The following is a 72,089-nucleotide window of genomic DNA, read 5'->3' on the forward strand; positions in this document are numbered from 1 at the left end:
GACCGTCTCGCCATTCTGGGCTACGTAGTGTGAAGTGGAGTCATAGGCCCCAACTCTGAGCGCATGCGCCCCCTCATGGAGTTCCCCCCCCAAGGCCCTAAAGCGCTGCCTCGGCTTCTTTAGCTATTATGCACAGTGGGTCCCCAATTACGCAGACGAGGCTCAACCCCTGATCCAGTCCACAACCTTCCCCCTGTCGACGGAGGCCCGCCAGGCCTTCTGCCGCATCAAAGCAGACATTGCAAAAGCCACAATGCGTGCCATCAACGAGTCCCTCCCCTTCCAGGTCAAGAGCGACGTGTCCGATGTAGCTCTGGCGGCCACCCTCAACCAACCGGGCAGGCCTGTGGCTTTCTTCTCCCGCACCCTCCATGCTTCCGAAATTCGCCACTCCTCGGTCGAAAAGGAGGCCCAGACCATAGTAGAAGCTGTGCGACACTGGAGGCATTACCTGGCCGGCAGGAGATTCACTCTCCTCACGGACCAATGGTCGGTTGCCTTCATGTTCGATAATGCACAGCGGGGCAAGATTAAGAACGACAAGATCTTGCGGTGGAGGATAGAACTCTCCACCTACAATTACAAGATCTTGTACCGTCCCAGGAAGCTGAACGAGCCTCCTGATGCCCTGTCCCGCGGCACTTGTGCAACCGCGCAAGTGGACCGCCTCCGAGCCCTCCACGAGGACCTCTGCCACCCGGGGGTCACTCGTTTCTTTCATTTTATCAAGACCCGCAACCTGCCCTACTCCATCGAGGAGGTCAGGACAGTCACCGGGCACTGCCAAATCTGCGCGGAGTGCAAACCGCACTTCTACCGTCCAGAGAGGGCGCACCTGATAAAGGCTTCCCGTCCCTTTAAACGCCTCAGCATGGATTTCAAAGGCCACCTCCCCTCCACCGACCGCAACATGTACTTCCTAAACGTGATTGATGAGTACTCCCGGTTCCCATTCGACATCCCCTGCCCAGACATGACCACAACCACCGTCATCAAGGCCCTCCAGGGTATTTTTACACTGTTCGGTTTCCCCGCATACATTCACAGTGATAGGGGGTCCTCCTTTATGAGTGACGAACTGCGTCAATTCCTGCACAGCAAAGGCATCGCCTCGAGCAGGACGACCAGTTACAACCCCCGGGGAAACGGGCAGGTTGAGAGGGAGAACGGCACGGTCTGGAAGACCGTCCTGCTGACCCTATGGTCTAGGATTCTCCCAGTCTCCCGCTGGCAGGACGTCCTCCCGGTGGCCCTTCACTCCATCCGGTCGCTGCTCTGTACTACCACAAACCAGACACCTCATGAACATCTCCTTGTTTTCCCCAGGAAGTCCTACTCCGGGACCTCGCTCCCAACCTGGCTAGCGACACCCGGACCCATCCTGCTTCGGAGACATGTGAGGGCGCACAAGTCGGACCCGTTGGTTGAGAGGGTCCACCTGCTGCATGCCAACCCCCAGTACGCCTATGTTGCGTTCCCTGACGGCCGCCAAGACACGGTCTCCCTTCGGGACCTGGCGCCCGCCGGAGCCCCACCCGCACCCGCACCATTGCCCCCACCCTCCCCGCAGCACCTGACCGGAGGGTCAGTACTCCCACCGCCCCTACCTAGGCCTAAACAAGCACCGACGCCCCCTACAGGCGCCCCTCCTCCCTGCCCACGTTTCGCCACAACAGCGCCTCCTAGGGGTGACGAAGCTGCCTGGGAGGCCGACACCACGTTCCCGGAGTCACAACCGCCGGGGCCCCCATCAGGATCACCGCCAAAGCCCAGACGCTCCAGAAGGACGACCAGGCCACCTGATCGACTGATTGCTGCACCATGAACACTTTGCTATTACCCTCGACATCACGGCATCTCCATACCTGGTCCTACCATGCGAAAGGCGACATTAACGCTGGCCATCACCCCGCCGGGTTCTTTTTAACAGGGGGTGAATGTGGTAATACCAGGTATTGCGGTACCTGAGAGGTGGATGACCATTGGCTAGACCCAGGAGTCTACCATTGGCTGATGTACATAGCTCTGCCCTGAGAGGTGGAGTATAAGAACCGATGCCATCCCAGCAGCCTTCACTTTCTGTATCAAAGCTGCTGGGGAACAGTTCTAGCAGATTAAAGCCTATTAGTTATGACCCACCTTGTCTCGAGAGTAATTGATTGCGCATCACCGTGTTTTTGGAAAAGTATACACAAGCAACAGTTCAAGTCCCATTCTGAGACCCCAGCTCCTGGGGCTTGATTTTATCCCATGGAATTATCAAGCCCATTGATGGGCCTCTGCCCCTCAGTAGGAGAGCTTGTACTCCATGAGGCTCACTAGGAAATTAATCGCCCCCATTGGTCTTGTGGGGGCTATAACAATTTCAACCCAAATGGAAGTGACAATGAGAGTGAGAAATGTGTCTCCACAAAGAATTTGAACCAGAGTTGTTGTGAACTCGAATGGGAAGACGATGAAGAATGGCACAAAACCGTCTGCCGACTGGCTACAAACCCGTTTTGTGCTGTTGGCGCTAGATTGATTTCGTCCACAGACTCTTTGTAATTGACTTTGTTTGCTGAGAAATTGGATTGTTTGATGTCGTGCACAGTTTAAATAGACCCTAGTTATGAGTAAATAGACCTTGTTCAGAGTATTCACACCATTGTGCCAGCCAATGAGTCAGAGACAAGCTGGGCTTTATGGCGATACTTACAGTAAACAAAGCCGATTTACTCAGAAAGTCACAAAGCAAACATAATGAACTCGATTTAAAAATGGCTCTCGTGACCACAATTGTAGCACAATGATTGCTCGAGCAAAATACAGTGAGTGAAGGTGAGAGTTACATGCTGCAAATTACATTTGTCATATGAATTCCCAACATTAACAGCAGTGTGGTGTCCAAACATGATTGACAAGTGAATTGCCCAATCATCCCCATTCTGCCTGGAAATGTCGGTGTCACGATATGCAGCTGACTTTGTTTGCTGTGGTCTGCTGTTTAGAGAGACTGGGCTGGATGGTCAAAAGGGTTCGGTGCTGAGATTGGGTGCTGGCTCCATGCCACCATTCGGGCAGCACGGTGGCATTGTGGATAGCACAATTGCTTCACAGCTCCAGGGTCCCAGGTTCGATTCCGGCTTGGGTCACTGTCTGTGCGGAGTCTGCACATCCTCCCCGTGTGTGCGTGGGTTTCCTCCGGGTGCTCCGGTTTCCTCCCACAGTCCAAAGATGTGCAGGTTAGGTGGATTGGCCATGATAAATTTCCCTTAGTGTCCAAAACTGCCCTTAGTGTTGGGTGGGGTTACTGGGTTATGGGGATAGGGTGGAGGTGTTGACCTTGGGTAGGGTGCTCTTTGCAAGAGCTGGTGCAGACTCGATGGGCTGAATGGCCTCCTTCTGCACTGTAAATTCTATGATAATCTATGATTCCGACCCAGAGTGGTTTTCAATGAGGACGGCTTGGGGTCAGATCAGTTGTCTGGCAGGAAGCGACGGGCAGACAATTCAGGGCAATTAATGTTCCTCAGGTCCTTTTCCCGCACCAACTGGGATGTTCAGTTGTTGAAAGTCCAGTCCAAAGTGGTGGGCACTGTGCAGGATGTGGATCAAGCAAGGGACCCCCAACCCCAACCCCTAATGGCTGCTGGGTGACAGCTGTGACTCCTGGCCACCCCATAGAGGGGTTGCCCCTCTACGATCACAGCCAGGCAGCTGTGGCAGCTTTAAGTTTAAAAAAGATTGACCTCTTCTCTAGCGGGCACCTGCATGTTGAGTCACACTCTCTCTCTCTCCATCACAAATGTGCAGCTCCCACTTCAGCTAGCGGAATGGCCGACGTGTCAGTGCTGGAGGACTTACCACTGGTCCTCCAGCTGCCAGAGCCTCCGGACCTCTTTATTTTTCTAAATTTAGAGTACCCAATTCTTTTTTTTTCCAATTGAGGGGCAATTTAGCATGGCCAATCCACCTACCCTGCACATCATTGGGTTGTGGGGCTGAGACCCGCGCACACACCGGGAGAACGAGCAAACTCCCCATGGACAGTGACCCGGGGCCGGGATCGAACCTGGGACCTTGGCGCCATGAGGCAGCAGTGCTAACCACTGCACCACTGTGCCGCCGCCACCGGACATCTTTAATGGGATGATGGGTCCTTTCCCTGTCATTGATTGGTCTGGCCCTTCAAAAATTGCGCTGATCCTGCCTGGAACACGTTGTGTGGAGCCGGGACCCAGAATTGAACTGGCGGCCGGGTTCTCGGCTCAGAAAATCACGGTCACTGTTTTGCTATTTCCTGTAATGTGGACTATTCGCTGGAAGTCACACCATGGCTCCAGCTCATTCTAACATCGTGGCATCAATACTTACTTTGAATAATGAGTCAATTATTACAGAGTGTGACATGTCACAGCTGATAGAGTTCACAATTGAATGTTTAGAATTAGATATATGCTTGTTTAGTTTCAGATGGCTTTATGCTTGTATCGTGTCTTCATGATTCAATGATTTTTATATGAATAATGTAGGAGTTATTTGGTAGCTCAACATAATGTGCAACAGAGGCTGTGCATCTCAGTTTCTTTCTCTAATATAGTGCCGTGAGTTTACCAGAAGTGAGAGACTGAATGGGTTATTCATTGCAGTTATTTATAATGACTGGAAATCTGTTTTAAAGTGCAGACAGGGTCTGCGCATCACTCACCAAATTTAATCGGAGCTTGTTGTACATCTTGTATAGAAATTAGAAATTATATAGTTGAACAAACTCATGACATTATCTATCCACAATACAATGAAGCATGATTTTAAAGTTTTTATCATTAACGCCTCTGCTTTCAAGAGCAATAATCTTGTGGTAATGAAGATTGCAGTGCACAGCGTTTGTCAATGCTGTTCCCAGGAATTAATCATGCAGAGCACATCCATGACTCAGAAAGGGAATGATTACCCATTGATCCGTACACTTATTATTAGGTGCAGGAGTTACAGGATGAATTACATTGCTGTATGAGTTCTGCAATCTGTCATTCAGTTTGTTACCTTTAATGTGCTTTAAACACTTTTTAATTGATGCAATTAAAAAATTAATTATATTTCCCCTCCCACTCTCACAACAGCATAATTTTGTCTTCTTTTTAATTAATTCATGGGTGTGGACTTCACTGGCTAGTCCAGCATTTATTGCCCATCCCTAATTGTCCTTGAGAAGGTGGTGGTGAGCTGCCTTCTTGAACCACTGTAGTCTGTGTTGTGTATTTGTACCCACTGTCCTATTAGGGAGGGGGTTCCAGGATTTTGACCCAGTGACAGTGAAGGAATGGCAATATGTTTCCAAATCAGGATGGTGAGTGACTTGGAGAGGATCGTCCAGGTGGTGGTGTTCCATGTAGCTGCTGCCCTTGTCCTTCTAGATGGCAGCTGTCGTGACTTTGGAAGGTGCTGTCTCAGGAGCCTTGGTGCGTTCCTGCAGTGCATCTTGTAGATAGTACACAACTGTAGCCACTGTGTATCAGTGGTGGAAGGAGCGAATGGTTGTGGACGCGGTGCCATTGAAACGGTCTGAAGTGTTGCTGGAGCTGCACTCATCGCAAGTGGAGAGTATTCTGTGACACTCCTGACTTGTGCCTTGTATGTGGTGGACAGGCTTTGGGGAGTCAGGAGGTGAATTAGTTATCACAGGAATCCCAGCCTCTAACATATTAAAGTGGCTAGTTCAGTACCGTTTCTGATCAATTGTCACCCCCCAGGATGTTGATAGTGGGGGATTCATTGATAATAATGCCATTGAATGTCAAAGAGTGATGGTTAGATGCTCTCTTGTTGGAGATGGTCATTACCTGGCACTTGTGTGGTGCAAATTTTACTTGGAAATACAGAAACAAATTCTCGATTCTGGAGTCTAAGTGCCCCCGCCATTGGAAAATCGCTATGGGTCTTCACTGACGTTAAAAGCGGGGCACGTTATGTAAGTCCCTTGTCTTTACCATGATAATTTATGCATGGTGGAAAGCTTGGAATCCCATTATCAGGCCGTCATTTTAATTCGGCGGCACGATACTGAGATACAGTGGCAGGCCCTACCTCCCTCAATGCACATCCTGCTCCCACACCACCCCCTCCCTCCCCCCCCCCCCCCACTGAAAAATAGGGGTATCCTCCCTCCTTCCCCACCATTGGAATAATGGGTCACCTCCCCACAGCATTCAATCATGAGGGTGATCTGACCCCTCATCAGCCACTGCCCCATCAGACCCCCCCCCCCCAGTAGACCCCCCTCAGTAGGCCCCTCATCAGACTCATTCCATCAGTCCCTCCTCATCAGAACCCTCACATCAGACGCCTCCATCAGAACTGCCCATCAGTGTTTCCACATCTTTTTCACAGCAGAAAACACTTAGCTGCTTTGGTGTGGCGAGGAGCTGTCAATCATAGCAAGTGTGTTTATAAATATTGTGGTTAGCATCAAAGCAGAGTAATTAAGATGCATTCAAGTGTGAAGGGAAAGATAGATAAACAATCCACCAAGCACCTGTTTTTGGAGTAATAAAACTGTCAATCACTGGCAAATGCAATGTATTGCTGTGTGAAATTGAATGGAAAATTTGCATTTCAAAGGCTGTCAAGGGATTTGAATTGCTTTGAAGTATACTTGGCTTTCAAGGAAGCCTCTGACACTTGTAACGGCTGCTGTTTAAACACTTTTGTCGGAGGTAGCAGATGTTAAGGAAAGGCAATTGAAAATGCAATGATTTTTCACTCAACTGCCTGGACTGCTCGTCAGCTTTAGGCAGGGGCGACTTTTGGGTTCTCTGGAGGGGTCTCATGAGGGGGTCTTATGTGGAGTTGGTGGGGGGAGGTCAGGTCATCCTCATGCATGCATGCTGTGGAGATTATACCTTTTCAGAAACTGAGGAGCACCAGAGCTTTCCTCAGAGTGAGTTATCATCACTCTTCTGTCTTGCATAAATATGGGGAGGGGAATTGGGGGGGTAGGAGGAAAATGGGGGGGGTGGCACATCAGGAGCTGGAAAATAGGGGATGGGGGGATTGCGGGGGAGTGGGAGGAAGGAGGGAATTGGAGGTGAGGGGAGTGTGGGGGAAGGAGGAAAATTGGGAGAAGGGATTGAGGGAAGGAGGGAAATGGGGAGGGGGATTGTGGAGAAGGAGGTAAATGGGGAGAGGGAATTGGGAAGGGGGATTAGTAGGAGGAAGGGATTGGGGATATGTGGGAAATGGGGGCAGAAGGGAATTGGGGGAAGAAGGGAAATGAGGAGGGGGGATTTGGGAAGGGGAGAAAGAGGGAAATGGGAGGGTGGGATTCAGGAGAGGGGTCGGTAAGGAAGGGAAGTTGGGGGAAGGAGGGAAATGGAGGGGAGGGGCAGATTGGGGAAAGTTGAGCTGACGGACACAGCCTCGTCCTATGATAATCTGGAGATGATGAAGATCTCCCTGGTCGTCCTGGCATGAGGGACCCTCCACACACACACAACATCGCAGCCAATCACCAGTGAGAGCACACGCACTATAAAACAGGGAACACCACAGTTCCCGCTCATTCTACCAGGAGATAGCTCAGAGCACAGAGCTCACAGCGTGCCACTCAGACATAGACCATGTGCTGAGTGCCTCACCAAGATGGTGAAAGGGCTGAGTCCACAGGTTAGCTGGAGAAGCACGAACCTCAGCCAGCAGTTATTAGTTGTTATTGTTGAAGACAATAAAACAGAGTTGTACCATCTACAACCGTGTTGCGTCATTTATGTATCGGAACAACCACACGACATCCTTCTCCTCCAATATGTTGCCCTGTTGCTGTGCCAGGTTGTGGAGGGCACAGCAGACCACCACAATGCGGGAAACCAGATGTGGGGAGAGTGCGAGGTGTCAGCCAGCTGATTGGGGTGTGGATGGGGGGGGGGGGGGGGTGAGAATTTAAGGAATGGCAGATGAAATTGGTGCCAGAGAAAAGTTATACCATAACCTTGCAGCTCATTGGAGATCGTTGGTCTTCCGACATTGGATGGTGGTCCTCCTTGTCGTGCTGCCTGCACTGACAGCCGCGCCACAGCCTTCCAGGTGGAATTGCTGATACTGATATTGGTCCTCCAACCCCCCTCGGGGAAATAGGGTGCCCCACCTCACAGCCACAGTGTCGAGAAGCCTTGTGAGGTTGGCATCCTCAAGTGAGGAGCATATCTTCATGTTGTCATGCTTGGATGTTGACTGGAAGTGAGTGGTGAGGGAGCGTTTAAAAGCAGCTCCCCCTTGTTAGTAGCGAGTGCTAAGGCGTGAGCCAGGCTAATTAGGCGACGAGGGAGCCAATACTGTTGAGAATTTCTTGGGGGCTCATTTTTGGCACTAAGTGCTTGTGAAATTATAGGAAATGTACAGATGACAAATGGCTAATGTCATATCATAGTTAACCACTAAATGGAGCTATATTCAGGACTATATAAAGCAGTGACTCGTAGATCTCTGGGAGAGAGCTGGGGAGGAGAGCTGGAGAGAGGAGTGATAAAGAGTTCAGTATAGTATTAGATAGAGTGTTGAGACTAGTGTAGTTGAGTACAGATTGTCGATTAGATTATTGTTTAGTTTCGGAGTAAGTGGTGGAGCTTAATTTAAGTAGAGTAAATAAATGTTACTTTGTTTATTAACTTAGCTTCTGTGGTCTTTGTGAACACTACCCTGAGAACACGAATCACAAAGAACACCACAGTGCTGTTGAAAAGGGGTTGCAATCTAACCAATGCGGCTGCCGTGAAACACCTCGCCAAATACGCCCAAACCCGGACTTGGAATTTTTCCGTTGAATCATGTCCCCAAATCGGGCATCGCGCTGGGTGCAAAACTGCACACGAGTCACCTTCCCATAGTGCGTTCGGGCTGGGGGCATAGTGAGTTCGGGCTGTGGGGGTTCAGGGATTGCTTCAGAGATCGGGACACTATTTAAAAATCTCTGAGCCCTGATCTCTCGCGACACTGAGGAGTTCCAGCGAAACGGTGCTCCTCAGTGCACTACACAGGCCTACACAGGCGTTCCCCACTGAGGCCCCTGATACATCGCGAGTCGTTGAATCGCCATGTGTTTCCCGGCACTGCAAGCACCAGGAAACATGCAGCTAAATGTGTTTGTTATGGGACTTTGTTCCCATTTAGTTGAATCAAACCCTTAGTCATTTTTGGGAGAACCGTGGCCTTCATATGTTTTCTTGAAAAGACATTAAAAAAATAATAAAAAATAATTTAAAAATAATATTGATGCAGGACTTAAAGCAGAAGACAACAGTATGTACTTTTCGGGGTCTGGTTACAAACAGGTTGAGATAATATGAATTGGCATTTCCACAGAGAACTCCCTTGTCCCCCTTCTAACAATGTTATTGAGCCACCTAGGTCAAAACCTTTCTAAAGTTAGTCGATGATGATATTTCATTTGGAAGTTTTAAAGTATCACTCTTTATACCAGAGAGTTTTGCTGCAGGTCCACCTCAAGTAGTAACATTCAGGTCACACAAGTGCCAGGCAATGATGATCTCCAACAAGAGAGAATCTAACCACCTCCCCTTGACAGGCTGAATGGCCCCTGCTGTGCTGAATCAGTATGTGGCTCTCTGACAGAGGTTACCTGGGAATTGGGATTTTGTGTACAATTGTTTGTGTTCTTGGATGATGTGAACATTGGCAAAGCAATGTTTATTGTTCAAGCCTCGCTGTCTCGAGGGCACTAACAGCAAATTAAATAATGTATGGGAATGAAGTTATTAGTTGGCCAAATCCAGCTAGAGGTCTCCCTCCCCTGAAGGACAGGAGTGAACTGATTGTTTTTTTTTAACCATAAAATAGTGCCAGCCCTGTGTTCCTACAGATTTATTGAATTTATTGAACTCATCGCAGGTGAAATGGAACAGAACAGTCCCTCCTCCCCCCCCCCCCCCCCCCCCCCCCCCGCCCCGCCAAGAAAAACAAGTAACCATAATTCAGCCACATCTGTTCCTTCTGACACTGGCAGCACGCAAACTTCATCATGATTACAGTGTTCAGCCAATGTTGAACCTGTGGCCGAGTGGCTGCCAGTCATAGAATGATCATAGAATCCCTGCATTGCAGAAGGAGGCCATTCAGTCCATCGACTCTGCGCCGACCCTCCGACAGAACACCCATAGAATTATATATTTTTTACAGTGCAGAACGAGGCCTTTCGGCCCATCGAATCTGCGCTGGCCCTTGGAACTAGCACTCCGCTTAAGCCCACACTTCCAACCTATCCCCTTAACCCAGCAACCCCACCTACCTTTTTGGACACTAAGGGCAATTTAGCACAGACAATCCACCTAATCTGCACATTTTTGGATTGTGGGAGGAAACCGGAGCACCCGGAGCAAACCCACTCAGATACAGGGAGTGTCATGTTGGGTGTTCTGGTTCACAAACAAGCCAACAATTCTGGAAGTGGTGTAACGCTATTTTATTAACTGTTCAACTGTGCTAACATACTGTAAACGTGGGTATAAGCAATACCAGCTTAACTGTGGACCCTTTCCTATCACTAGCTATGGTGAGGCACTCGGCACATGGTGAATGTCTGTGATGCAGGCTGTGAGCTCTGTGCTCTGAGCTGGCTGCTGCTAGAATGAGCGGGAACTCTCCTGTCCCCTGTCTTTATAGTGCTTGTGCTCTCACTGGTGATTGGCTGCGGTGTTATGTATGCTGGTTGGTCCTACTGCATGTCCATCAGTGTGTGTATGTGATTGCACCATAATGTACTGATGGATATTAAGACAGGGAGAACGTACAAACTCCGCACAGATAGTGACCCAAGTCGGGAATCAAACCTGGGACCCTGGAGCTGTGAAGCAACGGTGCTAACCACTGTGCTACCGTGCTGCCAGTGTGTTACCATGCTGCCCAACCTAGGCCCATACCCTCACCTTATCCCCACTTAAACGTTTGGACACTAAGGGGCAATTTAGCATGGCCAATCCACCTAACCTGCATATCTTTGGACTGTGGGAGGAAACCCGAGCACCCGGAGGAAACCCACGCACACACGGGGAGAACGTGCAAACTCTACACAGAGAGTAACCCAGGGCCAATTGAACGTGAATCCATGGCGCAGTAGGTTGGTGTGAGGCTCACTCGAATTAAAACTAGCCTCCACTTTTAAAGGAGAGCTGCTGTCTTGCTCCAGAAGATTCTGGTAGTGGCTGGGGATGAAGTGTCCGAGCAGAAAATATCAGTGAATAATGGTGCAACACGGCAGAAGGAATGTTCCAAAATTCTCTGATGCAGCACAGGCTTTGATTCAAGAAGGGGATAGGAGGAGAGCATTTTTTTTTTACCCATGGAGGACTTTGAGGCCCCCCAGCGAGACACTGTGAATGCAGTTGGAGCGAATAACCACCATGAGCAATACTAATAGTACAGTTTCAAGGACATCATGTAGTGCAGCAAGTTCAAAAATTTCATCCAAGTGGTTAAGTCAGTGAATGCCACTTCAGTTCCCTTGAATTGAGCCACTAAAGACATAGCTCTAATTCACCATTCTCTTCACCCCCTAGTAACAATCTCTATCAACCATGATTCTTAACTCATATTCATAGCTTCAAATCAGCTTCACACGCTTCACACTGGTGCAAGATTCACACCCACAGCTCACACATTGCTAGCTTATTGACAAGGACTGGCACATCATAATGTGTAATCACCATGCCCATTGACACACTTCTCATTCTCTGGCAGCACACACTGGCACGAAGCCATGATTAATAGGCACATTTGCATGTTCTCATTCCAGTGGGGGAGATTGTGCTTGCTATCTTTACAGAGACCATGACGGAAGCGATGACCAGAGGGGCCTGACATCATCAAAGGCGCGGGGGTGTCCTTTACCATTCTTCTTTCCAAATTCTTTTTCCACCTCATTCCATATTCTCTTGATTTATAAACTGCAGATGGTGTAAGCATGGTGTTAGAACCACAGCTGATGTTAAATACTCAGGTATTCCCCATCCCAGAAGAGAAATGTAGAATGCCTGCTCTCAACTGTATTTTGCCATTTGGTATAATGTGGGGAAAGATGTGAAGACTAATGAAGGATTTCTCAGACATTTTTGAGACGATTTTAAACAAAATAAATGTTTATTAAACGGCAAACCACACAAACAAAAGTCAACTAAAAATGCACTTTACTACCTTGATGGCTTTCCACAGTATTTTAAAATTTACCCAGTTCCAAACCCCTCTATTTTCTGAACGTTACAGCGAAACCTCTCCAAACAATGAAATGAGATGAATGAAAAATGAAATGAAATGAAAATCGCTTATTGTCACGAGTAGGCTTCAATGAAGTTACTGTGAAAAGCCCCTAGTCGCCACATTCCAGCACCTGTTCGGGGAGGCTGGCACAGGAATTGAACCAAGTTGCTGGCCTGCTTGAAAACCCAGTGATTTAGCCCAGTGTGCTAAACCAGCCCCACAACAACCTATTGGTTTTAAAACCATAAGAAAAATCAAACAATAGTTACCAGGCACACATAACATTTGGAGTTGCTTCTGATTTAGGATATAGACAACTAGCTTCTCAAACAGGCTTTCTCCAGCCATGGCTTGTTGTTGTGAGTTGCCACAACTTACTGCTGTGGCTGCAGCCTCAAAACAGCTCTGTTGCATCGGGTGAAGTTGCCTCTGATGTACTGTTTTTCATTTGATCTTCCCTTACTGAGTTAACCTTCTCGGAAGTCACTATTAGTTATTTTATTACATTGGTTCACCTTTTAGAATGTAAACGAGGAGTTCACCCCCATTTATCATCTTTACTTGAACTTTTGACACTATTCGCCATTGTTACCAACCTGCCTCAGGTAAACATCTGTTGATAGTGTTGCTAGGCAAATTAACATATCAAAGCACTTCCACTAACCCAGCCAACCTAACCTTACTATAATTTCCATTTTAAAATAGCTTGTTTTCCTTTAACCACACAACCTCCATAACACATTCACAATGACTGTATTCCTTCTATTTTTCCATGTTATCACAATTTCCTAACAATGGACCTCCTGATTTCCTCCCCACCCCTGTCTCCCACTGGAACTCCAGCTTTTGCCTTTCACTTTTCCTGCACACAAGAGCTGCAACCAGGCTGCAGTGTACAAGCAAGGAATGACGTGTGCAGTTAATGGCACCCTGCTCTGTGTGCTTGTTGTGTCTGCTTCTTTCTGGTAGGAGAGAATGAAATATCTTCAGCCGTCTTTGCAAACAGAGTCTGAGAGACTTCCCTGATACAACACTGCATGGTGAACGATGAAAGGGTAGAAATATCCCCTGCTCCACACTCCTTGTAGAGTTCAGCAATTTCAGCTGGAGTATCAACCTTCAAATGCATCTGCTAACTCACAGCCAGGGGAAATCAGGGGCTGGTTTAGCACACTGGGCTAAATCGCTGGCTTTTAAAGCAGGCCAATGCAGGCCAGCAGCACGGTTCAATTCCTATACCAGCCTCCCCGAACAGGGGCCGGAATGTGGCGACTAGGGGCTGTTCACAGTAACTTCCTTTGAAGCCTACTTGTGACAATAAGCCATTTTCATTTCATCAATTAGTGATTTTTTAAAAAAAAATCATTTACGGGATGTGGGCATCGCTGGCTAGGCCAGTATTTATTGCCCATCCCTAGTTGCCCTTGAGAAGGTGGTGGCGAGCTGCCTTCTTGAACCGCTGCAGTCCCTGATATGTAGGTACACCCCCAGTGCTGTTAGGGAGTGAATTCCAGGATTTTGACCCAGCGACTGGGAAGGAACGGCAATATATTTCCAAGTTAGGATGGTGAGTGACTTGGAGGGGAACCACCAGGTGATGGGATTCCCAGGTATCTGCTACCTCATGTCCTTCTGGATGATAGTGGTGTGGATTTGGAAGGTGCTGCCTAAGGAGACTTGGTGAGTTCTTGCAGTGCATCTTGTTGTTGATGATCACTTCAAATAGCATTGGGGAGAGTTCCTTCCCGCTGCTGAATACAAGTTCATCTTCGCAATGTTAAAAGGGGGTATTAGTTGCAGCACTGAGGTTGAAAATTATACAATATGGATAAATGAGCATTACACACTGATTGGTATCACAATATGTCTACTCTGCCCACTTTTGCTATGCACGCTCCCAGCTCTCTCAAATATGGTGACAAATCCACAGATATCAGAGGTGCGTGCACAGTGTGTGCACACAGTGCGGTAACATTCTATACCTGCAGTGGCACCCATTGCACCAGAAATATGGGCGCCACGCGACCAGATTGTGCGGCCATAATATTGATTGCCAAACAAGTGCCATGAAGTTACCTATGCCCGCACTAGATAAAATTATATATTCATGCTCATAATGTTGGGATTGCAACTGTTGTAGACGTGGCAGCACTGCCACAGTTTTAGAATCTCAATGTCGAGGATCAGAAATGCTGCATTCAAATGGAAACATGGATGAAACCTAATTATCAGATCAAGGCCTTCTCCCATTAATTACAGCTACAAACATATTTTGTGTTCTTGAAATTGTTCCATTGAATAAAACAAAAATCATAGATCAATTCTTTAATACTTTGCATGAAAAAACCCAGAAAGATAAATAAATGTTTAATATTTACACCGGTTGGAGCGACTTTCTAAATACAAAAACATGCTTTGCATCTCTAAGTGTACCAGGAAGGAAATGCAGACAGGGCCACTGTTCAGAACATCTAACAATTGAATATGTTAGCTGAGTGAATTACATTTTAAAAACCCAGCTATGGAATTTGCATCCGTCCCAATTTACTTGTCTTTCTTCAGCAGGATTTCTGTCTATAATTAACGTGTAGAGCTCTGTTAATGATGAGCTCAGTTTAGCTCCATTTATAAGGAAGTTAGCTCCATTTATAAGGAAAAACTAAGATTAAAGCAGAAGATTCGCAGTGCGGTAGACTACCAAAGTTGAAAGGTGTAAAACACAATTTTAAAAAATAAGGGAGGAGGGGTTGGTCTGGTCGAACATGGCCTTTGATAGCGTTACGGCCATGTGGGGAGGAGTGAAAAGGACTCCCTTATTATCCCTCTCCAAGCCTGACCGTAATAGAGTTTTAGCATGAATTTAGCGAGGTTACGCCTTACCAATACTGCAGGGACCCACTATGTGCGCTTTCAAATTATGAAGAATTAACCAGACAGGTTTACTTTGTTTAAAACAATGAGCAAGATAAAAGCAAAATACAGCGGATGCTGGAAATCAGAAATAAAACCAAAATATGCTGGAAAACTTCAGCAGGTCAGGCAGCATCTGTAGAGAGAGAAACAGTTAACATTTCTCACCACAGGAATTAAAATAAACAATGAAGTAAACTGCAACCACCATCCATACCCTGTACGAATACCCTGGACACACACACACAAACTAAGTACAGATATTAGAATAAAAACTTTTTAAAAAAACATTTTTTATTTTTAATCTTTTTTTAAATTTAGAGTACCCAATTCTTTTTTTCCCAATTAAGAGGCAATTTAGCATGGCTAATCCACCTTAGCTGCACATCTTTGGGTTGTGGGGGTGAAACCCACGCAGACACGGGGAGAATGTGAATGGAATAAGAACTTTAAAGAAGTATTTCCAGATGAGCACTGGAAAATGGGATTAAAATAGTTTGATGCTTGATGGCCGTCTCGGATGCGATGGGCCAAAGGGCCTCCTTCTGTGCTGTAAAACTCTAACTCTAAGGATAGGCTTAAACATTTTTTACAGTTTGTGAAGAAGATAAACAATAAATTTAATCTGTGGTTTACTGTCCTTTGGCTGGTCTCGATGGGATGATTCCATGGTGCAACCATTTTGTCCTGTTGACTTCCTGCGTGTAGTTGTATGGAACAGATTTCCATGTTTTATTTCCAAAAGAACTTGGTTTCCAGTCAATTTATCTTCTCAGATTGGTTACTTTGTGAATCCAGCCACAGTGCTTGAGAGAGAGAGAGAGAGGGAGAGGGAGAAGGAGAGGGAGAAGGAGAGAGACAGGGAGAGAGAAACAGCTTCCTTTCAGATTTTGGGCGAAATTCTCCGGAAACGGCGCGATGTCCGCCGACTGGCGCCCAAAACGGCACAAATCAGACGGGCATCGCGCCGCCCCAAGGGTGCTCTGCATCTTTGGGGGCCGAGCCCCAACATTGAGGGGCTAGTTCGGCGCCGGACGAATTTCCGCCCCGCCAGCTGGCAGAAAAGGCCTTTGGTGCCCCGCCAGCTGGCGCGGAAATGACATCTCCGGGCGGCGCATGCGCAGGAGCGTCAGCGGCCGCTGACGGCATTCCCGCGCATGCGCAGTGGAGGGAGTCTCTTCCGCCTCCGCCATGGTGGAGACCGTGGCGGAGGCAGAAGGGAAAGAGTGCCCCCACGGCACAGGCCCGCCCGCGGATCGGTGGGCCCCGATCGCGGGCCAGGCCACCGTGGGGGCACCCCCCCGGGGCCAGATCGCCCCGCGCCCTCCCCAGGACCCCGGAGCCCGCCCGCGCCGCCTTGTCCCGCCGGTAAGGTAGGTGGTTTAATTTACGCCGGCGGGACAGGCATTTTAGCGGCGGGACATCCGGGCCGGAGAATCGAGCGGGGGGGCCCGCCAACCGGCGCGGCGCGATACCCGCCCCCGCCGAATCTCCAGTGCCGGAGACTTCGGCAACCGGCGGGGGCGGGATTCACGCCATCCCCCGGCGATTCTCCGACCCGGCGGGGGGTCAGAGAATCTCGCCCCTGATCTCTCCTTTTGTTCTGATCTGGCTTGTTAAAACAGGTTTAAAAAGCCCTGCTGGTTGTATACTACAGAGGAATTCAATTACCATGTCTGCTGTCATTATTGTTATGTAAAACAGGTAATTGCATTCTGATTTCTCAACTCAGAAACTTTTGAAGAGATTAAATATAGAGTGAAAGCTCACCGGAGATGGGGTCTTTCAAGCTTCCTAGTGTGGGGGTGGTATTGGGTGTCCCTTTCCATCCCACTTTGGTGGGAAACAGGTTGTATTTCCGGCTGGCTGGCAATTCTCCATTGTCTTAATAGGATTACAGTTCTTTTTAAAATCCAGCCAGATAAAGGATAATTGGAAATTGGATTTTTTTTAAATTTGCATCCTCGTAACAATATAATAAAAGCAGAATATTGTGGTATTTGGAAATCTGAAACAAAAACAGAAAATGCAGGAAAATCTCAGGAGGCTTGATGGCGTCTATAGAGAGAGAGAAACAGAGGTAAGAACAAGATGTTGAGTTGAAATATCAAGCGGCAGGAAGGTCGGGGTCATGCTCGCTGACTATGCGAAAGTGTTCTGCAAAACAGTCATCCGGTCTAAGTTTAGTCTCTCCAATGTAGAGGAGAACGGATTGGGAGCAGCATATACAATAGACTAAATTGAAGGAGGTGCAAAAGAAACTCTAATTAACCTGAAAGGAATGTTTGGAGCCTTTGATGGTGAGGAAGGAGGAGGTAGAGAGGCAGGTGCTACATCTTCTGTGATGGCATGGGAAGGTGCCGTGGGATGGAGATGAAAGGTTCGGGGCAATGGAGGAGTGAACCAGGGTGTCAGGGATGGAGCGCTCCCTGTAGAATGCTGACAGAGGCGGTGATGGGAAGATGTGATTAGTAGTGGCATCATGCTAGAGTTGGCGGAAATGTTGGAGGATGATCCTTTGAATGCGGAGGCTGATGGAGTGAATAGTGAGGACAAGGAGGACCCTATCATGGTTCTGGGAAGGGAGCGGAAGAGGTGAGGGTTGAAGTGTGGGAGATGCTCTGTCTTGAGTTTCTAGATCTGTTCAAAATCTATCCCACTTAGCACTGTGGTAGTGCCACACAACACGGTGCAGGCTACCTTCAATGTGAAGATAGGGCTTTGTCAGCACCAGGATTGTGTGATGGTCACTCCTACCAATACTGTCATGGACAGATGCACCTGCAACAGGCATGTTAGTGGGGGCGAGATGAAGTATGTTTTTCCCTTTCGTTGGTTCCCAACAACGGACCGAGTCTAGCAGCTATGCCGTATTGGACTTGGCAAATTTGGTCATTCACAGAATCACTACGGTGCAGAAGACGGCCATTTGGCCCATCGAATCTGCACTGGCCCTTGGAAAGAGCACCCTACTTAGGCCCATGCCTCCACTCTATCCCCATAACCCAGTAACCCCACCTAACCTTTTGGACACTAAGGGGTAATTTAGCTTGGCCAATCCACCAAACCTACACATCTTTGGACCGTGGCAGGAAACCGGAGCACCCGGAGGAAACCCACGTAGACACGGGGAGAAAGTGCAAACTCCACACAGACAGTCACCCGAGGCCGGAATTGAACCCGGGTCCCTGAAGCTGTGAGGCAGCAGTGTTAACCAGTTTGCCGCAGTGCTGCCCTGTAGTGGTGCTACTGAGCCAACCTTGGTGATGGGCATTGAAGTTCCCTCCACCAAGAGTACGATCTGTGCCCTTGCCACCCTCCGTGCTTCCTTCAAGTTCAACATGTAGGAGTACTAATTCATCAGCCAGGGTGGGGTGGTCGTGGTGGTGACGGTACCTAATAATCAGCAGGAGATTTTCTTGCCGCTGGTTGACCTGATGTCACAAGACCTCAGGTGATCCAGAGTCAATGTTGAGGACTCCAAGAGCCAATCCCCCTCCTGACTGTATATCACTATATCGCCACCTCTGCTGTGTTTGTCCTCCTGATGGGACAGGACATACCCAGGAATGATGGTGTCTGGAACATTATCCGTAAAGTAGGATTTCTTGAGTACGATTATGTCAAGCTGTTGCTGACTAGTCTGTGGACCAGTTCCAATTTTGTCACAAGCTCCCAGATGTTACGAAGGACTTTGCAGGGTCAACAAAGTTGAGTTTGCCATTGTTGATGCCGGGTTGTCCATCTGGTTTCATTCATTGCTGGTGATTATGATACAACTGAGTAGCTTGCTAGGCCATTTCAGAGAGCAGTGGATCTGGAGTCATATATTGGCCAGACCAGGTAGGGATGGCAGATTTCCTTACCTTTTTTAATTTATTTTTAATTTCGAGTGCCCAATTCAGCAGATCTCACTGTCCAAGGCAGGAAATTCAACAATTTCCGCCTTTATGTTCTGCCGTACCTTGCGCGGCTACACTCCTGGGGTTGGACTTCCAATGTAACTTGCAAAGCCTGACCTTTAAATTCGGCGGCCCTATACCCCCCCTTACTGTCTACGGCCTCGCAACCCTTAAGGTCGACCCGCCTTCCCTGTTTGCGAACCTCACCCCGGATTGCAAACCCATCGCCACCAGGAGCAGACGGTCAGTGCCCAGGACTGGACCTTTATCAGGTCAGAGGTCCAAAGGCAACTGAGGGAAGGGGTCATTGAAGCTAGCAACAGTCCCTGGAGAGCTCAAGTAGTGGTGGTGAAGACCGGGGAGAAACATAGGATGGTCATTGACTACAGTCAGACCATCAACAGGTTTACGCAGCTGGATGCGGACCCTCTCCCCCGCATATCCGACCTGGTGAACAGGATCGCGCAATACAGGGTCTTCTCCACGGTGGATTTCAAGTCCGCTTACCATCAGCTACCCCTCCGCATTAGTGACCGCAAGTACACTGCCTTCAAAGCAGATGGGCGGCTCTACCAATTTTTAAGGGTTCACTTTGGTGTCACTAATGGGGTCTCGGTCTTCCAATGCGAGATGGACCGAATGGTTGACCAATACGGCTTACGTGCAATGTTCCCGTATCTGGATAACGTCACCATCTGCGGCCATGACCAGCAGGACCACGACACCAACCTCCGGAAATTTCTCCAGACCGCAAAAATCCTTAACTTAACGTATAATAAGGATAAATGCGTATTTAGCACCATTCTCGGCTACGTAGTGCGAAATGGAGTTATAGTGTTGCTCGTTTTAGCCTTAGTTTACTTTATTCTTATTCTGTCACCTTTGCTCATGAGTCGCCAGGTATCTTTCTGATACCGCCACGTGGTTCAAGTCCAAGTAATGATTAATAATGCAACACACCGCTTAGTAAGAGTTAAATCAACGCTCATTTATTATATACAGCAATTAATATTTATACAATAATCCTACTTCTAGACTACTACCTACCACTACAGGCCAATACTTAACTTTGGAAATGGCCCACCAGGTCAGGGAAACAAATGGTCTTTCGAATTGGTTCTGAGCCTGCGGGATTCAAAGGCTGGTACAAGTCGATAGTCAGGAGCGCCTATCTGATAGCGATCGCTGGAGTAAGACTTACGGTTTTCTTTGTCGAAGGGTCTCGAAGGTTGCGAGCAGGAAGAGAAGGGTCGAGTTGAACTTGGCCCCTATTCTTATAGTCCCCAGGGGCTTCCCGCCTCTCGGGGCAGACCTCATACCTGGTTCCAAGTGATTGGACTTGGTCCCAATCACTTGGTTCGATATGCTCCAATAATGGGGCGATTCCTTGATCGGGGGATGGTCGTTTACCTTCCTTTGTGTCAGCCCCTGCTGGCGCCGACAGGTCTGGATCGGCTTTATGTTGCTAATGTGTAGCAATTGTTCCCGGGGATGGCTGCTTAATATGCAGATGGCTGGGTTGTTGTGATGTTGATGGCTGCAGGTATCGGTCTGGGCTGACTTCCCCAGAGGCGAATACACTGTTTTACCTGCAGCTGTCCGTTTGAGTCCTGTTGGCTGATTTTCCCATCAGCCTCTTTCGTTCGCCATTTTAAATCGGGGTTTTGACCATTCTAATCGGGAATCAGCCATTTTAGCTGGCTACAGGTCCTCCTTGTGATCCTAACGCGAAGCGTGAAGGATCACATAAATTTTGTTCTTTCCATTCCCTGACCGGGGGGGACACCTCCTACATGGCCTCTGCTCTGACCCTAGCTATGCACAAAAAGTTTTACCTAGAATTCTAAGGGCGCTATGTCAGGCAGGGACATGCATTACAAAATAACAAACTTGGAACCTCTAATTTTATCCTTATTGCACTATACTCGCTAAACATTGCATTATCCTATCTTCCTAAACATACAACAACAATCACAACAATACTCTTTCCTGGCTTGGCAGTCAAGCTCAGGATCATACATTTTTTTTTGTTCATGAAAAGTTTTGTACATCTCTTTATTTACAGTAATAACGCAAGTGAATGCTCTTTATTGTTTTTATTATAGATCGCGGGGGTCGGGGGTCTGGTCGTAACCGAATATAGGGGATCTGATCCGATATACCGGGGTTCGAGCGCGGTACACTCTCCTTCTCCATTTATGGAGGGGATTTACAGTGCATAGTCTGCACTGCACAGCAGAGTATCGCCAACGCTAACAGTGCTTCGATCACGACGGACAGGGAATACAAGGTTATGAACCTGGCACACCAGGAAGATGCAGTGTCGCTGGTGACTGGGCTCTGGGTACTGCGGGGCAGTGAAACATTAACGGCTGGGAGGTTTGAAGTAATGGGGTTCGCGTTCCCGCGCAACCAAATGTCCACAAAATCATGTTGAGCACGATGAAGGGAGTCCTCATGGCTGTCCTGGCTGTCCTCTTTCCTTTTCTTTCTTTGTGTTCTCTTGTATTTTCTCCGGTCCTGGAGCTTCTGGAGTTCTGTAAAAACAAGCATAGTATCTGTAACTATCTTGGGTTAATATCTGGTATGCCAGTGTGTCTGTCCTTTGGGGCCAATTATTCCCTTATAATTGGTCACTATGTGTGACTCCCTCATTTTTTTTTTTCCAAAAACAAATTTTAGGACACGGCACACTTCCCAATGACGGACCAGTGCTGATTTACCATCCAAATGTTCCAGGATGTAAATAGCAGATGGCAGCAACCTAAAGGTCGCCTAAACAAAAAAAAACTTTTTGAAATGAAAAATGTCAAATTAGGTGCGTGTGGGCTGCGACGGGTAAGATTTGGATGGAGTCCCCGGGTAGGACGGCTACCAATGCCGTATCTCCCCTACCCGAGCATGTTTGACCAACAGGGGGGTCCCCATCTTGTAAAGATGTGGTGGGTTAGGATCTTGGCTGTGGTTTTCGCGGTGTTGGTGCGGGCTGGAAATGCTTCCACCCACTTTGTAAAAGTGTCTATGACCACCAGAACATATTTATAGCCATTCCTGCAAGGGGGCAATGGACCTATAAAATCAATCTGGAGGTTAGTCCAGGGGCCGTTAACGGGTCGGGTGTGGCTGAGTTGGGCCTTTTTGGTGGTTCAGCATTTAAAGTTGCCTGAGATAGAGTTTGCATCATTGGAAATGGCAAAAATACAGTTGCAAATTAAACAAATGGAACATGAGAAAGAATTAAAGCGGCTGGAATATGAGAGTGAGAGAGAGGAAAAAGAAAGAGAAAGAGAGAGAGAGAGGGAAAAGACAGAGAAAGAGAGAGAGAGGAAAAAGAGAGAGAAAGAGCGAGAGAGGAAAAAGAAAAGGAGAGAGAAGAAAGGAGAAAAGAAAGAATAGCCCTAGCAGAACAAAAAGAAAAAGAAAGGGAGATACAGATCAGGGAAAAAGATAAAGAGAGGGAGTTTGAACGTCAGAAAATGGCCATGAAACATGACAATCAGTTAAAATTGGCAGATGTAAAGGGAAAGTTGGATGATAGTGATGAGGATAGTGAGAAAGAGCGTCATAGTCGAAGGCTTGGTGGGAATCTATTTAAATATGTCCAAGCATTGCCAAGGTTTGACGAGAAGTAAGTGGAAGCCTTTTTCATTTCATTTGAGAAGATAGCTAAACAAATGAAATGGCCACAGGACATGTGGGTGTTACTGATTCAAACAAAGCTGGTAGGTAGAGCTAGTGAAGTGTTTGCATCACTGCCGGAGGAGGTATCTGGAATGTATGAGGAGGTGAAGAAATCCATCTTAAGTGCATATGAGCTAGTGCCTGAAGCTTACAGACAAAGGTTTAGAAATTTAAGGAAAGAGTTTAGTCAAACGTACATGGAGTTTGAAAGGCTCAAACAGAGTAATTTTGATAGGTGGATTAGGGCTTTGAAAATAGACCAAACGTATGAAGCTCTCAGAGAAATTATAATTTTGGAGGAGTTTAAAAATTCAATTCCTGATGTAGTGAGAACTCATGTGGAAGAATAGAGGGTTAAAACTGCGAGATTAGCAGCGGAAATGGCAGATGATTATGAATTAGTTCATAAATCAAAGATTGGTTTCCGACATCAGTTTCAGCCGGTGAGGGATAGAAACTGGGGACATGAGAAATACTCAAGTGGTAAAGGTGATCTGATGGGAGACAATAAAGAGAGTGTACCTCAGATTAAAAAAGAAATCCAGGAGGGTGGGAAAGAATGAAAAGTTTCAGATGTTTTCACTGTAATAAACTAGGCCATGTAAAGTCACAGTGTTGGTGGTTGAAGAAAAGCACTGGGAAGGCTGATGTGGTAAAACAGGATAAGACAGAGGGGTTTGTTAAAGTGGTAAAGGAAAGCCCAAGGAGGTGCAAACGATTGTACAGCCTGTTCAAGAAGTAATTGTTAAGAAGGTGCCAGATGTATTTAAAGAATTTATTTGTGTGGGTAAAGTTTACTCATGTGTATCGGGGGAGCAGGTAAAGAAGTCACAATTTTACGAGTTACAGGGGCTAGTCAATCTTTAATGGTAAGAGATGAGGAATTATGTAGTTTGGGAAGAATGTTGCCAGAAAAGGTGGTGATATGTGGAATTGAGGGTGAGAGGAGTAGCGTTCCATTATATAAGGTAAGGTTGGAAAGTCCAGTGAAGAGTGGTGAAGTGGTAATAGGAGTAATAGATAAACTATCTTGTCCAGGAATACAGTTTATCTTGGGTAATGATATAGCTGGATCGCAGGTGGGAGTGATGCCTACTGTGGTTGATAGGCCAGTGGAAATCAGACAACTGAAGGGTTGAAGGACGAATATCCTGGGATTTTTCCGGATTGTGTAGTAACAAGGTCGCAAAGTCACAGGTTAAGACAAGAGGAGAAATCAAAGAGTGAAGGTGAAGTTGAAGTGCAATTATCAGAAATGATTTTTGATCAGATGGTTGAAAAAGAACAAGAACAGGTAGAGGATGAGGCGGATATTTTTAGTTCAGGAAAATTGGTGGAGTTACAACAGAAAGGTGTAGAAATACAACGGATATATCAGAAAGCATATATGGAAGAGGAATCTGAGAGTATACCCGAATGTTATTACCGTAAAAATGATGGCTTGATGAGAAAATGGAGACCTGTACATATGCAGGCGGATGAAAAGTGGGCAGAAGTTCATCAAGTAGTATTGCCGGTAGGGTATAGAAAGGAGGTGTTGCGAGTTGCACATGAGGTACCAGTGGGTGGTCATTTGGGAATAAGGAAAACTCAAGCTAAAATCCAGAAACATTTTTATTGGCTTGGACTACATAAAGATGTAGTTAAATTTTGTCAATCATGTCACACATGTCAAGTGATAGGGAAACCTCAAGCAGTGATAAAACCAGCACCATTAATACCCTTTCCAGCATTTGAGGAACCTTTTACATGAATCCTAATCGATTGTGTAGGACCGCTTCCTAAAGCAAAAAGTGGGAATCAATATCTTTTGACTGTAATGGATGTGTCTACTAGGTTTCCAGAGGCCATTCCAGTACGTAATATTACAGCTAAAAGGATTGTGGAGGAGTTACTTAAATTCTTTACTAGATATGGACTACCCACAGAAATTCAATCGGATCAAGGAACAAATTTTACTTCGAAGTTATTCAAAGAAGTTATGGATAGCTTAGGAATTGAACAATTTAAATCAACTGTGTACCATTCAGCATCGCAGGGAGCGTTAGAAAGGTGGCATCAGACATTAAAGACAATGTTGAGGGCGTATTGTCAAAATTATCCAGAGGATTGGGATAAAGAAATCCCAGTCGTATTGTTTGCAATTAGGGATGCACCTAATGAGTCAACCAAATTGAGTCCTTTTGAACTAATTTTTCGTCATGATGTAAGAGGACCACTTAAATTGATTAAGGAAAAATTGGTGGGTGAGAAATCGGAAATTACACTATTGGATTACATGTCAAATTTTAGGTAACGAATAAATAGAGCAGGTGAATTGGCGAGACAACATTTGAAAGTTGCACAAAATGTAATGAAACGGGTAGCGGACAAGAAATTCAAAGTTCGTAGTTTTGCCAGTGGGGATAAAGTTTTCGTGTTGTTACCAGCGGTAGGGGAGCCTTTAAAAGCTAGGTTTTGTGGACCGTATCAGATTGAAAGGAAATTAAGTGAGGTGAATTATGTGGTAAAAACACCAGATAGAAGGAAGACTCACCGAGTGTGTCATGTGAACATGCTTAAAAGGTACTTTCAAAGGGAAGGAGAGAAAAAGGAGGTTTTAATGATTCTAACTCAAAGTGACAAAGCAAATCCAGATGACTGTGAATTTGACATACCTCAAATTAAATTGGAAAATGAGGATGTTCTTAAAAATTGGGATGAATTGCTCAGTTACCTTCCAGAGGAAAAACTAACTGACCTGAAAGAGTTATTGATATCACATGGGCAAGTTTGTAGAGATAAATTGGGAAGTACTAAAATGGCTATACATGATGTAGATGTGGGAAATGCTGTTCCTATCAAACAACATCCATATAGACTTAATCCTTTAAAATTGGCACAGGTTAACAGAGATTGAGAGTATGCTGAAGAATGGCATAATTGAATGGATTGCAGCCAATGGAGCTCACCCATAGTGATGGTACCAAACCAGACGGTACCCAATGGTTGTATGTGGACTATAGAAAGGTGCATGCAGTTACAAGAACGGACTCTTATCCTATCCCACGTTTGAAGGATTACATTGAGAAAGTGGGACAATCTGCTTTTATTTCCAACTTCCAGACATGGAAAGAACATTTCAAACATCCTATGGAGTTCTTCGATCGACTTCAGGAGGCAGATTTGGTGATGAACCTAGCCGAAAGTGAATTTGGAGAAGCCCGATACCCTCAAGACGAAGGGAAATAATCCGATTTCTTAGCATGAGTGGATTTGATTAAACAGCTGTGCAAAGGTTTTGTGCCGTGGTTACTCCACTGATGGAATTGCTGAAGAAACGGAAAAAAATTCAATGGACAGCGGACTTTCAATAGGCATTTGACTGCCCGAAAGCTGTGATCACCAATGCTCCTGTATTGGAGAATTGCAAGGGACTCTGTGATCAGATTGAACTAAAGTATCTGATTCTAAAGAGAAATGCCGAGGAGTAGAGGAATGGATGGATCGTGCAGAGACTTTGTTCAAAGAGACTGTCAATCGAGAAGGATTTCGGCTGGAGGAAGAAGATCAATGAAAAATGGACTATAATATTATACTTGTTTGCATGTGTTGCTTTTTTAAAAAAAACTAAAAAGTATATTTACTGTGTACATTTCTTGCAAAAGTGAAAAATGAAACCATCTTGAAGTTGATGGTTTCTTTTTTTCTCTTGGGGGGAGGTTTCATGCGAGAGTGCCCTTAAGAACTGGATGTTTAAGTATTGTACCTTTAAGAAAACAGTGATGTCAGAGAGTGGGTGGGGCTCAGCTCAGGTCAGCCATTTTGCAGTTTGATTTTGCAGTTGGGTTTTGCAGTTATTTAAAAAAGTGCCTGGCTGGTTTTGCTGAGAGCAGTTTAAATGTAGAAAGCCAGTTTGAGACAGCAGCTTGAGAAGTTCTGGTTTGCTGTGAGTGCTTGAAGTGAGAAAGCCAGGTTTGAGAAAGCAGCTTGGAGTGTGTCTGTGTCCCCCCAGAGAGCTGCAAGAAGAAAAAGCAAGGTGCTGGAGCTGAAGTCAACCAAGCTAATATGTCTCTGCCATTCTACAGAAAATATATATATCCTTTAACCTGATGTGATTCTGTTTAAAGATGTTAAGTCTCTTGGAAGTTTGAAGGAATATTTTACAGAGTTATTTACTGTTGCAATATTTTCTGAGTTATCTTTGAAGTAAGGGGTGTTAAGAGATCCAATGTTTATTTAAGATGTTAAGTTGAGTTCATGGAATAAACAGTGTTTTGTGTTTAAAAACCCACGTGTCCATAATTGTAATCCCACACCTTAGGAAAAAGCTGTGTGCTAGGAAAAGCAACAAATCCATTAAAGGGAGAGGTTGTTTGAACTCCATGATACATTTTGGGGTTCTGAAAATGCATTGCAAATTATAAATAAGATCATATAATTTAACACTTATAGTTTTCAAGAGAATACAGTTATGGAATGAAGGTATTATAGATGTGGGCCAGGATTTTCCGAGCCCGCGATGGGTCGGAGGATCGCTGGGGGCACGGGAAATTCCCGCCATGCCGCTCTGACGCCAGAATGACGATTCTCCCGCGACTGGAGAATCGGTGCCAATCGCGCCCGCGCGTTCGCCGCGGCGCTGGTCGGGAGCCACTGAAATAGGCGCCCACGGCGATTCTCCGCGGGCGACGGGCCGAACTCCCGCCGAGTTCCGCAAAGTCCCGCCGGCGTAGTTCAAACCTGGTGCCACCCAGCGGGAGCTCGGACCCACGGCCGCTGTGGATGTCCTGGTGGGGGAACGGGGGGATTTGACTCCGGGGGGGCCTCCACGGGGTCCAGGCCCGCATTTGGGGGCTTCCGATCGGCGCGCGGCCACGATCTGGAGGGGGCTTACCTCCTTCCGCGCGGGCCCTCTGTTAGGTCCCTGCCATGTTGCTCCGCACTGGCACGGAGACGGCAACCAAGCATGCGCGGACCCGTGCCGACCGTGCAGGGCTGCCTTTCGGCACCGGAGCAGCGCGCAGCACTCCGGCGCCATGCTAGCCCCCTAAAAACCAGTGATTTGCTGGGCCAGGAGGCCTGTTGACGCTGGCGTACACCACTCCGGTGTTTATGCCGGCGTCAGCACTTGCTCGGGATTTCGGAGAATCCCGGCCGCGGACTTGGATGGTAGCAACGTTGGAACAGATATTTCCTCCTATGTGTTAGCATAAGCTTAGTGGATCAATTTTCTTTGTTACTGTACAAAATCCTAAGTAGGGATACAAATAGCACCGCTCCTGGACTTTGTGCAAGCTTTATTGTATTCATTCTCGGGATCTTCTATTGCCCAGCACCATTATAATGGAAGGGAGATCCTGCTACTTGAACCATTGCAGTCCGTGTTATAGCCTTTGGCAGTGGTTTAAATGCAGCTGAGTAATTGGTTAGGTCACTTCGGAGAGCAGTTAAGAATGGGCAACCACATTGGAGCCATATCTAAAGCAGTCCTAAGATCTTGGAGATCACCAGTGACCTGAAACTGATTGGCCGCAAGAGCAGGTCAGAGGCTGGAAATTCTGTTGACAATAATTTACTTTCTGACTCCCCAAAGCCTGTCCAGCATCTACAAAGCGCAAGTCAGGACTGTGATGGAATATTTTCCATTTGCCTCCAACAAAACACAAGAAGCTTGACACCATCCAGGAAAAAGAGGACTTTGTGATTGGCGCTCCCTCCACTATCAGTGCACAGTAGCAGCAGTGTGTTCCATCTACAAGATGCCCTACAACTCACCACGGCTTCTTCGACAGCACCTTCCAAACCTGCCACCTCTACCATCTAGAAGGATAAAGGCAGCAAATACCCAGGAACTTCGCCACCTGGTGTGATGTTCTCTGCTGTACCTATCAGGATGTCCTGAGAATGTAGTGTTAACAAAGAACATCAAGCTGAGTTATTGAACAAAGGTGATTTATTTGCACTACTAAATTAAGATTCTAACCAGTCAACAAGGAATAAGTTATTAAATGAAACTATGCAATATCTCTTGCTATAGAACTCTATATTATGCAGCTAATCTATCTCATGCCTAAACACCTTCTCCCAGAATCTCAGGAGTCACATGATAGTTATATTACTGTTCCTTAGCTCCTTCTGGTGGTGAGAAGTATTAACATCAAATTGTTAACCCTTTGTATTCCTTACAATATACATATTGTTACACCTGGAGGTTTCCCGACTCATTATCCTGACTTGAAAATACATTGTTCCTTCACTGTTGCTGGTTTAAAATCCTGGAAATCCCTCCCCAAAAGCACTGTAGATGTACCGACACCACATGGGCTGCAAAGGTTCAAGAAGAGGCTCACCGCCACCTTCTCAAGGGCAATTAGGGATGGGCAATAAGTACTGGCCTAATCAGCGATGCCAATATCCCGTGAACGAACTAAAAACAAAACCTGGTTAAGAAAGGGTGCATTCCCTCCCTAAAACGTCACTCATGAATTATTTGGGCATTTATGGCCATCAGACAACAGTGTGGCCGCCAGACTTATATTTCTGTGATACATTTTACATATTCTCAAACTGCATGGCGAATTTGAACACTCACTCCGTGTATTACTCATTCTAGGCCTCGGGGTTACCAATCTACAGCAGAAGCACTCTGCTATTGTACCCTGTATTGTACTATACAGAAGACCAAATCTTGAGTGCTTTTTTTACATTTAATGTCTGGCCTCAGCAATGCCTGGCTGGCTGATGCTGAGATAGGATCAATCTGTCAGTCCCAAGATAGCTGCTATTCATCAAAGTTAAATTCACATTTACTCAGTAGTTTTGTTCATTTATGAGATGAGGTCCCACCCATTGCCGGATATTGAAGGTTTTGATGTGTGTAATTGTATATGTTTACGTTACCACATAATTCTATGTGGATTTGATTGTACCAGGGAATGTTATGAAGCTGTCACAATTAAAAGGTGGAACTTGGGGGCTGGAATCTTACAATAAATTGAAATAATATGATCTTTGATGAAGCACTGGAGGAAAGGATTTCATGCAAATACGCAAATATATACATGAATGTTGCACAGTCCCTTTTCCAATCTCTTGTACTATTCATATATTTCCTTACTGCCAATTTCCGTTTCAATTTTAGAGTACCCAATTCAATTTTTCCAATTAAGGGGCAATTTAGCGTGGCCAATCCACATCTTTGGGTTGTGGGGGTGAAACACACACAGACACAGGAGGAACGTTCAAACTCCACACGGACAGTGACCCAGTGCTGGGATCAAACCTGGGACCGCGGCGCTGTGAGGCAGCAGTGCTAACCACTGTGCCACCGTGCTGCCCTTCCTTACTATCATTTAACAATAAAAAGTTTGTTAAGTAGAAAGGAGATAATGAACAAAAATAATTATGCCCTGTTTCTATAAATTCTGTGTGCCCGAAGGTTGTTAGTGTAAATAAAGCAGTGCATTATTGTTCTCTTTGAAGCATCTTTGCTCATTGAAATCATTACAGTTACTTGCGACTGATTTATAGTTCCCATCAGAATTTAAAAAGGAAAATAAAGGTCATCCTTCCTTATCACTCTTTATGACAGTAATTTGTTGAATAAACGGATGAAGTTTTATTATTGTAATCTACTTTGATGAATAGTGGCTAGCTTGGGACTGACAGATTGATTCTATCTCACCGGCAGCCAGTCGGGTATTGCTGAGACCAGACATTAATTACCTCTGTCCCCTGCCCATCTGATAACCATGGTATCATTCATGTCATTCTCTCGTGTCACCAAGTCTGCCTTGCCTTCAGTCTCAGTGGTTCCTTCCTTGCTCCAGTTCGACCGTCCACCTTTCACTCCTCCCCCCTCTCCCTTTCACCCTGTTCTACAGTGTCTAGGTTGCCATCTAATGGAATAAGGGGCTGCCATATTATCAGCGTTTCCATTAATCTCTCCCCTGGGATTCTGAATTTAGTGTGGGGCAGAGCAGTGACGCCAGCAATGATGCATTTCTGTGAGCTGTTCTTCAGGAAAGGGAGGTGAATAAATGCAGTGGCCAATTGCCAAGGTGGGGAAATATTAAAGTACAATAATCCGGGGAAAAATTAATTGTCACTTGGAAAAATAAGGGTTAATGAGTGGAAGTAATAATAGATTTGTTAAAGGCAAATGGTGTTTTTTTAAATCCATGATTGGGATATGATCTTCGCTGACTGGCCCATCTCTAATTGTCCTTGTGAAGGTGGTGGTAAGCTGCCTTCTTGAATGGTTCAGGTTGTGTGGTGTAGGCACACCCACAGTGCTGTTAGGGAGGAAGTTTGTCTAATTCGACTGAGTTCTTTGATGAAGTAACAGAAAGGCTCGATCAGGTTAGTGCATATGTCGACTTCCAAAAAGATTCTTGATGAGGTGTCACCCAGTATAGAGTTAGCCCACAAGATTAAAGGGGCGGCAACAGCTGAATAAGCTTACGGCGAGTCCACGCCGAGTAAAGTAAAGAAACAAAGTTTTTATTTGCAGCACAATGGGAGGGATTTATCGCCAACCCGCTGCGTGTTTTTTGGCAGCGGTGGCAGCCCGCCAAAGGGATTTACTGGTCCCGCCGTTATCAACGGGATTTCCTGTTGACTGCACCTCTCGTTGCTGGGAAACCTGTGTGCTGTCGTGGGACCGGAATATCCCACTGGCGTGAACAGCTGGTAAATCCCGCCTAATATATACACAACCCGGTAGATCCCTACTGGGTTCCTCTCTCTGCTCGGTGCCTTACTGGCCGACCTTCTATACAGAGCTTAATAGAGATCTCCTGCTCCGAGCCGGGGAGCTTGTACTCTGCAAGGGCCACGGAAAGATAATCATTCCAACCCCGTAGGCCTCATGCAGGCTATTACATTCCTCTCCCCAAACGTCCGAAGATCCCCCTGATGACCGATGAGGTGGGGAAGGAGGAGCAGGCTGACAACGTTCGATTCTTTTCAGCCCCGGCAATTAGTCACTGAGCTGATGTGCCGGATAGGTTGGTGTATACCTTTCCGGTGAGCATCGTGTGCGGCAGGAAGCCATGGTGGGTGATCGGCAGGAAGCGGCTGATCGGTGTCCGAAACCTCAGGGTCTGTGTCTCCATTTCCAAGTTAGAGGACACAACATTGGGCATGTCGGTGTAGAGAGAGGCTGGAAGAATCACAGAGGCTTGTTCGGAAATGGGGACGGAGGATCCAGGACAGGTTTCGTATGAGAAATCTCATGAGGGAGTAATCTCTGTGAGCCAAAGTGATTCAAATACCATCGCATCAGCTGCCCCAGGACCTGAACTTGATAAAAGATTAATCCTGCCCGGCGGAAAACAATTCCAGATAGCCAGCGAGCACCGCCGTTACGAACACTGCGTCATCACGTGCGAAGTACTCTTGCAAATCTTGGGTACGGTGCACCTTCGTGCCGATAAATAATCAAACTCAGTCATGTACGAAGCCTACGACCCATTAACATCTCAGCGGGGGCCAACCCAGTTACTGTATGCGACGTGGTCCTGTATGAAAACAAAACGCTTGCCAGCCTGATGTCTATCAAGCCCAAAAATCAGTTCCTTCAGCGCCTGTTTAATCCTTTGCCCAATCATTTCTGCCAAGCCATTCGATGCCAGATGGTATGGGGCAGTGCGGACATGGCAAATCCCACTGATTTTCATAAAAGCGGCAAACTCTTCACTTGTGAAAAAGGCCCTGTTATCTGTCACAAGCGCCGCAGAGATTTCGTGGGTGGAAAAGGAAATGCGTAATTGTTTGACAGTCACCCCGAGGTGATCATTGCCATTCTGTGGACCACCAACCACTTTGAGTGGGCGTCCACCAGGGTGAGGAACATTGATCCCAGGAATGGACCGGTGAAATTGGTGTGCACGCAAGCTCAAGGATTCTTGACCACTCCCAAGGGTGGAGGTGCACCGCCGCTGGGATCTTTGGTGCTCTTGACAGGCCCGAACATTGTTGGGCCAATGCCCCGAACCCGGCCACCAGACGTAGCTTCTCGCCAGCATCTTCATTTTGGACACTCTTGGGTGTCCGTTGTGAAGATCCTTCAATATGATCGCTTGTCCCTTCGTCAGAACCACAACCCTCGTGCCCCATAGGAGGATACCATCTTCCACAGCCAACTCCGAGAGCTTGGAGAAGAAAGCTTTCAACTCATCTGCTAGCTGTCCAGGTTACCCACCATATAGCAGAAGATGCCGCACCTTTGCAAGGATGGGGTAGGTTTGTGTCCAGTCACAATACACAATGCAGTGACGGGCAAGGAGTCACAGAATAATAGAGTCTATAAAAGTCAGGACAGCGACATCTTCGTCCGCCACAGGGGTGTTTGAGGATTCGGTCTGCAGGGGAAGATGGCTCAATGCATCAGCATGCGCAATCTGGGTCCCTGGGCGGTGCTCGAAAGAGTATTTGCAAAACCAATAACAAGGCCCAGCGCTGAATCCTCACAGACACAATTGTTGGGATTGTCTTCTCTTCATGGAAGAGGTCCAGCAATGGCTTTTGGTCCGTGACGATATAAAAATGGCAACCACGGACTTATTGATGAAACCGTTTAACCCCAGGCACGACCGCCAATACTTCTTTCTTTATTTGGGCACATTTCCTCTCAGTCACAGCCAGCATCCAGGAGACAAAGGCGATCAGATATTCATGGCCATCTCTCATCCGATGAGACAAGACTGCCCCAATCCTATACGGTCAAGCATCGCATGTGGCATATAATGGTTTTGCAGGGTCGAAATGCGTCAACAACCCCGAAGTGGACAACCGTCATTTCACCTTCTTAGGTGCCTCATCCTGGGCCTTGCTCCATTTCCAAGACCGATAATTCTTGAGGAGCAAGTGAAGGGTGACCAGGACGGTTTCCCTGATTTGGAATGAATCGCCCATAGTTCAAGGAAAGAGCGAAGCTTGGAGGCGTCACACGGGGCGGGGGCTATTTTGATGGCTCTTACTTTCTCGGCAACGAGGTGCAGGCCTTCCTTGTCCACCCAATACCCAAATATACCACTTCCTTCACATGAAACACGCACTTTGTGTGGTGCAGGCGGACTCCATACTCCGAAAAACATTTTAATACTGCCTTGAGGTTCAGCAAATGTTCCTGCTCTGTGGTCCCTGTGACCAACACATTATCCAGGTAGACCCAAACGTGCAACAATCATGTAAGATGTTCTCCATGATGCGTTGGAACACTGCACAAGCCGAGGATACTCCGAACGGAAGCCAGGTGCACTCATAGAGCCCCTTGTGCATATTGATTGTGACGTACTTCCGTGATCACTCATCGAGTTCGAGTCGTGGACATGCATTGCTCATGTCCAATTTGACGTTGATGTTGAAGAATGGAACCAGTGAGCAGAACGGAAGCATTACTTCTTCCAGGCCAACAACGTTATGGAGAACGCACGCCAGATAGTCATACTGTTGACGGCCTTCAGAGCGCATGTTCGGGGTGATCCTGAGAGTCACGTGTGCAATCGTTCGACCAACTCATGGCACTTGTGGCGCAACACTTTAACCCCACCCCATCGATAATGGTTCAAAGATATCAGTTTAATATGGTGGAGAGGTCACCCGGCGAAGAGGTCACCTGGTAAGTCCATCACCGAGTTTGTATCAGAGCTCCAGAAGATAGCAGGGTTTTGTGTATATTTATCCGATATGCTCTGCAGTATAAACAATGTGGAAACACAGAAAAACCTTTGGGTGAAATCTCCCTGACCTTTCAGCAGGCACTGTAGATCTCCTTGTCCCGGGAAAGCATGGAATGCGCCATCGAAGATATGCAAGGGATGGAGGTGAATGCTTTGGGCCGTCATGCCTCATGTGGTATCCCAGTGACTCAGACTGAACACTGCGGTGACCTGGGCCGAAGATGTGCGATGTCACCGGACTCAACTAAAAGCGATTCTGACCCATATAAAACGTGTGGCTGCCGCAAGAAGGCCCTGGTTGAGGTAGGCATCAGCCCCGGGGCCGGGCCTTGCATCTGGATGACCCAGTAGAGGCAGAAGATGAAGCTGAGATGCAGCTGAACTGTTTGGCAGAATTCAGTATGGCCCCTAATTGCGTTATGATGCAGGTGAATGGCCATATACTCCAGATGGAGTTGAAGACGGAAGCTGCCGTTTCTGTGTTACACAGAGCACCTTTGATCTTACAAAATGAGAGGTGCATTGTTTGACTTTGGCTAACATGGCGGTTTGTTTTGCCACTTTTACAGGACAAAGACTGAATATTTTAGGGACCATCCTTGCTCTGGTAGTTTATGTACACCAATTGGTTCACCTTCCCCCTCACTGTTGTGCAAGGAAGCAGTTCTGTCGTATTGGGCCGTTGGATTGGCAACATATACTCCATGTGGGATCTGGCAGTCTGTGTGTAGTACTGAGCAAGTTCCCCTAGGTTTCCAGCCTGGCTTGGGCACAATTAAAGGGGCTTTAGTAGAGAAAGTTGTGACTGAACTTTGTTGTTTGGAGAGTTTTGGCATCATTAGGCCTGTGTGCTGGATAAGACAGTCTGTCTCTGTGGAAACTATAACTTGACAGTGAACACGACTTTAAGGTTAGACCATTGTCCTTTACCACACATCAACTGAGTAGGTCACAGCATCGACAGCAAACCAGTTTATCCCTCTTCGCCAGTTTAATAAGGAAACAGGGGTCCACGGTGAGTAAAATGAAGAAACAAAGTTTTTATTTGCAGCACAATACATACACAGCCCGGGTTCCTCTCTCAGGTCAGTGCCTCAGTGGCTGATCTTTTATACAGAGGTTAATAGAAATCTCCTGCCCTTTGCAGGATGGGGGGGTGGGGGGGGGGGGGGGGGGGGCGCAGGGGCTCGTACTCCTCAAGGGCCACAGGGACGATAATGATTCCCATCCCATAGGCCCCTTGCAGGCTATTACAGGCAACACGGATATGAAATTTGTGAAAATACAGAAAGTAGTGTCCTACAGTTAGAGTTAGTAGGGTCACTGCTCTACTTGATCTAGACTCGGGTGTACAGGACATAATTTAAAGTTTGCAGATGACACAATGGGCGCCATGGTAGCACGCTGGTTAGCACTGCTGCCTCACATTGCCGGGGACCCAGGTTCGATTTTGGCCTTCGATCACTGTGTGGATTTTGTACCTTCTACCTGTGTCTGTGTGGGTTTCCTCCGGGTGCTCCGGTTTCACCCATAGTTCAAAGATGTGCAGGTTAGGTGGATTGGGCCATGCTAAATTGCCCCTTAGTGTCCAGAGATGTGCAGGTTAGGTGGATTGGGTTAGGTGGATTGGGCTGTGTTAAATTGGCCCTTAGTATCCAGAGATGTGCAGGTTAGGTGGGTTTATGGGGATAGGGTGGGGAAGTCAGACTGCTCATTGCAGACTCAAAGGATTGAGTGGCCTCCTTCTGCACTGTAGGGATTTATGATTCCATGATAATTGACAGTGAAGAGTTTTATAACAGACTTCAGGTCGGCATGGACAGACTGGTGAAATGGGCAGGTGAATAGGCTGATGTAAATTAAAACCAAGAATCGTGAAAGGGATTGTCTTGGCAAGAAGAATGCAGAGACGCAATATAAGCAAAATGGTAGCATGTTGAAGGAGATGTAAGGATAGCGAGATCTAGTATAAAAGCAAATTACTGTGGATGCTGGAATCTGAAACGAAAGAGAAAATGCTGGAAAATCTCAGCAAGTCTGACAGCATCTGTAGGGAGAGAAAAGAGCTAACGTTTCGAGTCCGATGGCTCTTTGTCAAAGCTAGCAGAGAAAGTGGGAAATATTTATACTGAGAAGTGAGAATGAAAGATGAGTCATAGCCACAGAAACCCAGGGAAACCGGGTGCTAATGTCCACAGGAACCAAGAGGAAAGAGTGCTAATGGCAGTCCCCAGAGAGAACAAAAGATGTGAAAGGTCAAACAGCAGAGAAACTGACATCAGAGGGTGAACTGTAGATGTGGGGGGAGGGGAAGGGGAAGCAAAGAGGAGAAAGGTGAAGGAAAGGTGGATGAGATTGGGGGGGGGGAATTAAATGTATATTAAGAAAGAAAGAAATGGTAAAAGACAGTTAAAATGAAATGAAAACAAATGGGTTGTGGTGGGGTAGATCTGAATGTACACAAATCGGTACAAGTGGCAGAGAGAATCCCACCCAGGATTTCATATTGTTTTCGTGTGAGATGGTTTTCTGTGTCAAACAGATGGGCATCCACTCTGTGACACAATCACCCCATGCCCGGGTTCAACAGGATTTCATGTAATTGGCATCACTTTGTTATGATCAGACACAAGGGACGGGATTCCCGGACCCCCCGCCAGGTCGGCGAATCCCCGGGGGGCGGCGCGAATCCTGCCCCGCCGCTCCAACGCCGGCTGCCATATTCTCCGGCGCCGGTTTTTGGGCGGGGGCGGTGATCACGCCACGCCAGTCAGGAGCCATGTGGGACCATGTCCAATCCTCGCCAGCGGGACTGGCCAGGAACCATCGGCCGCTCGGCCCATCGGCCCGGAGAAAAGAGCTGAATGCCAGAGGCGAGGTGAGAGTGACTGCATTGATGTCAAGGCAGCATTTGGCCGAATATGACATCAGGGAGCCCAAGCAAAACTGGAGTCAATGGTAATTGGGGGAAAACTTTCTGCTTATTGGAGTCATGTCTAGTACAAAGAAAGATAGTGGTGGTGGTTGGGGGTCAATCATCTCAGCTCCAGGACATCACTGCAGGAGTTCCTCAGGGTAGTATCCTAGGCCCAAACACCTTCAGCTGCTTCATCAATGACCTTCTTTCATCATAAGGTCAGAAGTGGGGATGTTCGCAGATGACTGCATAATGTTCAGCACCATTCATGACTCCTCAGATACTGAAGCAGTCCATGTCCAAATGCAGTGAGACCTAGAGACACCTCAAATTCCTAGGGGTACACGTCTCCAAAAATCTATCCTGGTCCACCCACGTCGACGCTACGACCAAGAAAGCACAATAGCGCCTATATTTCCTCAGGCAATTAAGGAAATTCGGCATGTCCACAGTAACTCTTACAAACTTTTACAGATGCACCATAGAAAGCATCCCATCGGGCTGCATCACAGCCTGGTATGGCAACTGCTCGGTCCAACACGGCAAGAAACTTCAGAGAGTCGTGAACACCGCCCAGTCCATCACACAAACCTGCCTCCCATCCATTGACTTCATCTACACCTCCCGCTGCCTGGGGAAAACGGGAAGCATAATCAAAGACTCCTCCCACCTGGCTTACTTACTCTTCCAGCTTCTTCCATCGGGCAGGAGATACAAAAATCTGAGAACGCGCATGAACAGACTCAAAAACAGCTTCTTCCCCGCTGTTACCAGACTCCTAAACAACCCTCTGATGGACTGACCTGATTAACACTATGCTTCTCCCGATGCCGGCGTTATGTAGTTACATTGTGTACCTTGTGTTGCCTCATGTATTTTCTTTTCTTTTCATGTACTTAATGATCTGTTGAGCTGCTCGCAGAAAAATACTTTTCACTGTACCTTGGTACAGGTGACAATAAACAAAAATCCAAATCCATACTAAGGGGTGGCACGCTGGTGCAGTAGTTAGCACTGCTGCCTCACGGCGCCGTGTATCAGGTTTGATCTTGGCCTGGGGTCACTGTCGGTTTGGAGTTTGCACATTCTCCCTGTGTCTTCGTGGGTCTGACCCCCACAATCCGAAGATGTGCAGGGTAGGTAGATTGGTCATGCTAAATTGCCACTTAATTGGAATAAATACAATTGGGTACTTGTTAATAAAAAAATTAGTGCCTGGCAATGACAATCTCCAACAAGAGTGGATCTAAATATCACCCCTTCACATTCAGAAGCATTAATTTCACTGAATACCCCACTATCAACATCCGGGGTTACCATTGACTAGAACTGAACTGGACTAGCCACATAAATACTCTGGCTACCAGAGCAGGTCCAAACTAGGATTCCTGTGGAGAGTAACTCACATCCTGACCCCCCCGAGACCTGTCCACCATCTACAAGGCACAAGTATTATAATAATAATAACAACAATAATCTTTATTAGTGTCACATGTAGGCTTACATCAACACTGCAATGAAGTTACTGTGAAAATTGTCTAGGCGCCTGTTCGGGCACACTGAGGGAGAATTCAGAATGTCCAATTCACCTAACATATACGTCTTTCGGGACTTGTGGGAGGAAATCTGAGCACCCGGAGGAAATCCACGCAGACACGGGGAAAACGTGCAGACTCCATGCAGACAGTGACCCAAGCCCGGATTGGAAGCAGTGTCCCTGGTGCTGTGAAGCAATAGTGCTAACCACTGTGCTACCGTGCTGCCCCAAGTCAGGTATATAATAATGATCTTTATTGTCACAAGTAGGCTTACATTAACACTGCAATGAAGTTACTTGTCGTGTTGGGTGTTCTGTTGCACAAATTATCCAACACGGCTGTAGATGGTACAACTCTGTTTTATTGTCTAATCAACGGTAACAACTAACTACTGGCTTGGGTACGTGCTTCTCCAGCTAACCTGTGGACCCAGCCCTATCACTATCTTAGTGAGGCACTCAGCACATGGTCTATGTCTGAGTGGCACGCTGTGAGCTCTGTGCTCTGTGCTATCTCCTGATAGAATGAGCGGGAACTGTGGTGTTCCCTGTTTTATACTGCGTGTGCTCTCACTGGTGATTGGCTGCGATATTATGTGTGTGCTGGTTGGTCCAACTGCCTATCCATCAGTGTGTGTGTGATTGCGCCATGATATGCAGATCTGGATATCATGCCATCCCCCCCTTTCACAAAGGATATGTGCCTACATGATAATAAATAGAAATGTGTACTGAGTGCATCTGAGTATGTGTGTGCAATATTTACAACATGTACATGAGGCTAAACTATATACATAGGAAGGTGTCAGGTGCAACAGAACACGACGTTGTACCAATAACAGAACAAATGCAATCAACAAACGACGAGAGAAAACTCTGGAACAATGAACAACAAGAAAAAAAACTTGTCAACAGTACTGTAAAACAATTCAGTGAGTCCAATGTGCTAACAGGCTCATAAGTCAAGTCTCTCAGGTGTTCGACGAATTCGGGTTGACCGCCTCAAGGGTGGGTCAGGATCCACTGGCTGAGGAATGGGCCTGGCCACGGGCGAGAGAGGAAGAGGCAGAGTGGCAGGAAGCTCAACAAAGTCGACATCAGGGACAACAGGAGGGCGTGGCACCGGTGCATGATCTCGTAGCGAGCGATAACCAAACGAAGGGCCCGCCGATTACGGCGGTGAATGGAGCCATCAGGCATACGAACCAGGAATGAGCGGGGAGCCACGTGGTGGAGAACTTCGGCAGTTGCCGACCAGCCCCACCCTCCGGTAGGTGTATGCGGACGTTGTCTCCAGGCGCCAGGGCAGGAAGATCAGTCGCCCGAGCGTCATGTGCCACCTTCTGCTGAGCACGCTGTTGTTGCATCCTTCGCAATACTGGAGCATGGTCGAGGTCAGGAAAATGAATGGACGGCACAGTGGTCCTGAGGGCGCGACCCATCAACAGCTGGGCTGGCGAGAGGCCCGTGGGCAGTGGGGCCGAGCGATAGGCCAGCAGGGCTAAACAGAAGTCAGATCCGGCATCAGCAGCCTTGCAGAGGAGCTGCTTCACAATGTGGACGCCCTTTTCCGCCTTGCCATTCGACTGAGGATGCAGAGGACTGGATGTCACGTGTGTGAAGTTGTATGAAGTGGCAAGGGAAGACCATTCTTGACTCGCAAAGCAAGGCCCGTTGTCAGACATGACGGTGAGCGGAATTCCATGGCGAGCAAAGGTTCTTTGCATGCCCGGATGACAGCTGATGACGTTGTGTCGTGCAGGAGTATGTCCTCCGGATAACTTGAGAAGGAGTCAATAAGAATAATGTAGTCCCTGCCGAGCGCATGAAAGAGTTCCAGGCCCACCTTCGACCAGGGGGATGTGACCAACTCATGGGGCTGAAGGGTCTCAGGGGGTTGCGCCGGCTGAAACCTCTGGCAGGTGGGGCAATTGGGCACCATGTTGGCGATGTCCTCGCTGATGCCCGGCCAGTACACAGCCTCTTGGGCCCTCCGTCTGCACTTTTCAACTCCAAGATGGCCTTCGTGCAGTTGTTCGAGGACAAGCCGGTGCATGCTGTGTGGGATCACGATCCGGTCCAACTTCAAGAGGACACCATCAATGACGGCCAAGTCGTCCCGGAGGTGGTAAAATTGTGGGCACTGCCCCTTGAGCCACACTTCCGTCATGTGGTGCATCACACATTGTAGAAGGGGGTCAGTCTCACGGCGAATGTGGGCCAGATGTGCATCAGTGGCCGGCAGATTGGCCGATGTGAAGGCTACCTGTGCGTCGACCTGACAAACGAACCCCTCTGAGTCGGGCGGTGTGTTGACCCCCCTGGACAGAGCATCTGCGATGATGAGGTCTTTCCCCGGGATGTAAACAAGTTGGAAGTGGTCCCTCCGGAGCTTGAGCAGAATGCGCTGGAGGTGAGGGGTCATGTCATTGAGGTCCTTCTGAATGATGCCGACCAGGGGGCGATGGTCGGTCTCCACAGTGAACTGCGGGAGACCATGCACATAGTCGTGGACCATGTCGATGCCAGTCAACAGACCTAGGCACTCCTTCTCAATCTGCGCATAGTGCTGTTCTGTGGGGGTCATGGTCCGCGACGCATAGGCGACCGGGGCCCATGATGCGGTGTCGTCCTGTTGCAGGAGTACCACCCCAATGCCGGACTGGCTGGCGTCAGTTGAGATCTTTGTTTCCCTCGTGGTGTCGAAAAACGCCAGTACCGGGGCGGTGGTGAGCTTGACCTTGAGCTCCTCCCATTCACTCTGGTGTGCGGGCAGCCACTGGAATTCCGTTGTCTTTTTGACCAGGTGGCGAAGAGCAGTTGTGTGCGAAGCAAGGTTAGGAATGAACTTCCCCAGGAAGTTGACCATACCGAGAAAGCGCAGCACTGCCTTCTTGTCTGACGGCTGCTGCATGGCTGCGATGGCTGCCACTTTGTCGACATCCGGCCGCACCCCTGACCGGGAGATGTGGTCCCTCAAAAACTTTAGCTCAGTCTGGCCAAAAGAGCACTTGGCTGGGTTAAGGCGCAGGCCCTGATCCCGTATCCGCGCAAAGACACGCTGGAGACGACTGATGTGCTCCTGTGGTGTGGTGGACCAGATGATAATGTCTTGTACATAGACGCGTACCCCTTCGATGCCCTCCATCATCTGTTCCATGATGCGATGGAACACTTCGGATGCCGGAATGATGCCGAATGGCATCCTATTGTAGCAGTATCTGCCAAAGGGAGTGTTGAAAGTGCACAGCTTCCTGCTGGACTGATTCAATTGAATCTGCCAAAAGCCCTTTGAGGCATCAAGCTTGGTGAATATTTTTGCCCGAGCCATCTCGCTCGTGATTTCTTCTCGTTTGGTTATGGGGTAGTGTTCCCTCATAATGTTGTGATTTCAATCTTTTGGGTCGATGCAGATCCGGAGCTCGCCGAAGGGCTTCTTGACGCACACCATGGAGCTGACCTATGGCGTTGGCTCCGTGACCCGGGAAAGCACTCCTTGGTCCTGCAGGTCCTGCAGCTGCTGCTTGAGGCGGTCCTTGAGTGGTGCTGGGACCCTACGAGGTGCGTGAATGACTGGGGTGGCGTCCGGTTTGAGCCGTATTTTGTACGTGTAGGGCAGTGTGTCCATTCCCTCGAAAATCTCCTGGTTGTGCGCGAGGAGTGACTGGAGCTGTGCCCTAAAGTCTGCATCTGGGAAATCGGACGTGCCTTCTGGAGACAGAGTGTGTACCCGCCGAACGAGGTGGAAGATCTTGCACGCCTGTGCGCCTAACAGAGTCCTTCGAGGATCCTACGATTTCAAATGATAATGTAGCTTTGTGTGAGTTGTGTGTAACCTTGAGCTGGCAGGACCCCGTGGCCGGGATGACGTTTCCATTGCAGTCAACCAGCTGACAGTGGGATGGCAGAATCGGTGGTTTAACCTTCAAGGTCTGGAAGGCTGACCATGCGAGGAGATCGGCGGAGGCACCAGTGTCCAGGTGAAATGTGATCTGGGATCGGTTGACCGTTAGGGTGGCACACCACTCATCGCCCGGATCAATGCTGTCCACTGGCAGCGGCTGGTGGTTCCGACTTGGGGACATCCGGTTCTTGTGGATTACCGTAACGCGGAAGGGCTCCCTCTCTTCGGTATCGCTGGTCTGCATACTATCTGAATATGACTCAGTGAAGGTGGGCTGAATCGCACGCATGTCCCTGCGAGGCTGGCGGAATTGTTGGGAGTTGGCAGGTTGAGCTGCTCGACAGCAGGCAGCATAGTGGCCCATCCTGCCACATCGTAGGCATTGTCGCGCTTTGGCCGGACATTGCCGCTTTAAGTGGGCAGAGCCACAGTTGCCACACGTCGTGACGTCATCGTGTTCGTTGTGCCACCGCGCATGTGCGGTGCAGTCCTGCATAGAGCGCGCCTGTGCATCACATTCCTCTGCGTCAACGTCCCCTCTTTTGGCGCGTACAAACGCGGGAGGCCTCGGAAAGCACGTGAAATGGCCGCCCTCGTCCGGGCCGGGGGCCGGGAGGTACTCGATCGACTGGACCCGCTCCGTCTCGTGGGGCCCGTGCCGTGCCGTTTCGGCCGCCTGGATTTGGGAGTACCAGCTGGTCACGTTCTCATGAAGTCGCAGGTCTCGATGGCAGTCGCGAGGGTGAGTCACTTTATTGTAAGGAGCTGCTGGCATAGGGTGTCCGATATGACCCCAAAAACTATTGCGGGGGAAATTTGCATATGTCCGTGTGCTCACCCTAACTTGAAAGTGGTTAGTGGAGGAGCTGTTGTCAAGTGACACTTAAACCCGAAACATTTCTTCAGTGTTTCCCTCCCTTCCCCCTCCTCTAACCCCAAAAAAACCAACCGCTGTAAAGATCAAGAGGAAGGCTCGAGGGCAGGTAGAAGCAAAAGGAAGTTGAACCGAGAAGTCACAGCCTGCAGGTAAGGGATTGGCTGGTGACTGGTAAGTAGTTTTTCTTTTCTTTTCCCTCAGGTGTAGTCGTGTGGGGCGCAGAGATTGCTGAGTGAGTGCTTACTGAGAAGGGTAGTGAATAACAGGTAAGCTCTTACTTTCTTTTTCTTTTTTTTAATCAAGAGGGGATGGCAGGGAAGGTAGTGCAATGTTCCTCCTGCAGAATGTTTGAGGTGAGGGATGCTGTCAGTGTCCCTGCTGATTTCATCTGTGGGAAGTGCACCCATCTCCACCTCCTCATAAATCGCGTTAGGGAACTGGAGCTGGGGCTGGATGAACTTTAGATCATTCGGGAGGCAGAGGTGGTCATAGATAGAAGCTTCAGGGATGTAGTTACTCCGAAGAATAAAGATAGATGGGTGACGGTGAGAGGGGCTGGGAGGAAGCAGTCAGTACAGGGATCCCCTGTGGTTGTTCCCCTTAGTAAAAAGTATACCGCTTTGGATACTGTTGGAGGGGGGAATTTACCAGGGGTAAGCCATGGGGTACAGGTCTCTGGCACAGAGCCTGTCCCTGTTGCTCAGAAGGGAAGGGGGGGAGAGGAGTAGAGCATTAGTCATTGGAGACTCCATAGTTAGGGGGATAGATAGGAGATTCTGTGGAAACGAGAGAGACTCGCGGTTGGTATGTTGCCTCCCAGATGCCAGAGTGTGTGATGTCTCGGATCGTGTTTTCGGGATCCTAAAGGGGGAGGGGGAGGGGGAGCAGCCCCAAGTCATGGTCCACATAGGTACCAACGACATAGGTAGCAAAAGCGATAGGGATGTAAGGCAGGAATTCAGGGAGCTAGGGTGGAAACTGAGATCTAGGACAAACAGAGTTATTATCTCTGGGTTGTTACCTGTGCCACGTGATAGCGAAACGAGGAATCGGGAAAGAGAGGAATTGAACATGTGGCTATACTGCAGGAGGGAGGGTTTCAGATTTCTGGATAATTGGGGCTCATTCTGGGGTCGGAGGGACCTCTACAAATGGGATGGTCTACACCTGGACCAGAGGGGTACCAATATCCTGGGGGGAAAATTTGCTAATGCTCTTCGGGAGGGTTTAAACTAGTTCAGCAGGGGCTTGGGAACCTGAATTGTAGCTCCAGTATACAGGAGGTTGAGAGTTGTGAGGTCATGAGTAAGGTTTCAAAGTTGCAGGAGTGTACCGGCAGGCAGGAAGGTGGTTTAAAATGTGTCTTCTTCAATGCCAGGAGCATCCGGAATAAGGTCGGTGAATTTGCGGCATGGGTTGGTACATGGGACTTCGATGTTGTGGCCATTTTAGAGACATGGATAGAGCAGGGACAGGAATGGTTGTTGCAAGTGTCTGGGTTTAGATATTTCAGTAAGCTCAGGGAAGGTGGTAAAAGAGGGGGAGAGGTGGCATTGTTAGTCAAAGACAGTATTACGGTGGCAGAAAGGATGTTTGATGAGGACTCGTCTACTGATGTAGTATGGGCTGAGGTTAGAAACAGGAAAGGAGAGGTAAGCCTGTTAGGGGTTTTCTATAGGCTTTCGAAAAGTTCCAGAGATGTAGAGGAAAGGAGTGCAAAGATGATTCTGGATAGGAGCAAAAGCAACAGGGTAGTTGTTATGGGGGATTTTAACTTCCCAAATATTGACTGGAAAAGCTATAGTTTGAGTACTTTAGATGGGTCCGTTTTTGTCCAATGTGTGCAGGAGGGTTTCCTGACACAGTATGTAGATAGGCCAACGAGAGTCAAGGCCATATTGGATTTGGTGCTGGGTAATGAACCAGGACAGGTGTTAGATTTGGAGGTAGGTGAGCACTTTGGTGATAGTGACCACAATTCGATTAGGTTTACTTTAGTGTTGGAAAGGGATAGGTATATACTGCAGGGCAAGAGTTATATCTGGGGGAAAAGCAATTATGATGCGATGAGGCAAGACTTAGGATGCATCGGATGGAGAGGAAAACTGCAGGGGATGGGCACAATGGAAATGTGGCGCTTGTTCAAGGAACAGCTATTGCATATCCTTGGTAAGTATGTACCTGTCAGGTAGGGAGGAAGTGGTCGAGCAAGGGAACCATGGTTTACTAAAGCAGTGAAAACACTTGTCAAGAGGAAGAAGGAGGCTTATGTAAAGATGAGACATGAAGGTTCAGTTACGGCGCTCGAGAGTTACAGGTTAGCTAGGAAGGACCTAAAAAGAGAGCTAAGAAGAGCCAGGAGGGGACATGAGAAGTCTTTGGCAGGTAGGATCAAGGATAGCCCAAAAGCTTTCTATAGATATATCAGGAATAAACAAATGACTAGGGTAAGAGTAGGGCCAGTCAAGGACAGTCGTGGGAAGTTGTGCGTGGAGTCCGAGGAGATAGGAGAGGTGCTAAATGAATATTTTTTGTCAGTATTCACATAGGAAAAAGACAATGTTGTCGAGGAGAATACTGAGATTCAGGCTACTAGACTAGAAAGGCTTGAGGTTCATAAGGAGGAGGTGTTAGCAGTCTGGAAAGTGTGAAAATAGATAAGTCCCCTGGGCCGGATGGGATTTATCCTAGGATTCTCTGGGAAGCTAGGGAGGAGATTGCTGAGCCTGTGGCTTTGATCTTTAAGTCATCTTTGTCCACCGGAATAGTGGCAGAAGACTGGAGGATAGCAAATGTTGTCCCCTAGTTCAAGAAGGGGAGTAGAGACAACCCCGGTAACTATAGACCAGTGAGCCTTACTTCTGTTCTGGGCAAAATCTTGGAAAGGTTTATAAGAGGTAGGATGTATAATAATCTGGAAAGGAATAATTTGATTAGAGATAGTCAACACGGTTTTGTGAAGGGTAGGTTGTGCCTCACAAACCTCATTGAGTTCTTTGAGAAGGTGACCAAAAAGGTGGATGAGGGTAAAGCAGTTGATGTGGTGTATATGGATTTCAGTAAAGCGTTTGATAAGGTTCCCCACGGTAGGCTACTGCAGAAAATACGGAGGCATGGGATTCAGTGTGATTTAGCAGTTTGGATCGGAAATTGGCTAGCTGGAAGACGACAAAGGGTGGTGGTTGATGGGAAATGTTCAGACTAGAGTCCAGTTACTAGTGGTGAACCACAAGGATCTGTTTTGGGGCCACTGCTGTTTGTCATTTTTATAAATGACCTGGACGAGGGCATAGAAGGATGGGTGAGTAAATTTGCAGATGACACTAAAGTCGGTGGAGTTGTGGACAGTGCGGAAGGGTGTTACAAGTTACAGAGGGACACAGATAAGCTGCAGCGCTGGGCTGAGAGGTGGCAAATGGAGTTTAATGCAGAAAAGTGTGAGGTGATTCATTTTGGAAGGAATAACAGGAAGACAGAATACTGGGCTAATGGTAAGATTCTTGGCAGTCTGGATGAGCAGAGGGTGCCCATGTACATAGATCCCTGAAAGTTGCCACCCAGGTTGAGAGGGTTGGTAAGAAGGCGTACGGTGTGTTAGCTTTTATTGGTAGAGGGATTGAGTTTCGGAGCCATGAGATCATGTTGCAGCTGTACAAAACTCTGGTGCGGCCGCATTTGGATTATTGCGTGCAATTCTGGTCGCCGCATTATAGGAAGGATGTGGAATCATTGGAAAGGGTGCAGAGGAGATTTACCAGAATGTTGCCTGGTATGGAGGGAAGATCTTATGAGGAAAGGCTGAGGGACTTGAGGCTGTTTTCATTAGAGAGAAGAAGGTTAAGAGGGGACTTAATTGAGGCATACAAGATGATCAGAGGATTGGATAGGGTGGACAGTGAGAGCCTTCTTCCTCGGATGGTGATGTGTAGCATGAGGGGACATAGCTTTAAGTTGAGGGGAGATAGATATAAGACAGATGTCAGAGGTAGGTTCTTTACTCAGAGAGTAGTAAGGGCGTGGAATGCCCTGCCTGCAACAGTAGTGGACTCGCCAACACTAAGGGCATTCAAATGGTCATTGGATGGACATATGGACGATAAGGGAATAGTGTAGATGGGCTTTAGAGTGGTTTCACAGGTCGGCGCAAAATTGAGGGCTGAAGGGCCTGTACTGCGCTGTAATGTTCTATGTTCTATGTTCTATCTGATCCCGTATCATGGAGTCGGAGGTGGCCCCATAGCCGCAGGATTCGGAGGTGTGTTAAGTAAGATTGGAAAGGCTCATCCTTACCCTACAGGCGCTGCTGGAATAGGTACCTTTCGAAGTTCTCATTGACTTCCACACTGAAGTGTTCATCGAACTTCAGAAGCACCGTCTTACATTTTGTTTTGTCCTCGCCTTCCGCGAATGCCAGGGAGTTATAGATGTGGATGGCGTGTTGCCCCGCCGTGGAGAGGAGGAGGGCGATCTTCCTGGTGTCCGATGCATTCTCCCTGTCTGTGGCTTCGAGGAAGAGCTGGAAGCGCTGTTTAAACAGCTTCCAGTTTACGCCGAGATTGCCAGCGATTCGGAGTGGCTGCGGCTGGCTGATGTTTTCCATGGAGCAGGATGGCGGATTTCTGAAAGGGTGCAGGTAGGTCTCACAGTCGCTGGTTTGCGTCAACTACTTAGTATCGTGTCGTGTTGGGTGTTCTGCTGCACAAATGATCCAACACGGCTGTAGATGGTACAACTCTGTTTTATTGTCTAATCAACGGTAACAACTAACTACTGGCTTGGGTACGTGCTTCACCAGCTAACCTGTGGACTCAGCCCTGTCACTATCTTAGTGAGGCACTCAGCACATGGTCTATGTCTGAGTGGCACGCTGTGAGCTCTGTGCTCTGAGCTATCTCCTGGTAGAATGAGCGGGAACTGTGATGTTCCCTGTTTTATAGTGCGTGTGCTCTCACTGGTGATTGGCTGCGATATTATGTGTGTGCTGGTTGGTCCAACTGCCTGTCCATCAGTGTGTGTGTGATTGCACCTTGATATGCTGATCTGGATATGATGACATTACTGTGAAAAGCCCGCGGTCGCCACATTGCGGCGCCTGTTCGGGTACAAAGAGGGAGAATTCAGAATGTCCAAATTACCCAACAGCACGTCTTTTGGGATTTTTGGGAGGAAATCGGAGCACCCGGAGGAAACCAATGCAGACACGGGGGGAACGTGCAGACTCCGCACAGACAGTGACCCAAGCCAGGAATCAAACAAGGGACCCTGGAGCTGTGAAGCAACAGTGCTACCCACTGTGCTACCGTGCAAGCCTGGATGGAATACTCTCCACTTGGCTGGATGAGTGCAGCTCCAACAACACGAAAGAAGTTCAACACCATCCGGGACAAAGCAGATCATCTGATTGCCTCTTCTTTCACAAATATTCAATCCCTCCACTACTGATGAACAGTGGCAGCCGTGTGTACTATCTACAAGATGCACTGCAGTAACTCACCAAGGTTCTTTCAGCAGCACCTTCCAAACCCACAACCGCTACCATCTAGAAGGACATGAGCAGCAGTCACATGGGAACATCACCACCCGGAAGTTCCCCTCCAAGTCACTCATCACCCCGACTTGGAAATATATCGCCGTTCCTTCACTGCCACTGGGTCAAAATCCTGGAATTCCCTCCCTAACCACACAGTGGGCGTAGCTACACCTCAGAGACTGCAGTGGGTCAAGAAGACAGCTCACCACCACCTTCTGAAGGGCAACAAGGGATGGACAATAAGAACATAGAACATACAGTGCAGAAGGAGGCCATTCGGCCCATCGAGTCTGCACCGACCCACTTAAGCCCTCACTTCCACCCTATCCCCCTTAACCAATAACCCCTCCTAACCTTTTTGGACACTAAGGGCAATTTAGCATGGCCAATCCACCTAACCTGTACGTTTTTGGACTGTAGGAGGAAACCGGAGCACCCGGAGGTAACCTAGACAGACATGGGGAGAACATGCGGACTCCGCACAGACAGTGACCCAGTGGGGAATCGAACCTGGGACCCTGGTGCTGTGAAGCCACAGTGCTCACCACTATGCTACCGTGCTGCCCACAATAAGTGCTGGCCGAGCCAGTAACACCCACATCCTGTAAAATGAATAATACAAACAATTGTCCGGACCAACTAGTGTATTCTGGTTTCCTCTTGGAATGTACAAAGAAGTGGGTTAAAAGTGAGCTGAGAGAGAGGTACCCCCCAGGCCTGCCTGATGTCTGTCTGTTTCAGCTCTGCCAGTGTGTCTATCTGTTGGTCTGTGTGTTAGTGCTGTGAGGAAAAGCAGCTGGAGGTTTACCACATTGAAGGTGTGTGATACAGTTACTGAAGCAGGAATATCTAAAAACTCTCCCTCTGACTGTGGAAGTTAATCACGCAGCAAAAGGATCACAACTGAAATGAAAATCGCTTATTGTCACAAGTAGGCTTCAAATGAAGTTACTGTGAAAAGCCCCTAGTCCCCACATTCCGACGCCTTTTCGGAGAAGCTGTTACGGGAATTGAACCGTGCTGCTGGCCTGCCTTGGTTTGCTTTCAAAGCCAGCGATTTAGCCCTGTGTTAAACTGGGCGATAGAACTGAAATATCCCTACTCAACCATAGACCACCCGAATTAAAGAATCAACCATTCATCTGCAGATGTCAAGTATGCTGGAATGAAATCGTAACAGCCACAGCACATCAAATTAAGGACCATTCCTTATCACTTTTATTTATGTTTACTTACTATTTTGGACTGAATTCTTACTTCTAATCTATATGAATGTAAATGCATGCGTTTTACTATTTCTCCTTACCTTTTTAGTAGTTAATAAACTTATTCTATCTTAAATCAAGAATGCCTGGTTAGATTGACTCCTTTTTAAACATAAATATTGGGTCTGGAAAAGGTACGCGAGGGAAAGGGAACCTTATTCGATTAAACCTTGTTGCTACCAGCAGAGGGTACATTGAATAAAGACACAGAGTCAGTCATCCCTCCTCACCTGGGTTTGTACGCAATTCGGAGGTATCCCAGCCGGATGGTGGCAAACCAAAGGGTCTCGCCCAGATGAAAAACCTTTGGGGAAACTCACCCAGAGTTGGCCGTGACAACTGCAATAGGCAGACTGAAAGGAAAATTGTATGTACTCGAAACTGCAGAAAATATCCCCTATTCAACTTGTAAAACAAGCAAAAATCCCCTTTCACAGTTATACTTTACTCTGTCCATTACATGGACATTCAATCTCCAGGTACCATATCAAATCTGTTCTCAACCCCCAATGACAGCACGGTAGCATGGTGGTTAGCACAATTGCTTCATAGCTCCAAGGTCCCAGGTTCAATTCCCGGCTTGGGTCACTGTGCGGAGTCTGCACATTCTCCCCGTGTGTGCGTGGGTTTCCTCCGGGTGCTCCGGTTTCCTCCCACAGTCCAAAGATGTGCAGGTTAGGTGGATTGGCCATGCTAAATTGCCCTTGGTGTCCAAAATTGCCCTTAGTGTTGGGTGGGATTACTGGGTTATGGGGATAGGGTTGAGGTGTGGGCTTATGTAGGGTGCTCTTTCAAAGAGCTGGTGCAGACTCGATGGGCCGAATGGCCTCCTTCTGCACTGTAAATTCTATGACTTGTTTCCTTTTTATTTTTCCAGCCGGATGATCTCTAATCCCTGAACTAACTTTCATGGTGAGGATTGCCTGGGTGATTTCTCTCTCTAGCCAAAGATGGTGAATCTATCAGTGTTGTTTCAATACTCTCAAACCTGGTCTCTTCAATCTAAGTATGAGCTCCTACCTACTTTCTGCATGACGAACAATAAGGACTCTCGCTCTCTCTCTCCCTCCCTGGCAGACTGACCAGTCTGTGAGGTTCAGGGACATTTTAAGAAAAGTTCTGCAACCCAATACTACAATGGCTCATAATGGACTCTTTATCCCCTAATGCCCACCTCAATGTCAAAGTGAAGCATATGAGCCTTGTATCCAGGTAGAAATGCTAATCAGCTATCCTTTAAAATCCCAACTCCATTCCATCTTGAAATTTTAATAGGCAGTTTAAAGTATAACTGTTTACAAAATCTGACATTCTTAATACCTCCCTGTGAGACCTGGCGACTAACAGTCCACCGAGAGTCATCACAGATGCCCTTTCCATTGTGCACAGGTGTGAAAATCTTGGGATGGATTTTCCGCCCCGCCACGCCACATTTCTGCCTCGACCCACCGGCGGGATTCTCTGTTACACTGGCCGGTCAATGGGGTTTCCCATTGTGGGGCAGCCCCACGCCATTGGGAAACCCCGGGTGCTGGCAAAATGGAGAATTCCGCTGGCGGAGAATTCAGCCCCTTACATTTTCTTCCCAGTAAATTAATCTGGACCTCACTGCCCTATAATAAAGAAGCCACCCAGCCTTGAGAAGCAGGATTGGGAGAATGTCACATGAACCCTTCATGACTCCAATTTAACCAAAATTAAACAGAATTAAACAGACAGTCGTAAAACATTAACTTATAAACATTATATTTGGAACAAATTATACGATCAATTTGATCGAAATGTCCTTTTCAGACAATGGGGTATGAGGTTGATAGGATACCCAGTCGGTTAAAGTTCCAAAATAAATTACTGAGCAATTCGGAGAAGCAGAGTTCCTGTTTGTCTATTATTGGGTGTATTGGCCCTTTGTGCAATGACCGATGGCTCATGCCTGGAGAAATTGGATGCAGATTGGAAACAGCTAAAGCTTTGCGACCCAAAATGTGGGTCGGAGTGCAGCACGAACCTGCCGAAACCTGGAAGATTTGCTAACCGAGAACATTGGTAAGCTGTGCACTGGTCGGTGCACTCTACTGTGTAAACTATATGATTCGAAATCGAGGCAGCGCTTCATTAATAATGCTTAAAATGCAAAAGTAAGATAAACTGATATGCCTAAATCATTTTACTGGTTCAATGAGTGGAACTGATATAATGAAACAGATTTCTCACGTAGATGACACTTGTCACATGTAAGTAGGAGTCAGTTGACAAAACAATGGCAAGTTTCATCAGTGCGTGACTTATTATAACCACAATTGATTATAATAGAAGAGGCTACGCTCCTCCACTGATACACTCTGGAATCACTCAGCCAGTTAACCTTGTGTTCTAGCTTTATGATATCTGTTTTCTCACATTTTGCAGCCCTTGCCTGGCTTTCATCTAACCCTGTGTGACAGCTCAGACTGAGAATTACTATCCAAGAGTGTCAGAGCGACTGAAATATTAAGGAAAAGAAAGGTTTGGGGAGAATACGCTTGGTTTAACATGCTCCTGCAGTGCATTGATTGAAAATTGTCTTTATACAATTCTTGGGCGGGATTCTCCGACCCCCTGCTGGGTGGAAGAATCGCCGGAGCGCCGCGCGAATCGCACCACGCCGCCCCGACCCCCGCACGCGATTCACCCACCCCCCCCCCCCAAAGCCAGCGCCGTGCGAATTGCGCCGGGCCGCTCGGAAAATCGGCGCAAACAGCAAGCGGAGATTCTCCGATCCGGATGGGCCAAGCAGCCGCTCCGACCAGACAGGGTCCCGCCGGCGCCGTCCACCCCTGGTCGCTGCCGGCGGGAACTCTGCGGGAACACTCGGGGGGGGGGGGTGAGGGGGGCCTGTGCGCGGAGGAGGGGGTCTCCTTCACCGGGGGGGGGCCTCTGAAGGGGTCTGGCCCACGATCGGGGCCCACCGATCGACGGCCCGGCCTCCCCCCCCCTCTGGGCCTACATTGCGCCGTGGCCGGCCCCTGAACAGCCACGCCATATTGCGTCGGGGCCGGTGCGCGTAAGAAGTTCCCCGCACATGCGCAGGATTGAGCTGCCCCAACTGCGCATGCGCGGGTTGGCGCGTTTTAAATGTCACTAAGCTAACAGAGGTAGATCTGAGAAAGAAAATTTTTATCAGTGATGTCAGCTTAGTGCTGAGAACATTTCAACAAAATATTTCTGGAAAGGTGTGATTTTTTACTGGCCCATAACTGTCATTGAGAAGGTGGTGGTGAGCTGCCGTCTAGAAATGTTGCAATCCATCTGGTGCATGTACTCCCACAGTGCTGTTCGGGAGAGAGTTCTAGGATTTTGACCCAGCATTGAAGGAACAGCCGATATATTTCCAAGTCAGGATAGTGAAAGATTTGGAAGGCAATGTGCAGGAGGCAGTGTTCCCATGTGCCTGTAGCCCTTGTCCTTCTAGTGGTAATGTTTACAGGTTTGCCAGGTCCGAACTTTCCTTTTTACAAAATATTAATAAGGTTGAAAGTGAGCTGCAAATACTGGCAACAATGAGTGACACACTCAGGTAAAATTCTCCTGCTCCCTTAGCCTGTAAGAGGTAAAAGGCAGTGACAATTTCTGTTCAGTATACCAGTGTGTTTTTTCTCAATGTTGCTGAGCACAATTTCATCACAAATACTTGTTTCCTTCACTCTACAACAGGAGGGTATGATCAACAAAATTGTTTTCCCTAAATCCTTCTTCCCGTTAAAGTTTTAAATAGGTGGCCGGAAGGAATGAATGAAACTGGTCCTAATCTGGCCTGCCTGATTACGTATGTTGCAGCCAGAGTCAAGTTGTCAAATGTTCTTATTTCTGTAATGGAGCCTAATTATTGGGATTATTTTACATTTATTTTAGCTCCTTCACCTATAATGATGGGAGTTTCTGTCAGGGCTGGAGGTGTTGGACAGGACCGGAGCTGTTCGACAGGACCAGATGTGTTGGTCAGGGCTGAAGGTGTTGGTCAGCACAGGTGTTGGACAGGACCACAGGTGTTGGACAACACCATAATCGCAGGTCAGATTGCAGACTGTTTTGAGGGTCGGGGGGTGATCGCCTTCAGGAGAGTTGGGTGGAAGCCTGCAGCAGGAAAAACCCATGATCCCCATGCATAGCCAGGGGTAGGGCTCCTGCCCCTCAACTGACCCGTGAGAAAGCCTGGCAAGAAGGAAGAATATTGACTTATTGGGCCTCTACTGGCCAGCAGATTGCCTGTTGGCAGGTTTGATATTGGGCCTCAAGTCAGCATTGGCAGTTCGCAAGGGGGGCATTTTACAAGCACGGAGATAAGGCAGAGTCAGCTCCGTAGGGAGGTGCCGGAAGGGAAATTATCCAGGTGCGAGACAGGGCAGGGAAGGTGGTGGTAGCTCCAGATCAGATTAACAAGGTCTTTAAGGAATTCTATGAGAGGTTGTACAGGTCAGAGCCACCTGGGGGAGGCCGGGAGATGCAGGAATTTCTAGATGGGCTGGAGTACCCGAGGTTAGGGGAGAGTGACAGGGCTACATTAGAGGGGGCGATAGTGGAGCAGGAGATAAAAGATCCGATTGGGAGGATGCAGTCGGGGAAGGTGGCAGGGGCGGATGGGTTCCAATAGAATATTATAAAAAATTCAAAAATAAGCTGGTACCGCTGACGGTGAGGATGTTTGAGGAGGCGATAGGGAAGTGGGTGTTACCACAAACTTTGGGGCAGGCATCGATTTCCCTGTTACTTAAGAAAGATAAGGATCCGATGGAGTGTGGGGCGTATAGGCCCATATCACTTTTAAACGTGGACGCAAAGGTATTGGCGAAGGTACTGGCAGGTAGGCCTCCCGAAGGTGATAGGTGAAGATCAGACAGAGTTTGTGAGACGGAGGCAGCTCTTTTCGACCATTAGGAAGGTATTGAACGTGGTTATGGTACCGGCGGAGGGGAAGGAAACAGGTGGTTGTGGCATTGGACTCCGAGAAAGCATTTGACCGGGTAGAATGGGGGTACTTGATGGCAGTTCTAGAGCGGTTTGGAATTGGACCCAGCTTTGTGGACTGGGTAAAGCTATTATATAAGGAGCCGAGGGCCAGTGTTGTTGCTTTGTTTACTTGCTATAAATATGGCGGTTAATAAGGTCGCCTTTATTAATCCTAATTATGAGTATGCTTTCAGAATCGCCAGGTATCTCTCGATACCGCCACAAGGTTCAACCCGAATATCGATCAAAGAGCCAATACACCAGTTAGTTAGTTCAAAGTCAATACTATTTATTTACACACAGTATGATTTACTCATGCACAATAACACTACAGGCTAAACTATATCTATCACTAACACCTATACTTAACTTCGGGTGCCCACTTAGGTCAGAGGAACAATGTCCGTTGTTCGGATCTGGGCCTGTTGGGTTCGAAGAGATAACAGGAGTACAGCTAAGGTCGTCCGTCTGGTAGCGAGCATTGAACTTGAACTTACTTGCTTCTGGTGGTGCTGGTGGAAGGGTCTCTCCGCTTGAGAGCCAAATCCAAGAGAGCGAACCTTTTGCGGCGGTTCCTTCTTATACTTGGAGGGGCTTCGCACGCTTTTAGGCAGGCCTTAAACTTGGTCCCAATTAATTGGGCAGCTTCTTGATCAGTGTCATCGATCTAAGCCAATAAAGGGGCGGGTGCCTTGATGGCTGGGCGTGTCTAAGTGGCCGTTGGCCTTGCTTTGTGTGATGAATGGTTACTGTACCCTTAACACCATGTAGGTGATGCCCCTTTAAGACCGGGTTTGGAACCCTGGGGGACCCTGCCTCCGGCTCCGCCCACCAGGGAGCCGTATATAAGGTGGTGCCCTATAGGCGGCACTCAATAAGCACATGTCTCGGTAACTGGCTAGTTCTCTACTTATTAAAGCCTTCATTTATCATTCCGCACTCTCGTGTCATTATTGAGGGTACTACAATTTAATAAGCAGACTACGTTAGGATGGACGCCGGTCTCAAGCCAGAAAAGCTCAACCTGGAAGCAAGGACACCGGAGGCCAAAGAAATTTTTAAGTACTGGTTCGGCTGCTTCGAGGCCTACCAGGAATCCTCGGAAACTCCTGTCCTAGGGCCTCGCAAGCTGTGCCTACTCCACGCCCGGGTGAGCCATATATAAGGTGGCGCCCTGTAGGTGGCACTCAGTAAGCACACGTCTCGGTAACTGGCTAGTTCTCTGCTTATTAAAGCCTTCATTTACCATTCCACACTCTTGTGTCGTTATTGAGGGTACTACAGTTTGTTTGTGTCTTCTGGTTGGGGTAGTCGCGCCGGAATGTCTGAGACAGTATCGGCTACCTGAGCGGTAGTCCTTTGTTCCTTGGAGATGGACCATCAATATGTAAATTGACCCAGAATTCGGTTCCATCTGCAGACTGCCTTCCATATATACATTCAGGCTCTGTGCCTGGTTGTTGCTTTGTATCGTCCATTTTTCCCTATAGGCTCTGCTAGTGTCCATTTTGTGTACTGAAAGTGGCCATCACAGATGGCTACAGTGTCTTCACAAATAACATCAGGTCACAATACATTCCTCTCCACCATGGGCTAGGCAGGGATGTCCTATGTCCCCCCTGCTGTTTGCACTTGCGATTGAGCCATTGGCCATCGTATTAAGAGGTTTGGGGGTATGGAAAGGGATAGTGCGGCGGGGACGGGGGGGGGGGGGGGGGGGAGGGGGGAGGGGGGTGGGGAGGGAGAGAATAGGGTGTCCTTATATGCTGATGACCTGTTATACATGTCGGAACCAAATGTGTCAATAGGGGGAATACAGGAGCTGCTTTGGGTGTTTGGGTCTTTCTCGGGGTACAAATTAAATCTAGAGAAGAGTGAATATTTTGTGATGTCTCGGCCAGGGGTGGGGGGGGGGGGGGGGCTGCCATTCCGTAAGGCAGGAACTCACTTTAGGTACCTGGGGGGGGGGGGGCTGCAAGTTGTTTGAGATTGGGGGAAGGGCTCCTTAGATACAACATTTCTAGTTTGGTGGGAGGGTGAAAGCTGATCTGGCAAGGTGGGGTGGTCTCCCTCTGTCACTGGCGGGTCGGGTACAGGCGGATAAAATGAATGTGCTGCCGCGATTCCTGTTTATTTTTTAATGCCTGCCGATTTTCCTGCCAAAGGCATTTTTTAGAGAGATTGAAGGAATGATTACCTCGTTCATATGGGGAGGGAAGGTGGCCAGAATTAAAAAGTTGCTACTACAGAGAGGAAGGCAGGCAGGGGGTTTGGGTCTTCCGAACCTGATGTATTATTACTGGGCGGTGAATGAAGAGAAGGTACGGAGCTGGGTTAGAGGGGTTGACTCCCAATGGGTCAGAATGGAGGAGAGTTTGTGCAGGGGGTCGGGATTGAAGGTGCCGCTCCCAAAGGCACTGGGGAGATACTCAGGGAGTCCGGTAGTAATAGCTTTGTTGAGAATTTGGAGGCAGTTTCAACAGCACTTCGGGTAATGCCGATTCGGGGGAACCATAGATTTGAGCCAGGCAAGTGGGATGGAAATCTTCGGAGATGGGAGGAGAAAGAAATTAGGACACTGAATGATTTGTTTCCTGGGGGTCGTTTTGCGGGATTGAAGGTGCTGGGAGCGAATTATGGGCTGGAGCAGGGGGAAATATTTAGAGACATGCAGGTTCGAGACTTTGCCGGAAAGGAGATAGAGTTTCCCAGTCGAGCTGGCTTCCACATTGGTGGAGGAGGTGCTGACGACAGGGGGACTGGAGAAGGGGGTAGTATCGGCGGTTTACGGGGCTATTTTGGAGGAGGAGAAGGCGCCACTAGAAGGGATCAAGGCAAAGTGGGCGGAAGAGTTGGGAGAGGGTATGGAGGAGGGGTTCTGGTGTGAGGTGCTCCGGAGGGTGAACGCCTCCACCTCGTGTGCGAGGTTGGGGCTGATACAGCTGAAGGTGGTGTAACGCACCTTACAAGGGCAAGGATGAGCCGGCTCTTTGAGGGGGTAGAAGATGTGTGTGAACGTTGCAGGGGGGCCCCGCAAACCACGTTCCTATGTTTTGGTCCTGTCCAAAGCTAGAGGATTACTGGAAGGTGGTTTTTATGGTAATCTCGAAAGTGGTGCACGTGAAACTGGACCCAGGCCCTCGAGAGGCCATATTCGGGGTGTCGGACCAGCCGTGCTTGGAAACGGGCGTGGAGACAAATGTCATAGCCTTCGCCTCGTTGATCACCCTAAGGCGGATCCTGTTAGGGTGGAGGTCAACCTCTCCACCCTGTGCCCTGGCGTGGCGGGGGTACTGCTGGAATTCTTGACGCTTGAAAAGATCAAATTTGAACTGAGGGGAAGGATGGAGGGGTTCTACAATTCATGGGCGTTACTCATTATACACTTTTGAGAATTGGATCACATCGAACATTGTGGGGGGGGGGGGGGAGCTGGGAGGGTTGGGGGGAGGGGGGCGGTGTGTGTTAATGGTGACTATGGGTGATTCTTGATTCCTTTTTGTCATTTGTTTATGTTAACATGCGGCTAATGTCTGGGGTTTGGTGGGAGGATGGGATCGTTGTTATTGGTATGGGGATTGACATTGCATTCGCTGCTGATTATTGTTTATTGTTGGGTGCAAATTTGGGAGAAAATATGAAAAAGGAGGAGAATAAAAAATATTAACAAAAAAAAGTTGACAGTTAAAATTGCCTTGGGGTCTGAAAAGTACTTAAAAAATATCCACAAGACCGAGGCACCTGGCTGCAGTAGGCAGCCCGGCCCTGTCTGTTTCCGGTACCGTCCCCCCCCCCCCCCCACTCCCCGAGGCTCAGTTTTGTTCTTGCTCCAGGCCCAGTCTGTAGGCTCAGTGAGTTTGGGAGTCAGTCAATCTCCCATCTTCTCACAACCGGTGAGCTGCACTAATAGGAAGCACTGGCCTGAAAGTCATTCCAGTTTCCCAGTGGAGGCTTTACGTAGGTGACACAGCCACCCTGCCTACATCACCTCCTTGTGGGAGTCACCACTGTTGTATTATATTGTATATATGGGTATTAGGGTAAGGCCCCTGTACTACAGGTACGGGGGTAGATCCCTGCCTGCTGGCTCCGCCCAGGAGGCGGAGTATAAATGTGTGTGCTCTCCGAACAGCAGCCATTTCGTAAGCTGCTGCAGGATGCCACACATCTCTGTGTAATGAAGCCTCGATTACGTTCTACTCTCGTCACGTCGTAATTGATAGTGCATCACTCCATTTTGTGCAAAAAGTGAAAATGTCCTTTTCCTATCACAACGTCAGATTGCTTTTCTGCTGCAGCTCCAGTGGACTGATGCACTCTCAAAGCAGATCCCATTGGGAGCTCGCTTCAAAACTACTGACATTGACGATTACTACCACCAGAGGAAAAGTGCTGCTTAGAAACTCCTACAGAATACTCCCTTATCTTTCTTTTGACCCTGAGTCATTTCCATTCCCTCAAATAATAGATGAGAAATGTAGTTGGGGCAAAGCATTTTGAAACGTTTAGGCTGGGTTTCAAGGCCAGTATTTAATTCCCATCCTTATTTGCCTTTGAGAAAAAGGTGATGAATCTTTTTCTTAAATAGAGTGAGTTTTACTCTGGCCTGTGAGTGCTTGATGCCAACACTGCGAATTCAAACTGGGGTGTACTCCAATTCCTGGGTCTACCTCTCTTCGCCTCAGTGAGCACAACATTCATTAAAGCATGTAAAATAAATATCTCCTTTTCCCCTTACCCGCACCCTTCCACCTAATTGAAATGTCTCTTCATTAATTATTTCTGCCCAAATGTTCCTCAACTTAATGCTTTGTGTCAAGGAATGTTCCCCCCGGAATCTCCTTTAAAGGCTTCCGTGACTCAGTTGTTATTGTATTTTCTTGAAGCCCTACAAGGTCGTGCTGATTTGGCATTCATCATTTCCTGTCCAGCATTAACGAGGGAACAAGTCTGTAATTGTCACCTTACAGCAGATGAAGGCTGCTGGAAAGCATTAATTATGATTATTCCCGACCACATTGTTATTGTTCTGGTGCGTATACATGCATGGCTATTATCAGTCAGGACGAAAAGCATTGCGTTTGGTATCTAGCCATGAAGTGCCAACTCTAAATTACAATTTGCCCTCCCTCGCAAACCTGTGCCCTGTCCCCCCCCGGGGGACTGGCTGTCAATTGAACAAGGTCAGATTCTCAAAATCAAACGCAGTCGACGGACCGAGAACATGATCAGTTCCAGTGGAAGAGAGAACAGCCGGACTTCGTCTGAAAGCAGTCCCAATGGTTTGACAATAGCTGCAATGCCTGGAAGGTTATGGCACTCTTCTCACTGAATATGACAAGGACAGCGTTCGCTTTGGAGACTGTACCTTGCTCTTTGAGAGATGAATAGTGGCTGTTGGCATCAGTGGTAATGATAAAATATCACACTTCAGCACAGTGTCTCCAGTCAAAGAATTAATTGCCGACTAAATGGTACTGTTGTAGCCTGAGGGATGATATTTCACTGTTGGTGACACAGAGAAGCTGGGACGGCTATTTATTTTATTCCACTCAGGGGAAGCAATTATCTATCTGCAATGAAAACACTCATTATTCACAGCTCCTGGAGTACACACATCAGGCAGGAAGGGTGATTTCAGGAGGCAGCAATCCTTGTGTGGTTCTTCATCATATCCGTTGCTACCAGGAAAGACCTGCTTTGTCTCTGTTGCCGAGCACCTTCCTCTATCTCCCCTCCCAACAATATTTGAATGTCACAATGCAATGTAATGATATTGCAGCAAGTGCCTTTTGTGTGCTCCCCCCCCCCGCACGATTCATTGTATAATTTTGCAGAAGTCAGTGCTCTCCTTTCAGAGGAGATTCTTCCAGCACCACTCACAATGCAGGAGACAAGGAAAAATCTCCTTGTGGTAGCATGCCCCTTTAAGGATCATGTGACCCGTAGGGCCAATCAGTACGGAGTGCGCGAGTCCTGAGGCTGAGCCTGGGTTTTATTGTTGGTTAGTAGTTTAGGACCACGGAGTATGGGAGCCTTTATCTCAATCTGTAAATAGTTATTTTAAGGATGGGTTGGTGTGTGGCTTAAACAATGTGGCGACCCAAAGGAAGCTGTTCGCAGAACCAGCCTTGGAACTACAAGGAGCCATAGAGTTGTCACTCTCCTGTGAGAGCACGGAAAGGAGGGTCCAGGAACTCCGGGGTTCCATGGACTATAACGTACACAGTGTTGGCCAGCTCCCATTCCAATGAGTGATGCCCCCCTAAGGATAGGACATACACAACACAGTCCCTTCCAAAACAGTGTCAAGGTCAGACCCGCTGGCCAAGGGCTGCCACAGCTCGACGAGACATCTCCCCAGAGGATAGTGAGGAATACCCACATCGATGCTGCCCTTGCGGTCACAGAAACCATGACAATTAAGACCACCAGAATCACCAGCGAATGCATCGCCACGTGACACAAGCACCTCACACCAGGGCTTTGCACATTGCCCTGCCCGAGGATGATGACTTCATGCAGTTAAACTGCATCAGGGCCCCCAAAGTAGCCCCAATAAGAATAACGTTCCAAGTTAATTATCACCCCTTGGATATGGAAATTGATACAGGGGCTGCTGTTTCAATTTTTGGACAACAGACCTTCCATCAGCTAAGTTTGGGGATCCAGAACCTGGGCTTGATGGATACCAAGGCCCGGCTGGCAACATACAACGGATAACCGTTGACCATTATTGGGACCATGCTGGCCCCGGTTACCCATGGACAGCAGTCCGTCCAGCTACCATCAGTAGTGGTGCTGGGGCCCGGATCCAGGCTCCTTGGCCATGCTGGTTACAATCACTCTGCTTGGACAGGCATAAGGTTTTTCAGATAGGTTCTGGCGGTTTGTACAATGTCCTTGGAAAGTAGCCAGATATTTTCCAGGATGGCCTAGGGAAGATCAAGGGGGCTACAGCTAAAATCTCCATCGACCCAGAGGCGCAGCCCAAATAGTTAAAGACTGTTTGGTCCCATACATGTCGAAGATGGATGAGGAGCTGAGCTGGCTGGAGAACCTGGGCATCGTTCGCCCGGTCCAGTTCGCAGAGTGGGCAGTGCCAGTGGGCCCGGTGCTGAAGCCAGACAAATCTGTTTGCCCGTGTGGAGACTATAAAATGACTGTCAACAAGGCCTTCTGTCTGGACAGGTACCCCATGCCATGCCCCCCACCTGTACGCAAAGTTAGCTGGGAGCCACTCCTTCACAAAACTGAACACGAGGCACACGTACCTCCAGCTGGAGTTAAATAAGGCATCTAGAAAATACATCATAATCAATACCCTCAGGGGCTGTATGAGTACACCCAGCTTCCATTCAGGGTATCATTGGCGTGTGCAACTTTCCAGCGGGTGGTGGAAAATATCCCCCAAGGGCTCCCCAGGGTGGCTGTCTACCTGGACGATGTACTTACTGCAGGAGCCACTGAGGAGGAATACCTGGGCAACATGGGGGCAGCATGGTAGCATGGTGGTTAGCACAATTGCTTCACAGCTCCAGGGTCCCAGGTTCGATTCCCGGCTTGGGTCAATGTCTGTGCAGAGTCTGCACGTTCTCCCCATGTGTGCGTGGGTTTCCTCCGGGTGCTCCGGTTTCCTCCCACAGTCCAAAGATGTGCAGGTTAGGTGGATTGGCCATGCTAAATTGCCCTTAGTGTCTAAAATTGCCCTTAGTGTTGGGTGGGGTTACTGGGTTATGGGGATAGGGAGGAGGTGTGGTTATTCCCGACCACATAGGGAGGAGGTGTGGGCTTGGGTAGGGTGCTTTTTCAAAGAGCCAGTGCAGACTCGATGGGCCAAATGGCCTCCTTCTGCACTGTAAATTCTATGATTCTATGAACCTAGAAGAGGACCTTCAACGGTCGACCATGGGTGTTCGCCTGAAAAGGGGCAAGTGAGTTTTCTAGGTGAAAGAGGTCACATGTTTGTGACACCCATCAATAAGGATAGGTTGCACCCGGTGGATGAAAAGGTCCAGGCCATCAAGAGAGCCCCGACACCTGAGACCGTGACAGAGCTGAGGTCCTTACAGGGACTTGTCAATTATTACAGGAAGTTTATCCCTAACCTGTTGAAGCATTTACCAAGGTGAAGTGACAGCTGTTATCTTCAAATTTGTTAACACATTATGACCCATCAAAGCCACTCATCCCCACATCTGGCACCTCTCCATATGGCGTTGGGGCAGGTTGTCGTATTGGTGAGACGATGGGACGGAAAGGCGAATAGCCTATGCATTCAAGACCCTGGCCAACGCGGAGCGCCATTATGTGCAGATTGAAAAGGAAGGTCTGACCATGATTTCTGCAGTTAAGAAATTCCATCAGTCTGTCTGCATGCATCATTTTACAGTAATCGTGGACCAGAAGCCCCTACTCGGCCAATTCAATGAGGATAACTTGATACTACCGATAACTTCAGCCAGGATTCAACGGTGGGCTTTGCTGTTGTTCCAGTACACATTAGAATATCGTCCAGGCACACAGATTGCACACTCGGATGCCCTTCGCAAACTCTCACTGCCTGTAATCGCCCCGTCCCCGCCAGTAGCGGACAAAGTCATGCTGGTCTTAAACTTTATGGACACATTACCTGTCATGGCTGCTCAAATCCGTGCATGGACCCAAAAAGACACTGTATTGGCAAAACCGTGCCCTGCCGTCCAACATGGCAGATTGCAGGGGAAACTCCTAGAGGAACTGCGGGACTAAGTGACAAAACAGCAGGAGCTAAGTGTGGAGGACGGCATCATCCTGCGGGGAGCCCGCGTGATTGTCCCACGGCCAGGCCAGCGAACCATCTTGCAGGACTTGCATAGCGGACACCCTGGGGATTTCTCAAATGAAGATGCTCACAGGGAGTTACATGCGATGGACAGAGCTCGACGGTGACATCGAGTGAATGGTGCAGCAATGTGTGGCTTGCCAGGAGCTCCATAAACTCCGTCCATCAGCCTCGCTCCATGTGGTAGTCACCACTGATGTATATATTGTATATATAGGATGTTGATATCGGTGCTTTATGGTAAGGCCCCTGAACTACAGGTACGGGGGTAGATCCCTGCCTGCTGGTTCCGCCCAGTAGGCAGAGTATAAATATGTGTGCTCCCAGTCATTTCGTCAGCTGCTGTAGGAGGCCACACATCTCAGGTTAATAAAGCCTCGATTACATCCAACTCTCGTCTTTGTGTAATTGATCGTGCATTAATTTATTACACTGAGTTTTCCAGAAGATGGACCTGCGCATTAAGCCGGATCGCCTGCAGCTGCATCCGCAAGCAGACAACGGCAAAAAGGACTTTGAACATTGGCTAGCCGGTTTTGAAGCGTACATCGGGTTTGCGCCAGACGAAATTCCAGAAGCACAGAAGCTCCAGATCCTTTACACGCGGCTGAGCTCCAACGTCTTTCCACTTGTCCAGGATGTGCCAACCTACGCAGAGGCCATGGCGCTACTGAAGGAAAACTACGCTCAGCGGACTAACACACTCTACGCCAGGCACCTCCTATCCACGTGGCGTCAACTTCCCAGTGAGTCGGTGGAAGATTTCTGGCGCGCCCTGCTCCCTATAGTTAGAGACTGTGACTGTCAGGCATTTCGGCCACGGAACACTTGAATTTGCTAATGAGAGACGCATTTGTTACGGGCATAGGGTCTGACTACATCCACCAACGCCTCTTAGAGGGGACCATGCTCGACCTCGCGGCGACCAAAAAACTAGCGCTTTCACTTACGGTCGCATCACGCAACATTCAGGCCTATGCCCCTGACCGCACGGCCCATCCCCCGTGCGTCATGGACTCCGCAAACGGTCGCCCCATCGTGGACCCCATCAGTGACCGCCCTCAGCCAATCCCACGCCTGTGCCGCGCGGCAGCCACAAAACCCCGGGGGGCCCAAATGCTACTTCTGTGGGCAGTCAAAACACCCCCGACAGCGCTGCCCGGTGCGGTGCGCCCTCTGCGAGGCCTGTGGCAGGAAGGTACATTTCGCTGCACTGTGCCAGGCCCGCTCAATCGCCGCTATTGTCCCGGCACCCCCCACGTGCAGCCAGTGGATGCCGCCATCTTGCCCGACTCGCAACACGTGCGGCCCGTGGGTGCCGCCATCTTGTTCCTCCCAGCACCAACGGGCGCCGCCATCTTGCTTCCCCCACGACACGTGCAGCCCATGGGCGCCGCCATCTTACCCGACTCAGGACCCATGCCCGTCAGGCACCTCATCCGGCCGCCCATCGCCTGCAACCACCAACGACCAGCCACGTCTCGCCTCGGTCACGATTGACCAGTCTCGACCACACAACCTCGCAACTGCTTCAACTAAAGTGGAGGTCAACGGGCACAAGATCTCCTGCCTGCTGGACTCTGGGAGCACTGAGAGCTTCATTCACCCTGATACGGTAAGGCGCTGCTCCCACTCCGTGGTGATCTGGGGGTACTGCATCACCACTCTCACTGTCCAGGGCATGGAGTTCAGCGGCTTCCACCTCTACGTCCTCCCCAACCTCTGCGCTGCCTTGCTACTCGGCCTGGACCTCCAGTGCAACCTCGAGAGCCTAACCCTGAAATTCGGCGGGCCCCTACCACCCCTTACTGTGTGCGGCCTCGCGACCCTTAAACTCGATCCACCTTCCCTTTTTGCAAACCTAACCCCGGATTGTAAACTCGTCGCCACCAGGAGCAGACGGTACAGCGCCCAGGACAGGACCTTCATCAGGTCTGAAGTCTAGCGGCTGCTTCGGGAAGGCATCATCGAGGCCAGCAACAGCCCTTGGAGAGCCCAATTGCTAGTGGTCAAAACTAGGGAGAATAACAGGATGGTTGTTGACTACAGTCAGACTATAAATCGGTACACGCAGCTCGACGCGTACCCTCTCCCACGCATATCTGATATGGCCAATCAGATTGCACAGTACCGGGTCTTCTCGACAGTAGACCTGAAATTGGCCTACCACCAGTTCCCCATCCGCAAAGCGGACCGCCCATACACTGCGTTTGATGCAGACGGCCGCCTTTATCATTTTCTTAGGGTTCCCTTCGGCGTCACCAACGAGGTCTCGGTGTTCCAATGGGAGATGGACCGAATGGTGACCGGTACGAGCTGCGGGCCACTTCTCTGTAGCTGGATAATGTCACCATCTGCGGCCACGACCAGCAGGACCATGACGCCAACCGTGCCAAATTTCTCCACACCGCTATTCTCCTCAACCTCACGTATAACAAGGAGAAGTGCGTGTTCAGCACGAACCGCTTAGCCATCCTTGGCTATGTGGTCCAGAACAGAGTTCTGGGGCCCGATCCCGACCGCATGCGCCCCCTTATGGAACTCCCCCTCCCCCACTGCCCCAAGGCCCTCAAACGTTGCCTGGGGTTCTTTTAGTATTACGCCCAGTGGGTCCCAAACTATGCGGACAAGGCCCGCCCACTCATTCAATCCACTGTTTTTCTTCTGACGGCCGAGAGCTCACCAGGCCTTTAACCGTATCAAGGCCGACATCGCCAAGGCCGTGATGCACGCGGTCGACGAGACGCTCCCCTTCCAAGTCGGGAGTGATGCATCAGACGTTGCTCTGGCTGCCACCCACAACCAGGCAGGCAGGCCCCTGGCATTCTTTTCCCGCACCCTCCATGCCTCCGAAATTCGGCAATCCTCCGTCGAAAAAGAGGCCCAAGCCATCGTTGAAGCTGTGCGGCATTGGAGGCATTACCTGGCCGGCAGGAGATTCACTCTCCTCACTGATCAACGATTGGTTGCCTTCATGTTCAACAATACACAGCGGGGCAAGATCAAAAACGATAAAATCTTGAGGTGGAGGATCGTGCTCTCCACCTACAATTACGAGATTTTGTATCGCCCCGCTAAGCTCAACGAGCCCCCCGATGCCCTATCCCTAGGTACATGTGCCAGCGCACAAGTGGACCGAATCCGGCCCCTGCACGACAACCTCTGTCACCCAGGGGTCACACGTTTTTATCATTTCATCAAGGCCCGCAACCTGCCCTACTCTATCGAGGAAGTCAGGGTGATCACCAGAGACTGTCTGGTCTGCGCGGAGTGTAAACCGCACTTTACTGGCCAGACCAAGCACGCCTGGTGAAGGGCTCCCGCCCCTTTGAATGCCTCAGCGTGGACTTCAAAGGGCCGCTCCCCTCCACCGGCCGCAACATGTACTTTCTCATTGTGGTCGATAAATATTCCCGATTCCCCTTGGCCGTCCCATGCCCTGACATGACGTCTGCCACCGTCATCAAAGCCCTCAACACCATCTTCGCTATGTTCGGCTTCCCCGCCTACATCCACAGCGACAGGGGATCCTCATTCATGAGCGGTGAGCTGCACCAGTACCTGCTCAACAGGGTCATTGCCTCGAGCAGGACGACCAGCTACAACCTCAGGGGCAACGGGCAGGTGGAGAAGGAGAATGGGATGGTCTGGAGGGCCATCCAGCTGGCCCTATGGTCCAGATATCTCCCGGCATCCCGCTGGCAAGAGGTCCTCCCCATAGCAGTTCACTCCATTCGGTTGCTCCTGTGCACCGTGACTAATGAACCCCCCCATGAACGTCTCTTTGCCTTCCCTAGGAAGTCCACCTCCGGGGTTTCGCACCCGACATGGCTGGCAGCTCCAGGACCCGTTCTCCTCCGTAGACACATCCAACTCCACAAGGTGGACCCATTGGTTGAGAGGGTACAGCTACTCCACGCCAACCCGCAGTACGCCTACGTAGCGTACCCCGACTGCCGCCAAGACACAGTCTCCCTCAGGGACCTGGCACCAGCTGGTTCCACACACACACGCCTCCTGCCCCGGCGCCACCCTCCCCTCCCCCGGCGCACCCCACTGCAGCCGCCGCTCCAGGAAAATCTGTCCTCCCCTTGCTCGCACCCAGGGATGAAAAGGATTTCGACACGCTCCCGGAGTCACCGAAGACCAAGCAGCCGCCGGAGTCACCACCAGCGCTGCGGCGCTCTCAACGACAGATCAAGGCACCGGACCGCCTGAATTTGTAATATTATCTGTACTTTAAAAACACAACTTTCTGTATATAGTTCTCCACCACCCCCGCCGGACTCATTTTTAACAGGGGGTGAATGTGGTAGTCACCACTGATGTACATATTGTATATATAGGATGCTGATATAGGTGCTTTACGGTAAGGCCCCTGTACTACAGGTACAGGGATAGATCTCTGCCTGCTGGTTCCGCCCAGTAGGCGGAGTATAAATATATGCGCTCCTCGTACAGCAGCCATTTCGCCAGCTGCTGTAGAAGGCCACACATCTTAGTGTAATAAAGCCTCTATTGCATCCAACTCTCATCTTTGTGTAATTGATCGTGCATCAATTTATTTCACTAAAGTTTTCAGAAGGTGGACGTCTACATCAAGCCGGATCGCCTGCAGCTGGATCCGCAATCAGGCAACGCCAAAAAGGACTTTAAACATTGGCTAGTCTGTTTTGAAGCTTACATCAGGTCTGCACCAGACCCAATTCCGGAAGCTCAGAAGATTCAGATCCTCTAGACGCGGCTGAGCTCCAAAGTCTTTCCGCTTACCCAGGACGCGCCGACCTACGAAGGCGCCACGGCGCTACTGAAGGAAAACTACGCTCAGCGGACTAACAAGCTCTATATCCTCTCCACGCGCAGTCAACTCCCTGGTGAGTCAGTGGAAGATTTCTGGCGTGCTCTAATTCCCCTAGTCAGAGACTGTGACTGTCAGGCCGTCACGGCCACGGAACACTCGAACTTGCTCATGAGAGACGCTTTTGTTACGGGGATAGGGTCGGATTACATCTGCCAGCGCCTCTTAGAAGGGGCCACACTCGACCTCGCGGCAACCAAAAAGCTAGCGCTCTCGATGACGGATGTTGCTTTGCGCAACATCCAGGCCTCCACCCTCAGCCGCGCGGCCCACCCCTCCTACACATCGTGGACTCTGCAGACGGCTGCCCCATCGGGGACCCCACTCAGCCACCCCCACACCTGTGCCGCACGGCAGCCAACCAATCCCTGGGGCCCCAAATGTTACTTCTGTGGGCAGCCAAAACACCCCCGACAACGCTGCCAGGAGCGCATATATTTATACACCCCCGACAACGCTGCCCGGAGCGCCCTTTGCAAGGCCTGCGGCAAGAAGGGACACCTCTGCGGTGTGCCAGGCCCGCGCAGTCGCTGCTATTGTTCCGACCCCCCCCCCCCACGTACGGCCAGTGGGCACCGCAATCTTCCCCTCCCCGGACCACGTGCGGCCCGTGGGCGCCGCCATCTTGTTTGACAGCCCACCACGTGCGGCCTGTGGGCGCCGCCATCTTGTCCTCCCCAGGATCATCAGGCGCCACCATCCTGTTTCCCCCTTGACACGTGCGGCCCGTGGGTGCCGCCATCGTACCAGGACCCATGCCCCCCGGGCACCCCATCAACGACCAGCCGCGTCTTGCCTCGGTCACGATTGACCAGTCCCACCCAGGCAACCTAGCAACGGCCTCTACCAACGTAAAAATCGATGGGCATGAGATCTCCTGCCTGCTGGACTCCGGGAACACCGAGAGCTTCATCCATCAAGATACGGTAAGGCGCTGCTCCCACGTGGTACACCCCGCCAATCAGAGAATCTCCCTGGCCTCTGGATCCCACTCCGTGGCAATCAGGGGGTACTGCATCACCACTCTCACTGTCCAGGGCGTGGAGTTCAGCGGCTTCTGCCTCTACGTCCTTCCCAACCTCTGCACTGCCTTCCTCCTCGGCCTGGACTTCCAGTGCAACCTCCAGAGCCTAACATTGAAATTCGGTGGTCCCTTATCACCCCTTACTATGTGCGGCCCTGCGACCCTAAAGGTCGACCCACCTTCCATATTTGCAAACTTAACCCCAGATTGCAAACCCGTCGCCACCAGGAGCAGACGGTACAGCGCCCAGGACAGGACCTTCATCAGGTTCGAGGGCCAGTGACTGCTTTGAGAAGGCATCATCGAGGCCAGCAACTGCCCCTAGAGAGCCCAAGTGGTAGTTGTGAAAACTAGGGAGAAACACAGGATGGTCGTGGGCTACAGCCAGACCATCAATAGGTACACGCAGCTCGACGTGTACCCCCTCCCACGCATATCTGATACGGTCCATCAGATTGCACAGTACCGCTTCTTCTCAACTGTCGACCTGAAATCTGCCTACCGTTAGCTCCCCATCCGTAACGTGGACCGCCCATACACTGCCTTCAAGGCAGATGGCCGCCGTTACCACTTTCTTAGGGTTCCCTTTGGCGTCACCAACGGGGTCTCGGTTTTCCAACGGGAAATGGACCGAATGGCTGACCGGTACAGGCTGCGGGCCACTTTCCCGTACCTGGACAATGTCACCATCCGTGGCCTTGATCAGCAGGACCATGATGCCAACCTTGCCAAATTGCTCCACACCGCCACTCTCCTCAACCTAACTTATAACAAGAGAAGTGTGTGTCCAGCACGGACCGCTTAGCCATCCTCGGCTATGTGGTCCTGAACGAAGTTCTGGGGCCCGATCCCGACTGCATGCGCCCCCTCATGGAACTCCCCCTCCCCCACTGCCCCAAGGCCCTCAAACGTTGCCTGGGGTTCTTTTCTTACTACGCCCAGTGGGTCCCAAATTATGCGGACAAGGCCCGCCCACTCATTCAATCCACTCTTTTCCCCCTAACGGCCGAGGCTCACCAGGCCTTCACCTGTATTAAGGCCGACATCGCCAAGGCCGCGATGCACGCCGTCGATGAGACGTTACCATTTCAAGTCGAGAGCGACGCATCAGACATCGCCCTAGCCACCACCCTCAACCCGGCAGGCAGGCCCATGGCATTCTTTTCACGAACCCTTCATGCCTCCGAAATTCGGCATTCCTCCGTCGAAAAAGAGGCCCATGCCATCGTTGAAGCTGTGCGGCATTGGAGGCATTACCTGGCTGGCAGGAGATTCACTCTCCTCACTGACCAATGGTCGGTAGCTTTCATGTTTAACAACACACAGCGGGGCAAGATCAAGAACAATAAAATCTTGAGGTGGAGGATCGAGCTCTCCACCTACAACTACGAGATTTTGTATTGCCCCGGTAAGCTGAACGAGCCCCCCGTGCTCTATCCCGAGGTACATGTGCCAGCGCACAGGTGGACCGACTCCGGACTCTGCACGCCAACCTTTGTCACCCAGGATTCACACATTTGTACCACTTCATCAAGGCCCGCAATCTGCCCTACTCCGTCGAGGAAGTCAGGGCAATCACCAGAGACTGCCAGGTCTGTGCGGAGTGCGAACTGCACTTCTACCAGCCAGACCGTGTGCGCCTGGTGAAGGCCTCGTGCCCCTTTGAACGCCTCAGCGTGGACTTCAAAGGGCTCCTCCCCTCCACCGACCATAACACGTACTTCCTCAGTGTGGTTGATGAATATTCCAGATTCCCCTTCGCCATCCCATGCCCCGACATGACGTCTGCCACCGTCATCAAAGCCCTTATCACCATCTTCGCTCTGTTCGGCTTCCCTGCCTACGTCCACAGCAACAGGAGATCCTCATTCATGAGCGATGAGCTGCATCAGTTCCTGCTCAACAAGGGTATCGCCTCGAGCAGGACGACCAGTTATAACCCCCGGGGAAACGGGCGGTTGG

The sequence above is a fragment of the Scyliorhinus torazame genome, chromosome 17 (assembly GCF_047496885.1).
Source record: "Scyliorhinus torazame isolate Kashiwa2021f chromosome 17, sScyTor2.1, whole genome shotgun sequence".
In the NCBI taxonomy this organism is placed as follows: Eukaryota; Metazoa; Chordata; class Chondrichthyes; order Carcharhiniformes; family Scyliorhinidae; genus Scyliorhinus; species Scyliorhinus torazame.